The sequence below is a fragment of the Phaethon aethereus genome (assembly GCF_964289735.1).
Source record: "Phaethon aethereus genome assembly, chromosome: 5".
Lineage (NCBI taxonomy): Eukaryota > Metazoa > Chordata > Aves > Phaethontiformes > Phaethontidae > Phaethon > Phaethon aethereus.
Genome location: NC_138579.1, coordinates 71,226,252 through 71,296,980, shown reverse-complemented (window position 1 = coordinate 71,296,980; position 70,729 = coordinate 71,226,252). Strand labels below are relative to the sequence as shown.

The following is a 70,729-nucleotide window of genomic DNA, read 5'->3' as shown; positions in this document are numbered from 1 at the left end:
GCTTTAAGAGCTGGATCGTGGCAGTGCTAGTGAAAAATTCACACGCACGGGAAGAATAAAATGTTATGCCTTACGTTCCCTAGGTAGCCATTATTTTACGAAGTGTGATTCACAAAAATAGGGAGGCTGGAGAAATCCGAACGCAAAACACATGTCCCAAAAAGACACGATGGGAAAGCAAACAGTAATTATATGACCATCTGCGAACGGCGGTGCTGAAGGCCGGGGCTTTGGCGGGCTGCGAGCGCTGGCGCAGCTGCCTGCGGCGGCTGCGCTCGGCGGGGCCGCAGCGACCGGGGCCGTTCCTTCGCCCCACGGTTGGTCGCTGGGCTCAGGGCAGCGCATTAGCTGCGGTCAGCTTGGGTAAGTCAGTGGGGACAAAACCACCGCTACGTTTACAACTCAAAACAGCGATTTTTTTCCTTGCGCAGGGCTAATACAGGAAACCTAATAAGGAATCCCGAAGGCGCCAGCTCGGCCAATCTGTGTTTCCATAGGAAACAGCTGCAGCACCGGTAAAAACTTCAGCCCCCTTCTCCCGGTGTCGCTCAGGCGGCCGGGAGCTCCTGCCAGCACACGGACGTGACAGTGATGTTCCTCGGCGTCGCTGCCCGCGGCAGCGGGGACACGCGTCTGCTCCTCCACGCTCCCGGGCGGTTGCGTTAAGCCAACCTGCTTTGCTGGCCGGGCCGCTGGGGAGCTGACGTCTCGGGGGAGAAACGGGGAGGATAAGGGCTGGCAGCTTCTTAACTCACTGCGGCTGGCTCCTCTGCGCCCTGGCTGCCACGGCTCTGCCTCCCCGGGCTTCAAACGGAGAAGATCATATTGTTCTGCTTACTCGAGGTGTTGCACAGGCGGCTAAATACGCGTGCGCTGTGCTAACGCCGCTGCCTCGGCCAGGCACGGCCTCGGCGCAGGTGGGAGCGCCTCGGGGCCATGAGGAGCGGGACGGGAGGCGGAACGGGGACGAAAGCCCCGCTCCCTGCCAGCCCCGGCACCGCCACCCCCAGCGCTCTGGTGTCACGGGCGAAGGCGAAATCGGGGTTCGGGAGGCAAAGAGCGTGACCGCGTGGTGCTTAGGGGCATCCCTGCGCTCCCCACGGACTCTTCGGCACGGGCACGGGGGCACCGAGGGGCACTTTGCCTTCAGCCCCCGGCCAGGATACTTGATTTAATACCCGAGTGCTTCGAGCTGCTGAGGCAAATCATCCCTCCTCCGTCTTTCTGCTCTGACTTGCACCCGTACCGGTCGGGGCTGCCTGCTCCAGCCTGACATGAGTGTCGTCACCATCAGGACTCATACCCACAAAAGCCGTCTCAAATATTACGAGCTGGCCGGGAATTTTGTGACCAATGCAGAAAAAGCCCTTCCGCTATCCTAATTTTCAGGTTCCTTGAAAGATGCTGTTGTGCAGAGCCTCATCAGTTTGTGGTGAACCTGGCTGCAAATGACTGGAGTTGTGAATTAGCGCCCAAGCAGAGAAAACGCAGGCGAAATGGAAGATAATGTTTCTCAGAATGGACTTTGCTCATTTATTTTGTCATTTGTAGCTTCGTTTGAATTATTTATGATAATACTTCATAGTGGCGTCTGTAGCGTATGTTGTGAAAATAATGAAATCCAGTTCCCATGAGACTTCACTCTATTAAATCTCTGCAGAAAGGTGAGGAGAGGCTGCCAGGTTTTGCCCACTTTAAGCGTAGCGGGGAGGGGAGTTAGGAGGTTCCCCGGTAGTTAGAAGTGGTTTCTAGTTTTCAGTCCACTCCGCAGGCATTTGTATTCGCTGCTTGATGGCCATCTGAACTAAAAACTCTCCGGCGTGGGATATTCCTCGGCTGGTGCCCACACAAAAGCTGATTTTTCCCCAGCGTCCCAGCCGATGCGGTACGGCTCCTTTAGAGTGCGCTCACGTAATAATAAAAAAAAAAAAAGCAGCTACGTTAAAAACCTGAAACTGGGGGGTGTTGAGTCAAGCTCAAAGAAAACCCATTCAGGGGTTTTGCGTGTTGTGACCTTAGAAATACTGGTGCATTGATTGAAACCGGGGACGCTATTTCCCCAGCTTCCTTATTCTGCCGAGTTTTGGACTGCTGAGCACGCGGGGAATGCATTTATCTGTAGATCGCTCTTACTCATGGATTAATTCTTCAGGCTTCCCGACTAAAGGTGGCTCAGGCTTTACACAGCAGTTCAGCCCCCAAAAGCGCTCGTTAGTGAACGCAGGGCTTTCTTACTCGACAGATTCTCCTCTGCCGCTCTTACTCTGCACCAGGATTTAGGCACGTGCAAAGGAGGTTGAAAATACAGCTCACCCAGACCTTTGCTCGCACTGGTGCACGGGTTTAATGTGGGCAGGTGTGCTGCAACTTGGTCGGAAACGGAGCAGATTTGGCCTGTGGTCACTGAGACCTCGTTAACGCCGGACCCCGCCATACCAGGCTTTTGGGATCACAACCCCCCGCGCCTCCGCCGCGGAGCTGCCTTAAGCACTTCATCTCTAGTGATGCTCGTAAGCGTCACCTCGGCGCTTTTTTGCGGTTAACCTTTTTTTAACCTTTTGCAGTTAAAGGCACATTGAAAAGCACCTGGGGGTACATTGGCACGAGAAAAATACCCCCCCCATCACTTCCAGCGAGCCTCGGAGGTGGCACCCGATGCGGGGCGCGAGGACCTTCGTGGAGAAGCAGTACCAGTACCGGAACACGACGGAACAAAATCGGTGAAAACAAACCCCGTTTTAGGGGTCCAGAGTCAGAGCTTGGGGGTTGCCGCCATGGGTATCTGAACCCCAAACACCCCCAAAACACCAGGCTCCCGTTACTTGGCCAACCTTTTCGCCGGCTCTGCCCTGCAAGGGGTCGGGGCAGGCTGCGGCAGCGCTGCGCGCGAGGGGCCCGGAGAGCCCGTTCCCGCCGGACCTTGGTCCCTACCGCTCCCACACCAGGATCCCGGGGCGGAAGCTGACAGCAGCTCTTTGCTCAGCCATAAAGTAGGGTGTGAAACAGCAGCCCTTTGGCAGCCTCTGAAGCAATAGTGGGTGCTGCTGGGAGCGAGACTTCACGTCTGAAGTACTGGAAAGGGCTGAAACTGTGTCGTCACCGCTGGAAAACCATCACCCCAAGACGGATTCTCTTTTACCGCCCTTTTTTATTGCCTTCGGGGCTGCGTCCGTGAGCAAAGCATCCGCTACTGCCTACGGGGGCGAGGGCAGGGGCAAACCCCGATACCTGGGTGAGTGGCAGCGGGACGGGAAGCCTCTCGCAGGAATGGGTACCGAACGGCGTCGGAAGACGGCATCGATATGATTTTTTTTCTAGTTGGAAAACCCTAGCGGCTCCCAAAGTACGGCATCTCCTGCTGGTCAGGCTTGTGAAGCTGTTTCTAGAGAGTTTGTCCTGGTTTGCCGGGACCGAGGTACCCAGCTCCCTGGTTTTGGTGGGAGCAGTCCCGGAGCACGCCCACCCGCACCTCGGCGCGCCTGAATAGATCGAGCACGGTTCTGGGCACAGTTCTGCTTTATTGAGGAACTTCTGCCCTGAATTTTCCTAGGCCCTGCTTATCGGCTGTCATGCTATGGAGGAATGGGGTATGAGATATAGAATACATAATACATAATTAATATGACACACAATATGCTACTGGCAAAGGCAAAGACTCTGACTATGCCCAGGCGAACCCTGAGCTGAGCACTCGGACTCTCGGGGCTCTCCCTGCCACTCCCCCAGTCTACAAAGAATATCAGCTGTAGCCTTATAAAGACTATCAGAGACTTATTTCTATTTTAATTTGAAAGGGGGGTTGCCAGATGCTTGTGTTTCCATAAGAAACTGCATCTTCCTTTGGACACACCGTAACTCACCGAGCTGGGAAGCGCGAGTGATTTCCGTACTCATTTAACTCTTTCGAGGGTTTGAGTTAACACATATATAACTTGCTTCCTCGTGCAGTTCTGCAAAAAGAGTCTTTCTTGCAGATCATCTGTAATGAATATCCTCACGAGATGTCCTTAGGAAGCTCCGGGGTGAGCGAGGAAAGTTGCTTTCCTCCCTTTTCTTTTAAACAGAGAGAAAACCATGAGGTTAGAGTACTTCTGAAATATTTTTACATGTAGCAATGAGGGCAAATGCTAAACAGAGCTTTTGCAGGCCGCTTCCGAGGCTCCTGAGGCAAAAAAACACGCTCTAAAATAAAAATGAAACGTGAATGAAGTATGCGCGGTTTAAATACGGAGTGATGTACAACTCTGAGGTGGTATTTTCCCTTGAAAACGTGATAGCTCTGTTCCCGGTGAGTACTGAGAGTCGTGGGCGCCGTTTCCCCGCTGAGCCGTGTCGCTGCCCACCGTGGCCCGGCGCGAGCTGCTCGCCACGGAGCCGGGACAGCTCCCGGCCAGCGCCGGATCCCGGCCTGCCTTCCTCTGCCGCGTGACTAGCACGGAGCCGGAGGTGCGGGAGCACGGTTTGCCGGTGGAGGTGGACGGCTCCAGCCTCGCTTCGGGTCTCTGAGCTGAGCGGGCAAGCGCGCCGTGCAAGAAGTGTGGGTTTATGTGTATGTATATATATGTATTCGTATAAAATCTCCAGGAGGGAAGATGGGGGTGGGCTTCAGTTACCCCAACAAAAAAAAGGATTCTTTTCTAAAGAGCTTCCACTTTTTTTTTTTTTTTTTTTGACAGTGGGAATCCGCCCGGCGCATCTTTGGGCCGGGCTTACGGAAAATGAGACAAGGCTTAAAAGCTGACGCCGGCAGGAGACAACCCGAGGCTTGGCTTTGCGGGGGCACAGCCGAATCCTCAGGGTTTTGCGTTTCTGTGCCCACCAGCGCCCAGCAGCTTCGCGCGCTCGTCTCGGGCAGGGATCCTGGGTGGGTTTTCCTGGCTGTCGTCGCACCGTCCGGCCGGTTTTCCCGACGCCGGTCAGGGCGATGTCGGATCGTGGCCAGTAAGCGGCTGAAGCCATCCAGCTCGGTGGACACCCGCCGCAGACATGTTGGAAACCCCGCAGCCCCCATCGAGGATCGTCTCCAGGTCTCAAAGGTTCGGCTGAGTTGCAACCGTTTGCGCGTTCGTTTGTTTTTCTCTGATGTGAAAACAACGTCGTTGCTGGGTGCTCTATTCTCATCTCGTCCCCGAGCTCCCAAAGACGCCCTGCACCGTGCGGGGGTCCCACCTGGAGAGGTTTCCAGCCCTGAGGGTTGGTCTTCACTCCTTTTCCGTAGCCCGTGCTCAGCGCGGCACAAGGAAGGAGCAACACCTCCGCGGGCTTCTGGTGCAGACACCAGAAAAAAGCTCTGAAAGCCTCATTAAGACAACAACAACTTCCCAGCGTCGGGGGGAAAACACACATACGCACGTCGCCTCTTAACCTCCGGTTAATCCCCTGGGTCGCAGGCGTGAATTAGGGTTCAGCACCCACCGTTTGAGGCTCGTACGGATGCTGGGGAGCACCTGCACCCCCACCCCGGGGTGGCCGTGGGTCGGGTCTTTGGCGAGCAGCACAGGAGTTAAGAGGACAACGGGGCAGTGAGTTTTACGGGGAGGCTTGGAGTTGAGCTGTACAAATCCCGTTGGCGTTAACCGCGGCCGTATGGCTAAATCCTCGCGTTCTGCGCAGAAATCGAATCCCCGAGGGGTTGGCTTACATCAACGAAGGCTCGGAAAGGGAGAGTGGGGAGCCGAGGAAGGTCTGTCCGGGGACAGTGGCTCCTGCGGGAAGTCCCTCAGGCAGCGCCCGGGGATTTGGGGCGGCCGCGGTGCCGCCGAGAGCCGTTTCGGAGGACGCGATCCGGAGGACGTGCAATTAGCTGGGGCAAACGGTGCGCCCCGGGTGGGGCCACCCCGCGCCCCGGGGGGACGAGAGAGGGGCAGGCCCGGGACTGCATGGCCTGAAATAGCAAGAGAAAAGAGAGGGGAAAAGGTAAAAGTGAGGGGAAGGAGCTTTATTTGAGGAGCAGAGGAGAAAAGCGGGAAGAGAGGAGGACCGGGGAGGGGGGAAGGAGCGGGAGCGGGAAAGGCAGCGGGGAGGGGGGAACACGGAAGGGGGGGAGAAGGGGCGGTGGGGGAAGCAGAGGCCCGGGGGGTCTGAGACGTCCTGCCCCGTGCTCTTAGCTCGCAAGAAGACCCAGTCTCAGCGTAGCACTAGGCAAGAATAAAGCTCTTCTGAGCCAAGGGTGGCTGGGGACAGGGTTTGGCTGGAAACACACGTCTCGCTAAAGATTCCAGAAGTGTGGAATTCCAGCGGGTTTCTTGGATGCGACACGCAGAGCTAGTTAGCCCGGGAAGAAGCAGGAGGTAGTGGCGCAGCAGACAGGATTTCCAGTTCAATTCCCATTTCTGTCCCTTCTCTCGGTTTAAACCCAGGGACTGTAATTTTCGGCACATCCCGTGCCCACGTACTCCAGCAGGGACGAGCACCCAGCGTTCAGCTGGAAAGGCATCGGGCTTCCCCTGAATTTCCCTTCCCGCATCTTTCCTTACTGTTGTTTTTTTACAATGAGAAAAAGGAAAGAAGGAAAAAGGAAGGGGCAATCCACCGTTTCCTCCCAGGCTTTGAAACACATGTCAGCATCAGGATGGGTTTTGATCCTGTGGGAAAAGAAAAACCATTGCAGCTTTGCTGCCTGGCAATGAAGCGTCCTTAGTGGGAGGCAGAGCCAAGGTTTCTCTGCTTAGGGGAGCCCGAGAACCGGGTCCCGTCTCCCCGCCAGCCCCAGGCTGGTGCCCACGAGCAGCTTCATGCCATGGCTCTACCTTTTTTTTTTTTTTTTTTCTCTTCCTTTCCTTTTTTCAGCCCGAGTTTGTCCCCCCGCGGCGGTGCTGAGCAGCAAACGCCACCGAATAGCTTGGCAGGGTCGGCGAGTTGCGAGCGGCGGAGCCGGGGAGCTGCTCGTTCACCGGCCTCCTGCTCCTGGGGAGACGCGCTGGGCTTTCGGGGAACCGCAGGCAGCGCCCGGCTCCCCGCGAGGAGCCGAGGAAACGCAACAGCGACTTCCACGAAGGCCGGAGGAGCCGCGGTGAGGGCTGCGCGAGAGGCTAGCGTGGTCTGCTGAGCACACAGGGCTTTTCTGGGGATACCGGGAAGCCGGGGGAAGCTGAGCTGCTTTGCTCCACGACTCAGCCAGGGAGGGAGCGAGAGGGGCGAGCTGAGCCGATTTCCTCCGCTCGTTACGGGTGCAGGACATTTCCCAGGGAAGCGTCGGCACCGGCGCCGCGGCGGCGATGGCTGCCGGCAGCGCGAGGGACGCGGGCTGGGCAGGGCCGGCGGGGACAGGGATGGGCGAGCGAGCGGCTTCTCGAACAGCCGGGAAACGGGCAGAGCCGCTACGGCCGTCGGCGCCGAGGTCCCTTCCAGCCGTCCGACGGCAGCGTCTCCCCGTGGGACGGGCTGTGGGCTGGCGGGGGAGCCGCTGTGGAGGAGGACGCAGGTCCCGCTAGCCCGAACAGCCTCACTAGCACCCAGGCCGGGACGCGCGCTCCGCCAGCCGAAGGCGTTCCTGCGGCGTGAAGATCTCTGCTTTGCTGCGCGACCACCGTACTCGCAGCAAAGGGAACTGGAAGTCACTCGGGCAGATTGCCGTTGAACTTGAGGCTGGCACGCGGAGCTGACGCTGTCCTGGACAGTGAATGCAAGCCGTCAGCAGGCAGGACGATTACTTATCACGAAAATTAATCTAATGAGGGGGTTCATTCCCCGGGGTGAGAAGCCTTGCTACAAGATGAGAGGTGCGTTCCGGCCTTAGTGCCAGAGTCTGTGGAAAAGCCTCTCCTCAGGGAGGTGCTGGGTGATAACGATCGCTCTCGGCCTCGAATTTAATGACCTGTTTATTTCTCCGAAGTGCCTACGAGCTGTGCTCGCTGGCCTAGCCTTGCTTCTGTGCCAGCCCGGCACCCAAACCGGAGGAACGGGGGGGTGGCTCGCGTTTCCCAGTCCCCGGCGGCTTTCTGCTCTCTCCTCCGGCGCCGGCTCGTCGCTGCGGTTTTCGCTCCCGGTCAGCGGGGACCAGCCGCTCACGGCCGGGGGGCTGGTTGGGTTTGGCCGTCGGGCAGGGCTGGCACGGGCAGCCCGAGGCGCTGCTGGAGACTCCGCGCTCCCGTCGGCGGGGCGATGGCGTGGGAGAACACCCACCTCGCGACCTAATCGCGAATCCTCCGTTTCAGGCACAACGGGCCGTGCGTCAGAGCACCCGTGAAGAGCAAAACGTTTCAGGTTGGATCGTGCAGGTTAGCGCGACTGTCTTGACCGGAGCAGTCAGGAATTGCTTTTAGAAAGCTGTGCCAAATACTGGTCTGTGTGGACACACAGTTTGAAAAGCTCAAAAAAACCCCAAAGGGTTCATACTTAGGATGGAAACCATGTCAGCGTCGACCAAGTTTAAACAAGGCGGGTTGTTAGCACTGTTTGGACAGAGCCTTGTATCAGAAGCCATTTATTCCGCCATTGCTATTCCTTATTCCCTCCAGTGTTACCCTGGATGTTTGAGCTGGGATCTGCCTAATCCCGTAAAGCCCAGCTTCTCCTCCCACCAGGATGGGGAACGAAGTCATAATTCTCCTGCTGCAGCCTCCCAGGCTGTCGCTACGGGAATGATGCAACGGCCCCCACCCGGCAGTGCCGCGCTCCCGCCGGCGCAGGCAGGAGAAGGTGCTTCCCAAAGGGAAGAGCGCCCTGGACTGAACGCCAAGCTTTGACAATGAGCCAAAGTGGCGGTGCCAGACTCGCGGGGGACGTTTTCGGAACGGTAAATGAAGACCCGAGCAAGCCCGGCTCAGCTGGAGGTGCCTGAAGGCGCCGACATTTGTACGTGGGGGTCCTCAGGTACCGACAGTTCTCCCGCCGGACTTGCCCCGTTGGCAGCCTTCCCCGCTCCTCCCAGTGCGGGTCCTGTCCCGCAGCACCCAGCAGGTCCCGTCCCGCAGCACCCAGCCGCTCACCCGCAGCTGACACCCCGACACAGGCTCCTTGGCCGGGGGCTCAGCCCCCTCCCAGCCTGCGCTCGTGCTCAAAATGCCCCTTGAAAATAACCCCTGGGGCCGCTGAGGGTGCACCCGGGTGCGAGGGGCTGGTGGGGTGACCCGTCCCCAGGCGGGACGCAGAAACCTGAGAGCAGCAGCGCTGACAAATCCTCCCCCGTTGCGGTACCGCCTTGCCCCCGAAAAGCGGGGGAACCGGGGCACTGACCCGCGCAGGGTGCTGCTGCGGGTCTCGGCCAGCCCCCACCCTGTAAAAGCATCTTTCTGAGTTCACTGGGGGAAAAGGTGGTAGAAGGTGTCACTTATGGCACAAAATTCAGTTTTCCATGGGGGGAATTCGGGGCCAGATGAATTTTCAAAGCTAAAATGGGCAACGAGTCTGGTCCTGACAGCAGACTTGTTCAAACCTGGGGAGACAAAACTGATCAAAAGGAACGAAGTTACAAGCAAAGAAAAATCACTTCCATGTCTGTGCTATAAACTTTCTCCCGGGTTTGGAAACACGTTATACCCTCGGTCACCTACCAGGGGCAGCGAATTTAGCCCATCTCTCCGGGTCTTCCAGGTACTGGGTGGCTATGGCGGGGGGACTCAGCCTCCTCGCTGCCCGGGGTTTGCCGCCGCTCCCGGCGCGGGTGCACGAAGCCTTTCAAACCAGGAGAACGACGACAGCCGAACGGTAGACGGTGGCAGGTATTTAAAGAAACGCTCATTTTTGCTAAATAGCTGGTGCTCGCAGGGTTCCTGCGGGGCACAGCCGGCGTCGCAGCCCGTCAGCGCATCGGGAGCGGTCCCTGTGAGCCTCTGGGTTTGGGGTTTGCCGCAGAGCTCCGCGGAACACGCGGAACGTGTCTGTACCAAACCTCGCGGCGCTGCTCTCCGGCGAATACAGCTCTGCGCAGGCTCGGACTGTCCGAACCGCTGCCGCCTCGCCCCAGCAGCGGGGTTTGCTGGTGCCCGGGGAAATCCCTCCCCCTGTGCAGCGGCTGGATTTGGGAAACCGCCTGGACCCTCTCTAAAACGATGTCCTCTGCAGGAGGAGGCTGAAGGCGGGGGACCAAGACGGGACGCGAGGGCGGAGGGGAGGTCCTGCACGGGCGGGAGCTCTGCCTCCATGTCTGTAGATCACCCGCCGGCCGCCGACGCCGACGCCTCCTCGCACGCCGGCGAGGAAAGGGACGACGACAGCCGGCGGCCGTCCCGGATCAGCCCTTCCCATCAGACGGACGCGTTAACACCCGGCCCGTAACGAGCCGCTCCGGAGCTGAACGTGGCCTTAGGTGTTCACGTGGCGGCTGAACACCTCCCGGTGTGCAGCGACGGCTGCTTCGGCCGTGTCTGGGGGGGACCCTCCGTCCCTCTTGTTCGGGAGGGAAATGTGCTGCTTGTGGGGGCTGCGTCCGGCCCAAACGGCCGTATTTCCTTCCCAAAATGTCACGCGAGACCAGGTCTAAAGCCTTCTTGAAGTCAGAATTTGTCCCGTTTGCGGCTTTTTCCTCATCCGCTTGCCCAGATTCCTCGTCAAAGAGGGAAATCAGGGATGTTTGGTGTGATCTCTTCTCGACAAACTCACACTGGCTGCTTTTTATCACCTTGTTATCCTCCAGGTACTTAAATAGATTTTAAAAAACCCCTGTACTCCAGAAGCTTTCCAGGCAGCAAAGAGCAGCCGAGTGCTTTATAAGCTCCTTGGTCTTCCCCTTTATGTTTGGGAAGAGGAGCAGGAGTCGATCTGCCCTTCTCCTCTCCTCCACCGTGGGTCGGGATGCCCGACAGCTCAGAAATCGCTGGATCCTTAAGCTCTTCAGTACCAGTGGCAGCAGACCCAGAGGCATCACGTACAGATCTCTAAATCCCCCTTAACCTCCTCTTCCCCGGCGAGACCCCCTGCCCTCCCCTCCTGCTCCTCTCCCTCCAGCCCAGCCGCACGCTGGCGACGGAAAGTGGGGTTAACAGATGAAAGAGGAATCGCTAAAGCAAATATTTTCTTTCCAAAGCTCCGTTCATTAGCTATAAACACAAGGAACCGTCGCGTGTAACAGGCGTGTTTTCAAGAGGGTTGCAGCTCTCTGGTGAGAGCAGGAGTTGGGGGACGCAGCTAGAGCTCGGATTTTCTGTCTTTTTAAGAGAAAATCACGAGCTGCGGGCCACGGCAGCCCTCCTTACCTTTTGGCCAAGCAAGAGCATCCCCGGTCTAGGGCAGCCGCAGCACGTCGGTCCCGGCACGCCGGGCTGCAGGTCTATCCCGGCGGGGGAAATCCGGGCAGACGCCGCCGGCGTCCCGCGGGCATCCCTCCTTGCCCCGGGAAATAACCCGGCAGTTTGCCGGCGCCCGGGGAAAAACAGAAAAAGGTCCCGCGGGGTTCAGGCGCAGGTTTGGCGCTCGTTTAGTGTTTTCGTTAACGGCCTGGGTGACAGGCTGGAAATAAGCTTGCTTGAGCGTCAGGAGAGGAAAACGGGGATGGGGGAAGGAATAGGAAGGAGACGCCTCCCCCGCGCACCGCGGCCCGGGAGGGAAGCTCAGGACCTCTCCCCTCGGGCCGACGCTTCCCCGCGGCAGTCGCGCTGCTGCGGCTGGGAAGCCGCTCGCTCCCCGGTGCGGCCGCTGCCGCGGCGCGAGGCGAGGGGCCGCGGGTTCCGCGGGGAGGGCCGGGGGGGGCGGCGCTCGTATCGATTCCCGGTTTTATTGCTGTCTTTTGGTGGGGAAAAAGGCTGAGGCGGCGCTGGAGAAGATGGGGAGGTTTGTACCCGGCGCTCCAGCAGCCACGTCCCTGCTTTCAGGGCTAGAGACGCGACTGTGCCAGGGCTGCCGCGTGGTTTCCGTCCTCCCGTTAGCCCGGCTGCGACGGAGTGTGTAATTAAAAGCCTGCTAATCCCGTTTTGGTGAGCAAAAAGAAAAAGGTGCCTTCTTCAGAGGATCCGTGTAGGCACGTCACCCACCGAAAATGAGCCCCTTGCCAGAAGACTTCTGCTGCAGCAACAACGGAGCAACGAAAGCCCGAGGAGCAGCAAGATGCTCTCCTTACCTCTTTAAGCACCCACCCAAGTGCAGTGAAGATGTAAAGATCCCCCAACCTGTCGTTCAGAAATGGGAAAATGGGGAGGGGGAAGGTGATTTGCATACCTGACGGGCATGAAATCCCCAGGAGCTTTCCTGCCGTCTCTCCTCCCGAGCCGAAGGGAGCCCCGGAGGAACGTGGCCGAGTCCTGCTCGCCAGCCCTTCTTTGCCGTGATTATAATCCTTAATTTCTGATTTTGCCACCTGCACTACGTTTCATAAAATTTTAAACCTAATGCTGTGCCAAACTCAAACGGCACCGGAGCAGATGTTTAAGTGCAGCCTAGGATGAATAAATTATGGGGCTCGTGGATGTACAGTGAAGGAAGGAGAGGCTGGCTGGCTGTGAATGGAGAGATAATTGGTTTAAATGACATTGTCTGTTGTAATCACCTGGGGTTAGCTCTTTGGGCACAGGCAGAATAAGAGATGCAGCAATTAAAGATACTGGTCTAATGACAGCAATGACTTGCCTACATGCAATCCCTGCTCAGGTGTTTTGGGGGGGGGCAGCTCTGAGGTTTTTCTGCCTCTTTATCCTGCTTCATTCATCAGGCAGGGAGAAGAAAACAAGGCTGATTTTGGTCTTGGTCTGCCCATAGCGGTCCAGGACCAACCTTGCAGTGTGCGCTTTGGGATCCTGAGGCCTGAGAGAGAGCTTAGGGAAAGGGGGAGCGGCACAGAAATGATGTGATGCTGGAGAAAAAGCTCCATTGTGAGAGGCTGCTGGAGATCAACCTGTTTGGGCTCTCCACCCGAGTGCTGGGAGGGGATTTGGTTGCGATATGTAAGTACATGCAGAGGAGAATATATTAAGCTTTTTAATTTCACAGAGAAAGACGTAAGGAGAATCGATGGCTGGACACCAAATCCAGACCCAGCAGCACCAAGCCGCTTTTTTTTAACCACGCGGATGGTTAAACCCACAGGTTTTTTTGCTCTGCTCTGCTACAGACGACTGTGATGACCCTGGGCAAGTTACTTAACCTTTCAGCGCCGCTCAGCCCCTCCCGACGGGTAAGACATTTACCCGGCAGGGTTGGATAGATTAGCTTGGCAAACCCGTGGCTGCCATGGAGTTAACTATTCCCTCGGATCCCAAGAGCTTGCCGGTCTGCGAGTCCTCTCTCCCCGACGGGTGCTGCGGTGCTGGGTGCCGGGGACTGTCCTGCCCCGCGCCCCTCCAAGCAACCTGCGTTTTGGGGGCTCGATGCCACCCCCGCCCTTGCGAGTAACGGCCCGGAGGTGGGATCTGGCTGAACTCCTGGCATTCTTTGCACTTCACAGAAAAGAGCCTTTTTTGCAACTCTGAAACGAGCTGCGCTGCAGCGCGGCGGCTTTTTAATCGCCGGCCTGTCCCTGCCTCCTCCCGGCTGGCTGGCAACGGCCCGCGGCGCGGCAGATCCTCCCTCCACCGCACCCGTCTCGGCAGCAAGCTCCAACAAAGCGAGAGCGGGAGGCGAAGGGTTCCCACACCCGGGGATCGCCCGAACGCCCGCGCCAGCCTCCGAGGACGTTCGCCGCCGGCCTGCACCCGCGGCTGGAGCGGGGGGCGGAGGAGGAGGGGACCCGACGTGCTGCCGGCAGCAGCTCCAGGGCGGCCACGGGCGTTTCGGCGTGCGTGCGAAGGACGCCCGGCAAAAAGGGCTGGATCCTGCCTACAGCTGCCGGGCGATGCTGCAATGAAGAAAACAGACCTGTGGAGATGGAAGTGGTTTGTTTTTTTAATACAACAAAAGCAGCCGGGTGGAAAGCTGCAGGGAGGCTTCTCTGCTGCCGGTGATAGCTGGTTTTCCAAATTGTGCTGAATCAGCATAAAGGAGGGTGGGTGCCTCGGCACGGCGGCAGCCGCCTTCTCGGGGGAGAGAACGGTACCGAGTCCAGGCGGATACTGGCTGCTCCCACGGGCACAGCCACCCCGGCGGAGCGATCGGCGTCGCGCCTCAGCGGGGACACGGGAGCCGGGGGCTTCCCCGAGAGCACGCAAGCCGTGGCTGCACCGTGGGTGGGAGATGGTCCCCGCAGAGATCCAGGAAAGAGAATGCCCTTAACGCCCTTTTATCTCTAGAAACAGGCTCCGGGTTCACGTTCAAGTCCGGATTCGCCTTGCAAACCTCTCCCCTTATAAAAATTTAGAGACAGACCCCAAAGGTGCTGATGTGGGGGAGGCTGAGGGAACAGGAGTGGCCGCGCAAGGCCAGGGCAAAGGTCCGTCTGTCCCGGCATCCTGTTCCCAGTGGTGGATGTGCACGAGGACGGGGATTAGGGACACTTCCCGGGGCGATGCTTTGCAATATCCTGCTCTTAATGGGCTCCAGGACTCCTCGAAACACAGGTGCTCGCTCAGAGCTCTCGCAGGGGGATTTCCCTACGCGCAGGCTTGGAAAGCATCTGGGTGAGACCTGTCTGGGCTCAGCATTAATAAATAACCCGAGTAAGTGGATGCACTCATTTCTCTTTTACATGTGCGGAGCCAGCCCGTGCTGCTGCCTCCGGGGCTGAGCTCAGAGCTGGGGGTCCACGAGCAGCCCCAGGTGAATCTGGGGGCTTGGTCCCAATTACACCCACATGAACATTGCCCAGTTGCCCTGGTGCTACACCGATGCCAGGAAGATCGATACAGGGCTCGGGGCAGAGGCAGCCCAAGCCTGACCCACCTCTTCAGGCATGCGGAGGGGTGCTGGTGACCATCCCCGGCGGGGCCGGACCCCCGGCAGCGGGGCCTGGCTCAGCATGGTGCTGCTTCACGAGCCGGGTTTTTCTCTCTTGATCTCACGGGGCTGGAAAGGAGCCGCAGCAAGAGGGGCAGGACCTGCGGAGCCCAGCAGGAAAGGCGCCGCGGCCACGCTCCCTCGCTAACTGCACGTTCGGCCCCGCTGCGAGGCTCCGCGGGGCTGTGCCCGCTCCTTAGCCCCCCCTCAGCCCCAGTCCCCGGCGTTTTAGCAGCTTGTGCGTGCAAGAGGCAGGGCTGTGTGATAGAGCACGAGGCTGTTTCTCTCCTCTCCCATCCAGGCAGCGTCGCGCCGGGACGGCTGCACGGGAGCCAGCTCCCGGTTTCCCCTCTCCCGCCGGGTGCCGGCGGCATCCGTGGCCCTCGGAGGCTGTTCGACCGTCTGGCGGCTGATCGGGGGGCACGTGGGGTTTGGGTAACACCCCCCGCCACGTGCAAAGCTGCAGAAGCCCCTCAGCCCCTTTGCACGGATCTCCCCACCCCGACAGAACTCCCTGGGTGTAGTCAGGACCATCCGACGGGGCAACCTCTGGGGTTCCCGAGCCTTGGGCGGGCGGGTGGTGGCTGCCGCGGGCGGCGGCATGAGGCAGGGCAGCCCCGGGGCTGCTCTACCTTCTGCCTGCTGCAAACAGCCACCCCAAAGCTGCTTTGCCAGCCAGAGGTTGCCGGATCCCCTCGAGCTGCCCCGCACCCCGGCTGCACGGGGAGCCAGCAGGGCAGGGGCCGACCCCACGGGCCGTACGTCCTGCAGGTTCGCGAGCTCGGCCGCAGTTTCGCAAACCCTCGCCAGGCAGCCCGGCGGCTCTCTGCAAAGCCGCGCTGGAAATGCCGGCTCTTGGGGAAACCAGCCCCGGGGCGAGCGCGTTCAGCCGCCGGCGTGACGCCAGCGGGCTGGCGAAGCGGGGCCCGGGGGAGCGGCGCGAAGGCCGTTCCCGCTGCGTCGGCGGCAGCTGCCGCATCGCCTGCACGGACGTTAAGGACAGAAATACTGTCGGGTTGGCCGGACGGACAGCCTGCGCTAAAACCGGCCTCCGGAGGCTCAGCAGCCTAAGCCCGGAGCTCTGCGCGGCACAGAGGAGAGCAACTGCCTGGGTAGGTTTGCCCCGGGTAGGTTTTTGGTTTTAAACCTCCCCGACCAACGTCGGGAGCTTTGGCTGTGGCCAGGGAAGGGATGCAGCAAAAGCAGCCATCCCCGCGGGTTTCCCGAGCGGGTCCCGGCAGCAGGGCCGGGGCAGCCCAGCCCCCGGGGCAGCCACCTCTCCTCGTGCCGGCATGAGCACCCGGGTGCTGAAAAAGCGACCGTTTGCTTTTCTTCTCGAGGTTGGACTCACCAGCCAGCTGCTGCTGCTGCTGCTTTTTCCTTTCCTGGGGGTTCAAGCTCCTTTGGACAAATGACGGGCTTGTTCATGCTCCGGAGAAGGGCCTCGCTCTGCGGCCAGGCGCGGAGAGGACGCGGGTCGTGCGTTCCCCAACGCCTCGGCACAGCCGCTGCAGGGGATGGTTGGCTCACAGGGGGAGCATCGATCCGGTACGATCCCCCTCGCCCGGCAGACGCCCGGGGCACGCCAGCTATTTTCATCCCCTCGACAGCTGCAGGAAGCTCTGCGGAGGGCTGGAAAACCTTCCGGCTGGGCTGTCCCAGCTCTCGCGCCAGGCATCCCCAGGCCGCGGGGGGCCGTGCTCGTGCCGAGCCCGCCAGTCTGCTGAAACATCCTCCGGAACCCCCACGTTCCCTCCCTGCCCCGCTCCGTGCGAGCCTGGCTCGGGCAAAGGCGATGCTCCGATGGGGTACGTGCTGAGCGGGGCGTCCCAGCGCTCGTCCTACAGCGCCGAGAGATCCGGGCTCGGGCCGAGGCGCCCGCACCTCCGGGTGACGGCGCCGGGCGACGCGAGTGCCGCTCTCCGGTCCCCGTGCTGCCGGGCGCATCTGTCCGACCGTCACCACCCCGACCAGAGCGGGCGACGCGCCGTGTGTGACCGGAGCAGCAGGATGCTCCTGCCCGGGAGACGGCGGTGGCGGAGGGCAGGGTGTCCTGCAGCGGCACTGCCTCAAGGCTGGGTTTTGGGGAGGGGGGGACATCGCACCCACCCTGCTCACCGTGGCGGCTCGGGGCTGGGGCGAGCGGGATGGCTTGGGGAGAGCTCGTGCTCTTCAGGGGTTCAGGAATCGCCCCGTTTCTCCTGGGTCCCTTTGAGATGAATCCCCATCCAGACCCACACCGCCGGGGCTGCCCGGACCTCCACGTTGCCAAGGGGGAGGCGGCCCCTCTCCCCCCGCCGCCAGCGCTGCCTCCTCCAGCCCGGCGGACGGGATGCCTGCCATTCCCTTTGGCGCGCGCGCTGATCGGAGGCTTTTTTCCCCCCATTCAGGCCGACAACGGGGCCTCGGCATCAGCTGCCTGGGGCTCGGCATCAGCCTTTCAGCACACAGCAGGTGCAAGCGGCGCGACCCCGGGCTCCGCTGCAGTAATCCCCGCTCCCCCCGGGCCCCCCTCGCACAATATTGTCCCCTCGGCTCAAGAATGTTTTTGTCTCCCCTTCACAGTTGTGAATTCTTTTATATATTGAAAAGAAATCTCTTTCTAATCTCGCTGCCCGGCCACGGCTCGGGAAGAGCGGGCGCCTCGCTGCACCGGGGAGCGTGGCCCGGCCCAGCTGTGCAGGAGGGTCCGCTCCCCCCCGGCAGCTGCCTGCAACCGCCCCAGCGCGGGCAGGGCGGCGGGGATCGTGCCCTCCCTGCCTGCACGGGCCCTCACCCCCACCCTGGGGAAGAAGCCGGCTCGCCCGCACGCGGGAGATGCGGAGGTGACGCGGCAGCAGGTACGTTTCACCGCAGCGAGCGCTGCCAGCGGCCCCGGGGGAGGCCGTAGGGCCAGCGAGGGCCCAGGCGAGCGGAGCTTTTGGAAGCCGCGGGGCTGCACGAGGGAGACGGGAGCAGGAGGGACGCAGCGGCGCGACGCTCGGGCATCGCCGCGGGGCTCGGCCTCGGCGCATCCCCTCCGTACAGCGAAAACAAGACTCGGTGATGCTTTCGTTCTGCGTCACCCTCTACTGAAACTGCGCGGCAAAGCCCGGCACAGGAGGGAAACATCACCCTCCCCGCAGGGTACCAAAGCCTGCCTTCCCCTCGCGGACCGGCCCCACAGGCGAGAAACCGCATCCTCTGCCGCAGGCAGGCGCGGGCGCGCGCTGCGCTGGAGCGGGGCGACGGCTCCTGCCTCCCCCGGGGCGGGGGGCACTGGGGGGCACTGGGGCTCTGCGGGCAGTCCCACAGCAGTGCAGCGGACTGGAAATCCCGTCTGGCAGCCCCAGCAGGGCTCAGGAGGAGTGTGGGTTGGTTTCCCGCCCCCCCCCCCCCCAAAAAAACCACTGCCCTGCCCAGGACGCTGCTCAAACACGGGTCCCTCGCCCGCGCCCAGGCCGGCTGGACCTCGCTGGACGAGACGAGATTTGCGTTACCCACGTCCGGCCCCACGCTGCAGCCGTAGCTCCATCAGCAAATAGTCTTTGATATAAAGCACAGCTGGTCTCGCCGCAGCCAAACCGCTCCGCAGAGGTTGTTACCTTGCGGACATACTTTAAAACAAGCGTCCTTGGCGTGTTTGTAAAGCAAACGCTACCCTGACGCTGTGGGCATCCCCACAAACATGGGCCTCTGTTTAAACTCCAGTTTTGGACACGGCTTGGAGAAGCCGTGGTCCCGTCTGCCCGGAGAGGCACGAGGCAGGACACCGGCGATGTTACAGCCTGTCTTCTCTGCTACACCTTCCACTTTCCTTCCGCCATGAGTTTCTGCATGCAGTACATTCCAGTACCTGTTCTGGCAGCGTCGTAGCTCAGCACGAGCACAGCTTTTCCACAACAAGCTGGCTTTTCCTGCAAACAGCTCCAGAGAGGACTCGCCGAGCAAATGGGCATCGATTAGGGACACAGAACAAGTTTCGCTGTGCAAACGCTGTCAGTATTTATTGCAGCTCGATTGTGCAGCTGAGGACCTGGAGGAGAGCAGAGCTGCAGCACCCATGGCAGGAACACGGGGCAGGAGGGTGCGACCCAGACTTTCCTGTGCTCAAAACAGCTCAAGAACCTGCTCTCTGTTGTGAAAGCCTTCGCCTCGCACACCTACCCCGCTGCAGCCGGCTGAGATCCCGAGATTAGCTCATCCTCAGGTCCAAGTGTAGCTGCTTCACAGCAGCTTTGCAGCCTTAAGCTGCAAAATTCACCTGTAAGAGATCAAACCGAGCCGGAGCTTCACTATCTTCCAGACATTATGCTCAGACTGTTCTTCCATCAGGTGTTCAACCTCAGGGAACAGGCTGCAGAGCTGCTCCGATCGCACACAGCGAGACATACACCGCCGAGCTGGATGCCCCGGCAGCCAGCAGCTTCAGCATGGGAACCCAGTGTGGTTTTTCTTCTTTCAAGAAATCAATAAACTGCTAACCTATGAAACCTGCCCAGCTGCTGCGGGCTGGACGCTTTACACATAGAGAACAACTGTGGGAGTGCCTGAACGCTCATTCAGCTGGCAGGTACCGCGGGGTGCAGGTCCTCAGCCCGGCCTTTCCCAGGACAGGCAGCATCTGTGGATTCCCAGTAAGCTACGGGATGCTTCTTTACACACCTGCCTCATTCAAAATCCCCACGTCTTATACACGCTGCTAAAATAAACTCTATGTTTACCTTCATGAATAATTCCCTCCGCTCTCCACGCTTCGTAGCCAGCCAGCTGCCACCAGGGCAAGCATCCTGAAAACCGCGAAAGGTGCAGCACGCCGGACCCTGCCCTGCCGCCAGCCAAAGGCTTACCAGGCGCGGACAACTCCCATTACGAATTCAGAGCAGACACCGTTAAGACCACGTCCAGGGGCACAGCACCCTTGCACGTTTTTTCATTTTTTAGCTCTGTGGCTCTCCAGAGGAGGCCTGAGGCACAGCCCAGATGCATCATTACAATTTTTTAAAATTTTTTTTTAAATGAGAGTTAAGGGGAAAAAAGCTGTGGTTGGTAAGAAAGAGGGAGGGGCAAGGGAAAGCAACGCTGTACCCATTGCTGCTGCCGGCACGATGTGCTGCAGCTGGTACCGGGCAAGGTCGGCACCTGCCCTCTGCTGGGAAACACCCCACGGAAGCACAGGCCACCCAGCAAAAGCTCATTTTATTAGTATCGTATAAAGATGACCCTGAAGACCCCTCCCCAGCCCTTCTTTTTACACCATGGTGAAACCTGCTCGGCACGAGGAAAGCCGGCCCTTTGCCAAGGCAGCCCGTGCAGCGCTGCCGTGGGAGTGAGTGAGACTCGGTTAACATAAACCCGCTGAAGATTTAAGAACCTCTCCCTCCACCCTGTCCCGTGATGCGTTAGACATTGATTCATTTTACCTTTAACTCCAAGGTGCTGATCAGCCTAGAAAGTGATGGCATTATTTATTATGTGTATTAAAAATTAGACCTCTCCAATGTTAGAGGACAGGTTTAAAAATCCGCAGGTCCCTTCTACCTTAGAAAACCTATTTTTAGCAACCTGAATCCCACAACATCCTGCCGCGGCTCCAGCACTCATTAGAGAAGCTCCTCTGGCCAGAGATGGATCATAACACAGTGACTCAGTTCCGACGTTCTTTTGAGAGCCTTCAAGGAAAATTGCAGCAATTCATTCCCGTTTTAAAGAGCTAAAGAACACACAGGTAAAATACGAGTTTCCGTTACGGGCTGGAGAGGCCGTGCCTGTGCTCCTCACCGCCCCTGCAAGTGCTCCCACCACCTCCCCAGTTAAATTTGCCATTTTACTAGGACACAGACGCTGCAGACACTAGCGTAGGAAGCAGATGAGCTCTGCAGCATACCCTGGCAGCACCGGCCGCTGCACACCTGCCCTGGCCACAGCCTGCTGGAAGAAACGTAGGGAAGGGACGAGGGCTCAGGGGTTTAGCGCTGCACAGCTGCCCTTACTCATCACAGCTGGAATCCGCGACCCAAATCGCCTGGGCAAGTCTGAAAACTCCTGCCCTCGGTCTTTTGCGGGACACTAGACTGGGGAGTGGCAGCTGCAGTGGTTTTGTGGCTTGCACGTACAGGAGGCGGCAACATCTGTAATCGTTCCGCGATAAAATGCAAATGTCTGGTCACACAAATTCTTACATTAATGTACAGTAATGCACTTAGTGTTTCACATGTGAAGTGTGCTTCGCTTGTGCTTCAAGGCTCATTTCCAAAGCATTTTCAGCTGCAGCTCAACAAGATATTCTTGACAGGCCACCTCTGTCCACTCTCTGCTACCTCCATCCAGAGATTAAGGCTGAAAATGAAACCCTGGGACATTTCCAGAGTGACAGCCATCCACCGTAGCTGAATAAACATGAAGTTTAGGAAGAAGGCACTACCACCATGACTTCAGAAGCTCTTCTTAGCCCTCAGTGAAGTGACTTTTTTTTATAAACACTTGGTGACCTACCTGGCAATTCAGGAAAGTGAATTTTTCTTCAGTCTGTGGCATTTTAGAATTCTGTATTAGTCTACCGTCTCCTAGTATAGACAGATGTCAACTACAACAACAACAAAAAAAAACCACACAAAGCTTCAAGCTCTCTTTTGTTAAAACTGCTGGGACGTTGCCTACATGGCAACTGTTTAATTAATTGTTCTGTCATTTTTACAACATCCAATTTTTCTTTGTGATTCACTGTTTAAGGCTGGCAGTATACTCTGCCATTTTCTTCAATAAAGCTAGGTAAACTTCAATTTGCTGGATATAATATGCACTGAAAACACCCACAAATACTGCTGCGCTCACTCTGACTTCTCTAGCCAACCGAAGGTGGAGTGTGAGTACATGCTTTTGAAAAAAGAACAACCTTCAGAAAAAAAACAAATAACCCCAACCCAAAAAGTCAACCTCCTCCTGCCTGCTTCATTCACAGATGTCACAATACAGGTCTGACGTTTTAACTGTTCCCAGAATGATGGATGGTGACACCTCTGAATGAATAACACAGCAGGAGGCAGTCAATCAGAGCAGCAAAGACTTGGGGCTGCACTCAAATATCTTGAGAAGCAGCAGGAATAGGAGAGGAAGTATGCAAAGAAACAGATGTGGTATTTTAATGAGGTTTTAGGAATCATCACCTAAAACACTGCTTGTGCCTCGATGATGCTTGAGTGTTCATGACAGCCACCCCCATGACGTGGCTGGCATCAGGTTCCCAAAATGGAAGATATTAATCCCGTTGGGCAGTCACAATGGGAAATTTCACCTTCCCCTGGTACTAAGCTAAAAGCTAGCTATTTAATAGCACTCCATTTTTTTTTAAAGAACAGAATTGTTCCCTCATTGTCCTTTTGTTTTGGGAGTGGGGTGGGGTGTTGACTTTCTGTTCTCAGCCATGGCTGCCTCTTGTTCCAGGCATACAGCTCACCAGCCTGCTTCGACGGCGATACATCCCCTGGATGAACCTCAGCTCTGTAACGCTGAGAATCAGGATGGCTTATGAACAGGATGAATCAGGATGATCACAAGAAGGGGGAAAAAAAAAAACCAAACCACTTTTCCTTCCATGCTACGGTCCAATTCATTCTGTCGAAGCCCAGTCCAGCAGCATCTGTTAACAGAGCAGGCAGAAGAGAGTCCATAAGCGACAATCCCAGAATCACGAGCAGGAAGAAAAAGAGTTGTGCGCTCCAGCCTCTATGGTCAAAGGCCTCGTGGTGGTGAGGGTGCTGCCTCTGCACTGGTGGACGTTACTTAAAAGTGGCATTAAATGCCCTGCCAATGACAAGTCTGCGCACTTCACTGGTGCCTGCCCCTATCTCATAGAGCTTGGCATCCCGCAGGAAGCGCCCCATCGGATAGTCATTGATGTAACCGTTCCCACCTGCAGTCAAAAAGAAGGCACAAGTCATTTCTCCTCTTTGATTTCCGGGGCTGAGGGTGGGACGGCGGAGGGCACTGCGCTTGCATGGCGCTCGGCTCTCTCCAGCAATCACTCAAAGAAACTACCACTGCTGGTGACTCACCCAGACACTGGATCCCATCCAGAGCCACCTGGGTAGCACACTCTGCCGAATACAGGATCACTCCAGCGCAGTCCTAAAGGAGAGGCACAACGATGACAGTCAGGAAAGACGTCAAGTGCCCGTCTCCAATCTCCGTGTTGCTCTGACCTTTCCATTAGTCTACAGACATCTTGCTAACAAGCCTGAACTACTTGAACACAAAGGCACAGGATTCATTCCCCACAGTGAGGCAGAAGCTGCAGCAGTCTTTCTGGCACTACGGAACACTTGTGTCAGGTCTGTAAAGGCCACATGAAGATGGAGAAAGAAAAAAAATAGTGCACCAGGGGAGGTGGTCTCGCACAAATGAGCATCATACCCACAGGAGACCAATGTGATTTGGTTTGGGATGCAGGGCTCTGCGCTCCAACTGTTAAACACTTGGTCCCCTCCTTTGATAGAGGTGTGGTGACAGTGCTTGTTGTGGAGATGACAACACCTCAGAACAACTGCTACAGCCCCTTGTGATAGCAGGATATTGTGTTCGGGCTTCCAATAAACACCTACTGATGCTGCTAAATCTGCTGCCTTGTGGAACAAGGCTTTCTTTTTTTGGGGGGGGGAAAAAAAAAGCACTTAAGGCTGCGAGCGAGTCATTTTAACTCGCGGTACAGAACCTCCACCCTGCTCATGATCTGGGAGCAAAGGGAAAGGAAGTCCCCCAGCAGACGCAGCGCAGGTGGAAGCGGGCTCACCTTTGCATTGAAGTGGCCCTGGTCACAGGCCTTTGCCACGTTGTAGACGTACTGCCGACACGCCATCAGCCGCGTGTACATATCAGCCATTTTGCCCTGCATGAGCTGCATGTTGCAAAAGACAAGAGAGACATTAACATGAGTGAGGGGAAGATTATTTTCTGCATGGCCGCTGGGGATCACCCGTTCCCCAAACTATCTCAGAGAAACTAGTCGAATGAGAAGACTGGATTCAGCAGACGTGTGTGAGGGAGCCGGAGGTTCTGTCAATTCACATGTCCTGAGATGTCAGCCGCAGTCCCTCATCCACCAACACTGGCCTCAGGTAAACAGGCTCAGAGATTCTTGCACCTTCTCACCACATCATTACATCATGCAGCCCCAGCACAAACTCCAGGCAACGTTCTCCATGCAAAGTCCTCCCATGACAGAGCTCTTTGTCTCCTCATTTTTAAAGAGAAAAGCAAGATGACAAAAATTTCTAATTCCTTTTCTGCCTTACCTGAAAGTGGCCAATTTTCTGTCCAAATGCTTCTCTTACATGTAGGTATGGAATTGCATGGTCAAGAACAGCTTGCATGAGCCTAAGAAAAGCACAGACAAGCAGGAAAAGGAAAACAGCAGAACTATTAATAATAATTAAACCTTGGAAACACAAACTGAGGCAAAAAGGTTCTCACACCTGCAATGATAGGCTCCTGTCTTCCTATAGCCCCTCTCAAACAATGCTAAGAATAAAATCCAAAGGTCCCATTTTTCTTCCTAGTGCTCTACATATTGCTCATTTGGGACATCTTGTGGTAGGGTCTTACCTTCTTCCGTCAGGGGACTGAGATGAAGAGTTGAAAAGCTTTCTTACAGCTGTAGCCAGGACAGTTTGTGCTGCCTTGTATGTCCAGAGGCCACCAGCTTGAGGAGTACTAGCCAATACTAGTACTAGTACAAAATCGGGGAGCAAAGCAGATTTACCACCTCTGGAAATGTTTATGTCAGGACTAATGTTTTCAAAAGCATGCTCTGGAGGGTCTGTGCTACACTAGAAGGGAGAGGTTTGCAAACTTTCCTCCTGGCATTGCTTATTCTGTCTCTTGCTGCTCAGAGGGTGTCCCACATAAATGCTTTTAAACTGGCAAAAAATCCTGCATGAGGAGTGGAGACGTGAGGAGAGCAAAAGGAAAAGGCGGTGCACACGCAGCGCAAGCCATGGTGCCTGGGCGTGCCGAGCTGAGCACCCTCCAGCAGGAGTCCATTGGAGCAGCAAGCAGCTACAACACAGCCGGAGTACCCAGCGGCTATGGGATCTCCCTGCTGCTGTCCCCTCTGCAGCTTGCCTCCTTGCCACAGCTCTGACCCGGCCACCTCCTCACAGCCTTTCCTCTCAGAAGCTGCTCCAGTATCTCAGTTCTTCATCCAAGATGCATGCTACCGAGAGCCACAACCCCAGCTAGAGACCCACTGGGCTACCTGATAGTGAAGGATCCTTCTGGTCTTACAGTCTATAAAAGATGATAAACCCTTACCCCAGTGGCCCACCAGACAGCACGAGTCTCTCCAGGTCCAATCCACTCATCAGAACGTAGACTCCTTTGCTCAGCATCCCCAAGACATTTTCAGCTGCAACCAACAAAGGAAAGTGACTTACTTATGGGCAAAACCAAGATAAGCTGTTGTCTGAGGGCCTGTGTTCGCCGCGGAAAGGATTCAAACTTTCAGTCCCTTCATCTTTCTTTTTGGCTTGAGACACAAGCATTCAGGATGAGCTAGACTGGCGCTGAGTTCTGATATATATACTTCCTACCACTGAAACGTCTCTTCAATCCAACCAAAGCCAAAAAGGAAAAGGCAGTAAAAGGTTATAAAGTGCATCCACAATCGCTGCTGTTCTCTTGCCTATTTTCTAAAGAGTAAGGTGCTCTCCAGAGATCTTCCAGCTCAGCATTTGTACTAACAAGAGCAGGAGACTTAATAGCCTGGGAGGACAAATTGAAGCCCCCTTCACCATCCCATTAGTTTGTATCTAACCCAAACCGACAGCATTACCATCTGATGTCGACTGAGTGTGTATTTGAAATGAATGCAAATCCTGGTCTGATATGCTTAGTTCATCTCTCTGAGCATTCCCAATACAGGAACCAAAGCTTACGCAGGCAAGCAGTCAAAGCTCACTACTTATCGCACGTCGGAGTGATATATATTAGTCTTCTGAGATCGGAGAATATGAAGTCTTTATGCCCCCTCCTGTGAGTGGGGCTGAAGAGAACATTGCAGTTGTTCTAAATAAACCTTTTTAAAAGACGAGTATTGTTTCTGTGAAAATGGAACAGGAGAATAGCCACATTAGATACTGGGCTGAGAAAAAACCTCAAGAAGCCATTTCACTTTGGGACAAACTACATGTTGATGTTAACAAGTATAAAAAGAGAAGCAGGAACAAAAGGCTCATCTCAGCAAGGCTGTACTCTTACAATCAGGAGAGAACTTAAAGTCTAACAATGGTGCTTTGTAGATGGACAGAGATTATCCACTGATCACGCCATATAGGAGAACTGACATATACTTCAGGCTTTGATCGCAAGAGATCTGAGAGGTGTGATAGGCAAAGTGAAAATGAGACAGGACTTGGACACATGCAGATAGCCTCCTGAAATAAATTATCTGTTTTTCAGCAGCAGCAGCTCATGGACTGCGTCGTCTGTTGCTTATTGAAAAGCGTGTTGAGGTAGCATACAGAGAAGTGCGGCCTCTGCAGGGCCATCATCATGATATTGGAGCTAGAAAGAGGAACAATAAGAATGAAGCTTGGCTTTCAGAGAAACAGCTCAAAAGCCCCACAGACAAGGAAGAAAAACACTAATAGCAAACATTACTTTGGAGAACAGAACACAAACGCCGGCATCAGTAATAATAAAGTGACAAAGCTGTTCATGAGTAATGACATCTCACAGCTAAAAAAAGACTGAATAGCCTTTCCTGTACGTACACTTTCCTGTACGTCCAGGGAAAAGCGATGGATAGGTATGTGGTGAGCTGAAGGACATGCGTGCTGACTGCACTGTGGGGGCAGACCTGCTGGCTGTGTATCACAGCAAATAAAAAAAAAGTTAAAGCAACTTTTACCAACGCAACATGACCGAATGAATCCATGGACAACACTTACTATGACAAAAGCACCAGCCACTCAGTGGAGCATGGCTGACAGTGAAACCTGTGTATTTTCAAGTGGATGGAATTGCAGTGCTAGAGGACATCTTGATCCGAGAGAAACATCCTGCAGACGTATGAAATGGCATCAAACTGGTTCAGCTTCCAAGGCAGAAGATCAGAAGCAGCATTAATGGCCAGAGTGCAAAGTGTGTTAACTTTCAACTCTGCAGTGATGTGCTTCTCCGAGCTATCAGAAAATGGAAACCCCGTTACCATGAGAACATGCTGTTCCGTACAGACGATTACCCAGGAGATGATCTGAAGACCTGGGCACTGGCCTTTCTGATTTCAGAGTGGAGGGATCCAACACAGTTAGAAATGTCAGATTTCAGCTGAAACTCTTCTACTTACTGCAAAGCAGCTTTTGCTGGTGTATGAGGAGCTCTGCAGCTATGCAATTAGGATTTTCATGAGTTCAGATATGGCAGCTCCTCCACTTGCTATATAGCGGCTGTAAATTTTCTATCAATAAAATAACCACTGGAGTAACAAAGAACAGCCATTACCACAGCCCCTGCTGTACTAACTAATGGGGGAAAGGATGTCCATTTTCAGGCCCTGACTCCAAAAGAACTCAGAAATGTTACAGGCAAACCAAAAGTCTGTTGGATAGTCTCCAGTGATTTTGGAGAAAAAAACCTTCAAGGCAAATAAGCTCTCCAATATACAAGATGGGGAGCTTTAATGGAAGCAAACAAGTTTCTTTGGAAGCCTCACGTAGGCTCTGCAGAAGCTGCGGTTAAGAGTTAGGTCCATGAGGGTGAAACGGGAGTGACCTAACAAGGGATGTGCTGATTCACTGGAATCCAGCAGATTGCACTTTTCCAGTTTCACCAGCTCTGTTGAGGTTGCCAAAGAGCAGATAACCATCTGCAAAGCCCTCTAGGTCACAGTCTGAACATGCATGTAATTAGCGATCCAATTTATCTGATGAAGAAGACAGGAAACCACCACATGCACACTGCCACGATTTGAACCCAACTCACCAGGGATCTTGCAGTTTTCAAAGATCAGTTCACAGGTATTAGACCCTCTCATTCCCAGCTTATCGAGCTTCTGGGCTGTGCTGAAACCTGGCATCCCCTGCCAAGTCAAGACAGTAAAAATAAATTTCAAAACTCAATCCTGGCAGACTAAATAAAATCACTATAGGTCTGTGAAATTTCCCTGACCACCTGAACCAGAAGGGAGTCAAAGTGAACTGCCTACTCTGGGACCCAAAACAGGTGTACATGCAAGTGCAGAGGAAGCAAATGAGCAGAGAAACATGCACGTGTTGGGGCACAGATGAACTGAGTGCATCCATTTTCTAATGCACATAAATATTAAATAAATAAATAAATTGGACAGCTGCCAACACTGACACTCTTCTAGAGTAAGGGTCGCAAGCTTTGCCAGTAACCGAACAATTCTAATCACTCAGGTTAAGTCCATCAGAAGGTGTACTGACCTCTGAGATTTTTTTACTTCCATTACCATTTATTTTATTACAGCTTCCTGTCTTCCTTTTGGTGACAGAGATGTGCACAGCATAGCCTCAAATAATTAAAGTGGAAGGAAAAAACCCAACAGATTCCTGTTTTCCAAGGGCTCCCTGCTGAACAGCCTGTTTCTGCTCCCTTTGGCATGCTCTTCTTTGCATGCAATGTTTGGGTCATTTCAGGATTCCAAAAGGGGCAGTGCAAGAAAATGGGGTGGAAGAAATGAATACAGCTATTTTAACATCTTGGCTTAAAAAAAAACCCAAAACACACAAAGGTAGATAATGGGATATCAGGACATATTTATAAAGCCTCCAATATTTCTGACAATTTTTGGCAACAAGCAAGCCCTTTTATATTAGCATCTTGTCCATTTTCTCCATATTTCTAGCCCAAAAGATTGGCTATAAAATCCAGACATGCCCAGTAGACAGTGCAGTATGCCACGTCACTGGGGCAGAGGACTAATCTCATGGGTTTTTAAAATTCAGGCAGGAACTCGTCTGTGTTTGAGCAAACTGGCTTACAAGTGAACCAGTTAGAGTGAAGGAGTTAGCTTTAATAACCACACTACAATAAGCTTGTGAGAATTATTAAACCTACCCTCTCCACAATGAACGCAGTTATACCTCGGGAGGCTGGAACAGCATTAATGTCAGTTTTAGCATAAACGATAAGAACATCTGCGTCTGGCCCATTGGTGATCCAAAATTTGTTCCCATTCAAAACAAAGTAGTCTCCTAGAAGAGAAGAGCTGCAGCGTGTTAGCTCACAACAGACAACAGAGCAACACCTATATCCTCACTCCACTTATTTCAAAACAGGCTTCCAAGAATGTTCTTTAAGACACCCACAAAAAATATGCACAAATCCTTCCCCAGTACAAGAAAACTCATCTCCTCAATTTCTGGAGTCCAAAGACAGTTTAATAAATGCCTGACAAACTGAGGCACCTAGCACTGGTTCCATAATACCACCAATCTCTACCACCATAACCAGAAGTCCACTTTCAGACCTTCAACCATCCACCCTGTATCTTCGCTACTTGGCTTTATCATGCATTGAATCTCCCGGGAGGAAGCACAAGCCTGCACACATGGCCTGGTATACCCAAGGCCTCGATGGTGTTGGGGAGGTTAGTCTGAATTTACAGGAGACATTATTTACACCGGCTATCTATCCAGGCAGCACATGGCAGGCCTTACCTTTTTTATCTGCTTTCAGCTTCATGGACACAACATCGGATCCAGCATTGGGTTCGCTCATTGCTAAGGCTCCTATGTGCTCCCCACTGATTAGCTGGAGGAAAAGACAAATATAAGAAAGGGAGGGAGAATAGTAGCATTGTTTCTGCTCCCTCTTTAGCCTGCCTGCCTTCCTTTTTTTTTTTCTGCTCTGAATATCCACAGTAGCTATTCTATGCAAGAACTGCAAACAAGAGCTGCTGTTCCTGGTAGAGTCCTAGCAGGGAGCTCCCTTGTGCTGCTGTGCTAAGGGAACAGAACCAAATCACAGTGGGATGAGAAAGATGACTCAACTCATGTCTGAGTTAGATGAGTACAGCCCTGCTTATAAAACACCATCTCCAGGAAGGTGCCAAAAGAACCATGCAGGCAGCCATATGCCTTTCACAAGCTCCTTGTGCTGCACTTTATGACTGCCCTTTTGCATAAACAAGAGTTGTTAAACACAAAAGGCCACTGACAGGGATGAAAAGGGGTTGAAAAGTTCTTAACAATGTTCTCATAGCCTGGTTCCCCCACACTCACACTACAATATCAGATGGACACTCTCCTTCTGTGTTTGCTCACACCAGGCTCTGGCATAGCTGTTGCTTCTTCTTCACCGCTCCTTTCATCCCACCCTTTTCTCCTTGTCTTTTTTCCCTCCCTCTGTAATTTTATCCATCTTCTCCTCCTTTTGATCTTTTTTTTTTTTTAAAAAAAACAGACTCAAGGCTCAAGATACATGTTCAACAAATTCAATCCATCAGTGCATTTCTACAGAAGTCTTCATGATATGTTCAAAACTAGTTAAGTACCATTAAGTACTCTGTCATGAACCACGACAAGTAAGAACTAAAGTGATCGCACACCTCATATTGAAAGGCAGTGAATGAGGGCATTAAAATACACCTGAGCACCAATGAGGACAATTCAGGGTTACATATTAGCAGGCTGCACGATACTTTGAGGAAGTGACACTGTACTTCGCTTGTTGTTTAAATCCAGATTCTTGCGCTGATCATTTCAGTAGCTGGGATTCAATATACTAGTTAAGTTTTTCCATGCATTTAAATACTAAAATCTGTTTAACACGCTTTTGAGTCACAAACATCAATGCCCCAAATGATGAAAATTTTCACGAGTAGTTAACTGGCACAGGCAAACCAAGCATTTGGGCAGTGAGAAATGGAGAATATAAAATAGGAAAGCAGTGAGTTTCATTCAGAACTCTCAAAACAATTTGTGAAGTTGGAAGAGTATCATCCAGTGTCACCTCAAAGCCTCATTTAGCTGGACTATGCTGCCTACAGACATGGACTGAGGTCAATATGGATTAACAGGACAAAAATTAACAAGCTAGAGAAGGGCAAGTTTGGCAAGTACAATATTTCCTAAAGGCTGGGAGACTGAAATCGGCTAGTGCTTAAAATGCTACCTACCGTGAAAGACGCCCATCCTTGCATGCAGCCACAACCTGAGTGCTTTCCAGTTTCCCCCCCTCTTCCAGCGACATACCTTGGGCAAGTACTTGTTTTTCTGGGCCTCATTGCCGTTACGCACTAGCTGGTTGATGCAAAGGTTTGAGTGGGCACCGTAACTAAGCCCAACAGCTGCTGATGCACGAGAAATTTCCTCCATCACCAGCACATGGTCCAGATACCCCAAAGCAGATCCACCATATTCCACTGAAAACAGAAGAGAAACCTCACATTAACCACCATGGAGTATATCACACATGTAGAAGATCCCAGCGTTGAGCTCAGTCTTGAATGAGATCCAAGACACTCACAAGAGTGCTTCTGTTTTTGACTGACGCTGTCCCTGAGCTAGGCACCACTGGTTTTCCCCATCCTCTCTGAATTTCAGTTTTCTTATCTTAAAGGCACAGTGATGTTACTTCTTCAGCATAATCAATAATTTACTTTTACAGTAGAGTTTTATACATACAACATGCATAAAGATACCTCTAAAACATGCTACTGACACTTGCACAATAGTGAGTCCTTCTTGTCAACCATCCTTAAGTGCAACCTTAATATTACCATGAAGATTAAATCAAAGTGGCAACCTGTATTAGGTGAGGGGACAGAGGAACACGGGCAAAGATTGTAAAGTCCAGACATGTTTGTCCTAACAAGGACCGCTAAACAAGTGAGGAATCCTCAAGCTGCTCAAAAAGTGGGGCACTAGGGACTTTTATAGGCCCACAAATATGCTGGAGACCCGCATTTTGATGGGTGGCCAATTCAGAATGAGAAAGATCTGCAGATGTAAATGCTGTATATTCAACAGTGGCAAGAACGTGGATTTCAAGAGAGGATGAGGTGAGACAGAGCAGCATGACCATCATAACTAGGAACCTAGCGAGGCACACTGAGCTGAGTCTAAAACTGGTGGTTAAGATGAAAGGCACACAGCAGAACAGGGAGAGAGACAAGGCAAGGGAAAAAAAAAAAAGAGAAGGCTGAGAAATGCATAATGACCTTGAGAAGCTGACAGCGTACATAAATATATACATATATATACCTACACACACATATATATACACACAAATACAGTCACATCCCAAAATAAAAGCTTTGTTCTACAGGCAAGAAACAAGTGATTGTACTGTTAAGAGAAGAACAAAAACAGGAGGACATAAAGACTGCGAACTAGTCAGGGAGGTAATCCGGGAGCACTTACTCGTCATCAACATGAAAGCTGTAAGCAAGGAGCAATAACAGTAAGAGCAGATATGTTTGTATGCTCAGAGTGACCAAAGAGATGGGTGCATAACCAGGGCTCCAAGAGAGCTACTGGCCCTAACTCCTCAAATTAACACCATAGCCACTGGCATTTTATGCAGCCCTTCCTCCCATGCCACTCATTCTGACTCCTGTCTTTATCTGCAGGGCTCTCTGAAATCACCTCTCTACTACAAATGAGTTTGGTGTTTTACTAGCAGCATCCTAAAAGATGGGTTTAACAATTTCTCATATATGCCAAAACAAGAGAGTTTTCTACTCATTCGTACAGAATGGATGGATTCGGTGCTATTGCCTCAAGAAAGGAAAGGTAACCGCCTGCTGTAAAGCAGTACTGGCCCATGATTGCTTTGTAGTACAAGAGATACAAAAAAATAAACCTGCCAGACAACTTCTCCTATAATACAAACCATAGTGTGATTTAGAAGGATGCTGCCCTTTCAAAATTACTCTTCATATATACCATCCCTGTATTATCATTCCATGGTAGCTACATATTTGCATTTCTTAACTTAGCTCTTTATAAAATAAATGGAAAATTATGTCAAACCAACATAGATTTCTTAGTTCTAAAAAGAAAACAAAAAGCACTGTTATTTTAAAATGCTCCCTTAAAAGACTTGATCCACTGGTGCCCAAATATGTCTCTTAATTGAGCATATACGCTCATAAGATTTCACATTATCTTCACATCCTAAATCCCAGTCTCCACCTCCTACCACAAAACCAATGCCAATGAAGAAACTGCACACAGCTATACAATCAAAAATAAGGCAAAAAATTCTGGCATAGGAGGGTTTTAGAGGTAAATCTTTGAGGAAATCAAAAAGGACAGGACTCATGAGAGGATGGCTTATTTATAGTGTGGGAAACTGCTGTAAGCCTCAGGCACAACATCAAAGAAGAAAGAAGGTAAGAGTGAGAAAAAACAGGAGCAGCAGTAAATTGGGAAGAGTAAAGAGAAAGAAAGCAGAAATAGAGACTCTTTCAAGCAGACTCAGTGCCACTGAAAGAAATGCAGGGGCATTATTTCAACGCATTGCTATTCAGCTTGCTTCTGCAGCAGCCTTTGCACACGCACATCTAGAAACACAGACTTTACGATGGGGAAATAAAGGCCCCATTGGCTGCTTTTCTCCACTAAGGGCTTCTCCTCATTACACTGTGTTAGTGCATTCAGCATGACCATAGCAGCCTCAGTAATCTATAACATTAATCAAAACACTTTTCAACTAACCTGGACGAGGCTGAATAAGATTTACCCTGATTTTTTTTTTCTGACTGGTTGGATGTGGTCAGCTCTCCATTAGTTATCACAGCTTTTCACAGCATTGTTTTATACCCTCGAATTTCTCCTATTAGAGGTGGATATTTGTTCTAGGATACTTTTCTCTATAGCTCTTGTTTTTCAAAAACGTACAGCAAAAGCTTCACATTGGAGAAGCGCAAACATGTTCGAACTGCATACGTTGTATCTGGAGAAACCACTTCTGAACAGTACTTTTGAATTGTAAACGGCATTTTGTAATAGTCCGGAAGTTTAACAAGGAAAAAGGATTCATTCAGTGAAGAATAAAAAAGTTGCCAAAGAGAGTTTTTAAAACACATGAAGATAGGAACTTCTGGACAAAATGGATGTCACATCACAGACAAGGCTGTTATGAACTGGAAAGGGTGAGTTTAAGTAGTCTCTCTTTTGTTTGAAGAATCACCCAGCAGAAGGTAAAAAGTGGGAACCAACTTACCTGGAGCTGTGATCCCCAGAACTCCCAGTTCCCCAAGTTTCTTCCAAAACTCCTACAAGTGCAGAACAAGCAATCAGTACAGACGCACAGTCAGGGCATCACCATAAGCAGCTTTCCCCAGTAGCTCACCAGCCACATCAATTTACTATATTCTTGTGATATCTCAGAGATAAATACATCATACCTATTCCTCCTGGAGCAGCAGCTCCATCCTTCGGACTAAGATCCCACACAAAGTTAAGGATGATAATTATGCTATGCATGGGAGTAGTCTGTTGAACTTGGTGAAAATTCACAAGCCAAAATTTAATTCTGGGAGGACAGGTCCTAAGATTTAAGTCATTGCCCAGTTTAAGGAGAATTTTGATGAATTAAAACCTCCCGGTAATTTAAAAAACTGCACTTCTAGGCTTTATTATACCCTTCTCTTCCTAAAGATAATTTAGGATATTATGACTTAAATTTATGTTTGTCTTTTACCTCATTCACCCTTGGCACTGTGTAGGCCTATCAGCCTGTGGTTGCCCATACCCATGACTGAAACCCTGGAAATACTTAGAAGAGTTGCTGTTAGCTGGCCATTTAACCCTTCTAGTGAAACAGAAACTGATAAGTAAAGCCAGAGAGGCCTCCTTGGGAGAGATTAAAAAGTGGGAATGTTACAGCTGGAGCAGAGAGAGGTGCTGCCCGCCTTGCAGGTGGTACTAGAGAGGTTACAAAAGGTGCCACCACAGAGCATTTGTGAGCACTTCAGACTTGTGACGCTACAGGAGCTGTATCCACAAGGGCTGCTCGAGTACATAACCTCTAGGTTTTCAGGACTGCCGGGATGCTAGACACACAGCTAGACTAGACAGCATTACTGAGCTTTGCACAGTTGGACACCCATGCTACAAAGTCCATCTGCTAGAGAACAAGCTGTCCTCCTTGCCCGCAGACTCCTCCATTCGCCTATTGCCCAGATTTATTCCTCTGGCAACACCACCACTCAGGTGACAGCCACATGATTCCAGGCACAGAGCTGCTGGCTGATGCGAGACATACACATCAGCTGCGTCTGGCAGACGGCATCACAGAGTGGGAGGGAAGCCGTGACATAATGCAGCAGCAAAGGACGTCACCGATGAGGACGACAGGTACGCTGGAGGGGCCATCCCTTTGCTCCTGCTTCAGAGTGCAGCCTTTCCTCCACTACATGATGGGCACACAGGTGAATGCTTGTCACATGGCCTCAGTGTCCAGCGATAAGATCATTATCAGTGAACTGTCTCCAGAGACTTCAAAAATTATTATTCAAGAGCTCTGGATGACATCTGGTGTGCCAGACTAAATTTATATACTTAACTTCAAAGCTGCACTTATATCCCCGAAAATGTCAACATCAGAGCCCCGGGAAATCCTAGCAGATGTTCTGAGCTTTTTAACTCTCATGGAGCTTATGAAAACCAATAGTTAAATCTCTCATTTTCATCAATCAAACCATCCATCCCGTTGCACAGAATTTGTTGTTTTTAATTAAGAAGGCAAGTTTCAACTCGACAGTCAAAGAACTCTACATTTCAGCACTTGCACACAATATTATCAGAAAAAAATTGAAAGGAAATGCAGATGTCCGATAAAAGGTCCTAGCTAGGAGAATACAAAGCACATATTAGAGGAGTCTGAACAAAGCCAAGCAGAAATATCATGATAGGAATCCAAACAAGACCATTATCAATCCTCCCCTTTTTTTTTTTTAATTGCATGCTGGCTGGGTTCTGCCCCAGGTTGCTGAAAGTTGTTAACAAAAGATAAAACAGGAAATCAAAAAATTGTTTTCTCCATGGCTTTCGAGTTTGAAAAGTTAATGCATATGTTCCTGTGGTGTGGACTGGGATTCTTTGTCTGGGCTAATGTACAGATCAAAGTACAGACAGGCTTTTGCTACCATCTCTTTTAAACACGCACATGAAGTACTTACCCGCATGCCTTTGAATTCATTTTCCTGGTCAATCTGTTGGGCCTTTGGAGCCAAATGCTCTTGACAGAACTTTGTCATGGTCTGTCTAAGCTGGGAAAAAAAGAGATGAGGAGAAACACACACATTACACCTCATCAATATTTTGTTGTCTTCTTCCCTAGGATACTGCCAACATTCCCCTGCCAGGTGACTCCAGGATCCCAAACCATAAGGAAATCAATGTTTCAGGTTACTGGCTGAAAGACCATATGAAAGGCCTTTTAGTCTTTTAAAGAAAAGATACTGATGTACTTAAGCTCCTCTCAGCACTTAACCTTAACAGTCTTACCCCAGCATGAGAGAATACTACTTAACTACTGCCTGCACTAGGGCCTCAGGGGATGTTTTTGGTCAGGAAACTTTGGAAGTTGATGAACAGAGCTTATGATGTATTATCCCCATCCAGTAGCTGCTTACGGTTTCATTTAATTATATGCAGATGCCTGTAATAAGCATGCATACTAATTAAAATGTTTTAGTGTATCAAACTGGAACTACATTAGCTATCCTACTATTTTCTTCAGAGGGAAAATTTGATAAAGTCAGGTATGCTCGTTGTTCCAAGTGTTAAAAATCTCAAAGTCTTTTTCTAAATTTTAAAATCTGAATACTTACATACATGTGTTCCGCAGAAGTCTATACACATACTAAGAAAATATATACAGTACCTTTTTAAGTGTTTTTAATACAAAGATTTAAGAACTTTGTCTGGATATTATGGTAGAGCTTAATAATACCATTTTTCCTTTTTGTTCTTTATTCCTATGAATTAATGCTGGTGAAGGAACAGTCCAAGACTGAAAGCCTCTGCTGCATAACCAGAAACTGTAGAAGGGGCAGAAGCAAACAACCAAAATATGCCCAGGCTTCTCTGCCCCTCTCTCAACCCCACAACCAAGGCAGCCTCTTTTTTACCATTAAAGAGATATGCTAACTTCCATGGCTGCCCAGACATTGGATTCCAGTACCACCAAATTTCCCCCCCATTGATTTTTTTTTTTTTTTTAAGTTTTAAACATTAGATGCGTTTCCATTGTAACAAAGTTGACAGCAGGAAACTTGAGCATAAAGCTTAAAAGAAAAAAAAGCTTAAAACCATAATAAAAAAAAAAATCTTAATCAGAGGATTGATTGAAGGATTGACTCAGACAGATATCCCTAATACTCCAAGCCAGTTTACAAGTTACAGTGCTGTTAATTCACAGCTTCACTAGCAATACTGAAGGTTTATTTCAGTTTTTTTTCCAGCGTTCGCACCAGATAGATATGAACTACATGAATATTTTCCTCCTTTTACACATGCTGAATGTAGAAGCATAAAGAAACATCAAGTTAATTCGAGCTGATAAGGCTATAAACCACAAACACAAACCTGGTAAATAATTCTTTATTCTAAGAAAAGAAGATTCTAAGAAAAGAAGATCTATTTTAAGAAAGAAGCAAGAATGACTACGTTTATTTTGTACATCCATATGCTTGCATTGTCATAATTACCTAGAAAGTAAGGCTACAGCTCCAGTCCTGAGAAGCACCAAGGACAAGAGTTTCAGTGGCAAAAGCCTGTCTGGACCAACCCTTCGAAGGCACTTTTACTCTAGGCCCTGCAGCGCTATGACAGCCAGTGGTAGGCTGCTGTTGAATGCAGGAGAAAACAGCAAAGCTAACTATTATCCTAAAACTTACACGCCTCATTGGGCAACAGAACAAGCTGGGAGAACAAGCTGCAACATTTCTTTTGGGAGGATCTGATGGAACCCAGTTCATTTGTTTCTTTGGTGATCACATTTCTGATCATCATTGCTGATCAAATGGGCTCAACGTGAATGCGGTGGGGGTTTTTGGTGGTTTGTTTTTGGTTTGTTTTATGCAGTGCTTCGTCGTGTGCTGTTTTATCGTGACGAGGTTGCCCTCCCCCGAGGAGAAAAGGCCAGAGCAAGCCGGTGTGCCGGGACTGCCTCCTGGCTGGGCCCCGGCCGGTCGCTCCCCGCAGCTCCCGGGGAAGAACACGTGGCCGGGGCGCGCCCCCGCCTCCGGGGGCCGCGCCACGCCCCCTCTGCGCGTCCGGGGATAGGCCGGCTCCCCACAGCCGCGGCCAATCAGCGCCCGCCAGCCCCGACACGCCCCCGCCGGGGAGGAGCGCCGCCGGGGCCCGGGCCCACCGCCCCCCCCCAGCACGGCGGCCCGCCACCGGACGGCCGGGCGGGCCCTACCTGCCGCTGCTCGTCGCTCAGCCCGTTGACCGTGTCGTCCACCGCCAGCCCCGCGCAGCCCCGTCGCAGCAGCCCCAGCCTCTGGCGCCGCCGCGCTCGGCGCAGCCCCGCGCCCACCGCCGCCCGCCCGATCACCGCCGCCGCCATGTCCGCCCCAGGCCGGCCGCGGCGCGCAGGCGCGGCCCGGCCCCAGGGGAGCGCCCCGCCTCTCCGGCCAGCACCGCCGCCCCGCGGAACTCACTGCAGGGTCCCGCGTAGTTCCAGCACGTTTAATGGGTTAAAACCACAGTTACAACACACCGATAGGCTGAAGCAGAGGGGCCGCTCACCGGCAAGGCGTGCAGCCAGAGGGTCCGGGCCACACCCGGCACGGGAAGAGCCACAGGAGCTACGAGCACTGGCCACAGGCCCGGCCAGCCCTTGCTGCTCTCCCCAGCTAGCCGTCCTGTTCCTACCCCCCGGCAGGTGCCATCCCACCAGAGCACACGCCTGCCTGCTGGTTTACAGCACCAAACATAAGAACTGGGTTTGCAAAGTAGAGATCATCCAATTAGGAGTAAAACATTCCCCCCCCTCCCAAAAGACAGTACAGTCCATCCTCATGCCTCACATAGCCAGGAGCAGCTCCAACTCATCGAGTACTGCGGAACATTCCTTAATTTCTGATTGAAAGGAGGAATGCTTCTCTAGGGACTGGCATCTCTCTTCTTCTGCCGACTTCCACTTGGCCATCGCTGCCTGTGTATAGAAGTCAGCGTAGATGATGTTTTACTAATGCCAAAGTACTGTATAGCAAAGACAAGTTCTAAAGCAGCTCTAAGTAAAGCATTCGAACTCTTCAGCAGGGTCTTACCTGCTAAACCAAAGTTAGTCTAGCCTGATTGATATGTCTTTTACCTTGGTTACTTGAAGAAAATGGCAATTTATAAGACTTCCTAAGCTTTGATCACAGACATAATGGTGATTTCATTAATTAGCTCTTAAGCTTCTTACAAAGAATTGTAGAACGGTAATCTAATGACTATTTTGATCAGTATACAGACAATATTATTGAAGCTGCTTGTGTACTGCTTGGTTCCCAGAGAGACTACCTGAGGTGACTGGTCTGCAGCAGCCTCCAAGTTCGACCAAGTGTTCCGAATTCCAGTGTAACAGGCAGGCACAGTGCTCTGCCAGTGGTGCCTACAACCACCTGCACCACAGTCTTGAAAACTCTCTCTTGAGAGGAGCTGGTCTAAGTAGAGACAGCTCCATCTCCAGTACTGACATCCATCTTTACTTGGGAACTGGTTCATCTAACTTGAAAGCTATCGGTCATTAATATCACTTTCACCTTCTATGTTGTTTCAGGTTCAGTTGTATATAACTCAGCTTGAGATGGCTGAGATGAGAATTAACATTTCTCCACCATAAACTTTGCTTTAAGCCTTCTATTTAGAAGAGGAGTTTCCTTAATGCACATATAACAAAAGATAAATACTGTGGGCTTTCACTGTCTAGTTCATTTGGAGAATAGAGCAGGATCAGGAGGAGCAAAATAACCTTCAGAATCTCACTCAGCAGCAGGTGCTCATTACCTGGCTGAGTCTAAAACAAAGTCACAGTCTTACCTGAAGCATCTCCTTTTCTTTTACAGCTGTTTGATTAAATAGCCTCAATTCTTCTATGAGCTTCTCAGTTAACAGCTGAAGACCCAAAAGGAAAACAGTTTAATATAATGCAAATAAATGCAAGTCTCAGCAGCTGTTTCCACAACATCAGTAGAAGAGGGCAGTAGCACACAGACCCCTCAAAGCCCACTTAACTGCTATCACTATTTCAAAATTTTCTTACCATTGTCTGCTTCTGGCATTCTTGTGTATTTTCTTCCTCCTCCAAGATGTTGCTGCCTGTAACTAATTTATGAGATGCGTTAGTGAACCTCTAATCTACAGATAAGTTTGCTTGTAAGAACTAACAGCTTTTCAAAGTCAATTTCTACAGCAAGAAAGACTAAATTATTTTAAAAGTTTATCCAGGACAGGGCCTACTACAGGGAGCAGCTTTTTCTCTTAGGCTAGGAAAAAAAAAAATTCCCCTGGAGTTACAGCAGTATTTCCTTAGCAAAGAAGCAGAGTCCAAATGCCTTATGAGCAGTCACAACAGGAAAAGTGTTCTGAAGAATGAGTATCTGAACAGTGTAAAAAGTGCATAGTCTTTACCAGGATCAATGCTTCTGCTTTCCAGAATCACCATGCAAGTCTCCTGAAATTTCTTGAGCTTCTCAACTTCTTGTACCAGGCCTTCATTCTCCTCCTTTAACTCCTTTATAGTGCCCTGTCATTAACACAGGTTGTAAGCGAACCAAGTTTCCAAGAAGATTTTCTTCTCATTAGTCAGTAATACTGAGTGTGATGCTAACGGCTTAATAAGTGCTCCGCTAACACCAAGAATCAGATCTCGCCCTTCTGTCTCTGCCACTACAGCAAGTTAGTCTGTTGCAGACCCCTAATCCTGCTTCTTGACAGGATTAATACATTTATCCCATCCACATGTCATAGCAACTGCTAGAAAAATTTGATCCTAGGTAAATTCCTTTTAGGTAACTCTAGCATATTTATATATATGAGAGGGAGCACAAGAAAAGATAACTCAACAGTTTGATGCATAGAAGACCATATAAACATCAGGAAGAAAAGGGCATCTTAGAATCTTTAAGCCACAGCATTATACCTTGCACAGTTCAGATATTACCAGGCAATTGGATAAACTGATCAACCTCACAAGTCAAATACAATTCTCCAAGAAAATCAATAAGCATGTGGATTGGGGTGATCCAGCTGATAGCGTCAGAAGCTTTTTGAACATTTCATAGAAGGTCTCAAGGGCTCTTAAAGAAATCAAGCTGTGAGATAAGAGGAGAGATCATCTCACAGATTAGGAACCGGTTGAGAACCAAGAAATAAAGTAAGCACCCAACTCTGCGCAGATTTGGAATAAAAGCAAATATCTCGGCTCTGTGGGTTTTTCGGCTCTCTGTACATCGGGTGGAAGAACCCATATTTGGGACAACAGTTTTACAACTAAAGGTTACCAGTAGGGCCTCTTGCACATGACAGAAATTGTGCTAAGTGTGTCCTAGAGTGATCTGTAAGAGGTGGTGAATAATGAGGTGCCAATTCTGAATCTCAACTTGATTCAAGAAAGCCAAATCTGTTTGAAACTGAATCCACTGAATAGTCCCAGCTCAGCCTTTCCTCCAGTCCTTTAATCATCTTAGCGGCCCTTTGCTGGACTCTCTCCAGTATGTCCATCTCTCTCTTGTACCAGGAGCCCAGATCCAGACACATTACTCCAAGTTTGGCCTCACCAGTGCTGAGCAGACAGGAAAAAAACTTGCAGAAGAATACAAAGACACTAAAAGATTAGGCAACAATATGACACAATAGCACATGAAGAAACAAACTTATATACTCCGCATTAAATACTCAGAAGAGAATGAGGTCACTGTCCCTCAAACTTAGTGCACAGCAGTGACCAAAATCCAAGTAGAACGTTCTTCATTAATAAAATGAGACCATACACATTCCTGAACCCACATCTTCAATAATGTATGCACTTTCACACCACACTACGTAACAGGTTAACAAAGCTAGGAGAGAACAAGGAAAAAGGAACATGGAAATTGAACAGTTTATCTACCATATGTTAGGATCTATGGAAGAAAAAGAATTAATAGACCTCAAACCATCAGTGGCAAGTGATTATTTACAGTTTCTCTTGATGTAGCTAGGAAGCATCTGGAAATATCAAGGCTTTTTTAATAACATTTCATGCAAGTGTACAGTTGTGAACTTGAAATGTTCTCCTACAATGAGTTTAAAATGGAATTAGAGCTCTGACGACCATTTAACAGTGATCTGGATGCATTACCAACCAAACACATCCGCAGCTCTGCTGATTTCCAGGTTCTAGCAGATATCACAGGTGTCAGAGGAAAAAAAAACCATCCCACCCAAACTCTAATAACTTCTGATGGAGACAGGAAAATGATCTTTGATCTGACCCTGTAGGGATCAGAATATAAGAATCACTCAATTATTTATTTATCCCCCCTTTCCTTACCTGTGCTCCTGTTAGTCTGGAGTGTAGCTGTTGTTTGGCTGTTTCTAACAGCTGATTCTTAGTCTTTAGCTCTGTTTCTAGTTTGTATCTGTTGAGAGGTCTGTAGAGCCAAACATCAAAGACTTAGGAGCAAAAATATCAGTATTACACACCTTCTCTTTTACTTCCACAAATATGCCCTTTTTTGAAGCATCTGCTCTTGTTTCTGACCAAGAGCTTTAATCAGCAAACTTGGCAAGAAACCTGTACATGGGTGAGAGCTCATCACAACTCTCCAACAGGGAACATTACTGCAAGAGGGCAACTAATAGCAATTTGAGGAAACATACCCTCTTGTAGCTGTCTTCTTTGAAAGCGGTTCCACTTTCTTGGCAGATTTAGGCAACCTTAAAAGACAGGTAAAATACAATTACCAGAAGACCTCTGCATTCTTGTGGATTACCAAGCCTGTTAGCCTGACAAAACCTGCAAAATGCTAAGCCATCTTTAGGACATTTGCCATGTCATAAATCCATCAGTATTTTACTTTCATTTACCCTTGGTTTGTAGCTTTGAAGACACCATCAACTGGAATGTTTGAGCTAAAGTTAAAATTGGGATCTTTGTTGAACTCTAGATCTCCAGTTTTGCTGACGCATTGTTTCTTTGAAGGAAAAGCCACCTGCATTTCTGCAAGAAAAAGACAGCAATGAAAATACCACAGTCTGCAAGAGAGCACCGTAATACGCAGAACTACTGGATCTCTTAAGCCTTTAATTTGAGGTAAGTCACAATTACATCTGTCTAGAATGGAGATCTTAAGGTAGCAACAATTAAGGGCAGTCTTCAAACTCTACCCAAGATTAAGGGTCTGGAACAAGCCACAGATAGCTCTACAGATGGTAGACAGTATTTAAACATCGTTACCAGGCTAGCACTAATGCGAGAAAGTTTGAAAATGGTAATACAGGCATGATAATAAAGGAGGTCTCAACATGAAGCAGACAGCATGCCACAGAGTTCCAAACAAAAGTTGTTCAGTACTGCAAGCAAAACAAACACAGCCCACTTGAAACTCTCAGTTAAGAGAGCTTCATATTTCAATTCACTATGAGTGGATACACTTCTAACATAACACTACAGAGAACTAGGTTTCTATGTAAAGTTTATTTGGCTTTAAAGCACAGCTATTTGAGTATATAAAGCTTTGTTCACATAGTGGGTTTAGAAGGCTTTTTTTTTTCCTAAGTTAAGTATTTTTCAAATGACATACCCGTAAGTGTAGTTATACGAGAGTAACATGGGAGCTTCTGCTGCTACAGACTAGCTCCCATGTTTTTAACATTAAGCCGGGGTGCCTCACATTTCTAAAGTGCTGTGAGTAGTATCAAAAGACTTACAGAAGTAAGAGCCTCTGGAAGAAAGCATCTTTAACCTCAGTGGGCCGCTGCATTCATGAGTGGGACACACACGCAGTTTAGGCCCAGCACTGCAGCCCGCCTCAACGGCTGAGCTGTGCTGCAGCCAACAACAGCCCACCCTGCTCAGAGGGGCACGTTTAGCAAAAAAAAAAAAAAAAAAGACTTAACTGAAGTCTTAAAGAGAGACAAAGCAGTTGAATAAAGGCTGCCATTAGATTTCGCAACGGCCGCCCCAGACTAAGGCGGTACCGGAGCTCCCTAACAGACACCGCCCTCCGAGTCGGCCTAACCCGGACACCAGCCCCCCGCACCCGCAACCTCGGTGCCCCACGGCGGAGCGGAGCAAGGCCTGCCCTCCGTCCCGGAGAGGATGACGCACCTGCGGGCGGGCCGGCGCGGTGAAGCACGCTGTAGACGGGGATGCGGGACAGCTCTGTCTCCATGGCGGCCGCGCACCCCCTCGGCCACCGTTTGAATCGAACCCGCCGCCAAGCTTCTGTCCTCGCGCGTGCGCAGAGGCGTCCGGCTGCGCGCTGGCCCCGCCCCAGCGAGCGGCGCGCAGGCGCAGTGCGGACTGGGGGGGGGGTGTGAGCTGTGGTGAGGTGCGCGGGGCGCCGCTCGCGCTCTCGCCGCTTCCCTCAGCGGAGGCGCTGTGGGGATGGCGGGTTCCCTTCTCAGCCGTCCTCAGGGGAGCCAGCCGCGGCGGGGAGGGCCTTCTCTGCCTTCTGCTGCCTCGCCCTGTGCTTTGGCCACTCGAGGCCCGGAGCCCTCAAGGCCTCTGTGGTCTTCGGGCGAACCTTGTGTGCCGCGGAGCCCTCCCCGCCGGTGCCCTCAGGGCGCTGGCGCTAATGGCTTGTGTTTGAGGTGGTTAAAATTGCCCTTCTGAAGAGTTAAGGGGAAATGTGGCACCCGTATAAAATATTTCGTGACTTTCTTAGATATTTTCACAGTGCTTTCTATGAGTTTCCAAAATGGGTGAGAAGTGCCTCCAAACAGTCATGGAAGCAGCTCCGGTGTGGAGAAGATTTCAGTCAGCATTGTCTCACAGCCTGAGGGCAGCTCTGGTGGCCAAAATACCTCTCTGAACACCCGGTATGAGAACCGTGCTATGAAAATGCAAAACTGAAGCCCGTTGTATATTACAAGCGTTAGTTATAAGCTTTAAAAGAGCATATTCCTGATCGACATCGGGCAGCTGTGGCCTGGCTCCCACAGAGCAGGGAAAACTACTTGGGGGTGCCAGGAAGAGTGAATCTTTTTTAAATGTATACTTTCCTTTTGCTGGTTATATTGAAAAATATGTTAGGCACTTAAAAGATGAAGAAAATGAACCAAAGTGTTCTCGGTGAAAATGAAGCACCATGCAGCTTTAGGAAAGTTTTTCGTTAGCATTTATTTTACGTCAATTTGTATAGAGAATGTTCCCTCTTTTTCAACAGATAAAGGCAAGGAAGTGTTTGTTTTCCTGTTTCTTTCTGGTAGAGAAAATAAATGTAAAATTCAAGATTCACCAGATACGCAAATTTTAAAAAGTTACATGTTTGTAGGAAATGCCTTGAGTGGAAACAGGCTGTGAAGATGACACACAAAGCACCCGAGTCACTGAGGGGACAAGGACACTTTTCTCAAAGGGGAAACCTCACATGAAAAATCTTTGGCAGTACTAGAACTTCATCTGCTAAAATAAACTGAAATTGTTACTGAAAATAGATTTGGGCTGGATTCTGCAGCCTCCTCCATGATCAGAAAGAGACTGTATCAACTCAGAAGTCTTGATGAAATTTTTTTATAGTATCTGAACTATTTTGATGAGATATGTGAACCTGGACTTCACATAAAGCAGTTTCTGATTCAGTAGAAAATGAAATACTTTCTTTTTTTATTAACAGTACACTCTTCACCTGATATCTAGATTTCCAATAGTTGTGGGTTTGGGTTTTGGATTTTTTTTTTTTACATGAGCTCTCTTTCTCTTTTGTTAAATACCTGGCGAGATCCACCTCGTTATTTCTCTCCTACATGACCTTGACAAGAAAACAAAATCTAATCAACCTGTAGGAAATGACAAAACAGGTTTACTCGATAAGTTTTGCAGTACAACTGTGAATATGGCACCAGACACCGGAAGGTCAAAGGGCTTGTACTCCATCAAGATTGATTTCACATCCTCTCACTAGTATCAGATTTGCTGGTTCTGTGAAAACACAGGTATTTGCACAGCTGAAACACTAAGAAATAGTCTCAGCTCTAGGAGAGGTGGGAGGAAAAAACTTATTTACAGTTCCAAGGAGATTTTGACTTCCCCTTTCCCTAGCAGTACAGTTTTGTTTTCTGCAAGGTTTCAACTGTTGTAACCAGAACTTTGTGCGCTAGATCGTTTGATCCAAACATCAGGCATGTCTGGTTGGCTGTTTGGTAATACAACCGGACCTTCGCTCCCTAATCCAAATCGATTTTTCCATGAAGAGCTGTTCTGCTGTGATGCTGCTGGAGAGATATCAAAGACAGTCTCCCTCAGGTCCAGCCGCAGGGTATCTCTCTTGCTGTTCAAGTAACCTCTCTCTGTTTGACTGTACGAATCAGACAGCTCTAAGACATCAGGACAAGAACTAGCTGATTCAGCAAGTTTTAGGCCTTGCTCAAAATCACTTATCGACGTCTCACTGGAGATGTTGAGCATGTCAAAAGAGCTGCCAAGAGAACAAAGGCATCTGTGAATTTTGTAGATGTCAGCAGCAGGGAGATGGCTGTTGTCTGAGGTATAATCCGACTGCTGCTGGGCAGCATCACTAGAGCACTGTGATTTATTGAGCTGCCCTTCTTCTTTCATGCCAGCCAACTGGATATGGTCCAGCCCAGACCCATCCCAAGATTTTGGACTGTACTTTTGACATCGACAATCTCGGCAGAGTCTCTCCCTGTGAATTTCTGGTCCTGAGCTGCTGTGCTTGTATGGAGAGGAAGTTTGCAAGGCAGGACACTGGCAGAGGCCAACCTGCTGGTCTCCAAGGGTCTCCTGCAGATTTTGCCTCTCTCTTTCAAAGGAGGGGTGCATTCCTATTCTGGGGCATCTGTTGTTTTCAACTTGTGTGTCTTCAGAGAGCACTGAGGGCCGGTTGGACAGCTTGCTTGTGGAAGTGCTGTTGTCAAAACTGTCACTGAGTTTTCTGGACAAGGGCTGGAGCTCGTATTGCTCATTCGCAGTGTTGGACTCCTGGACCTTCCGCAATCGGTTTTGCTTCTCGTTCCCCCCACAGGCAAAGCTTCCGTTCAGTCCAGAGTCATCAGAATAGTCTTTCATGGTGTGGGCACAAGGCCAAAGGATCTGCCCACAGTTCTTCTCTGGGCCGAAGAAGCAACACAGTGACTGGAAAAAGAAGCTGGCAAACCCACAGCTGATACACTTGATCATCATGATGAATATCCCCAACTTCCTATATGCCAAGACAGTAGCAGGCAACATAATGACCCCTGCAGAGAAGAGAGCAGAAGCTACCATGGCCGTGGCACAGCTCATCTGCTTCAGGGAAAAGGCCACTCGGCTCACGCGGTCAGAATGGGGGCACAGATGATAGGAGATGCAGTAGTTGACAGTAAAGTCAACAGAGAGACCTACTGCAGCTGAAATGAAGAGAGACTCCACTGCGTTAAGCTGCCACTCCAAGAGGACCAAAAGGCCAACGGTAACCAGGACAGTGCCTGCGATGGCAGTAACAGAGAAAACACTAAGGAGAACGTTCCAGGTAGTGAGCAGCAGCACCACAAAGGAAATGGCTATGGAGAGTCCCATGACCACCATCGTTTCTGTGCTGAGACTGTGCTGGAGATTGTATAGCTCTAGTTTACTGGTAAACCATCCATTCTGAAGCCCCATGGGGGCATTTTTCATTTCCTCTGTTATCCAGAGGTTGATTTCCTCGTAGAATTGTTTGGCTTTGCTGTAGTTGAAGCTATAGTGATAAATAGTTTGAAACTGCAGCACTAAGGCAGCGAGATTTCCCTCCCCGTCAAACCTGAGGCCCAGATCATACATTTCTGTGCCTTCCCTGCCTTGTTCCAGGAGCATCATTTTGATGCAATGTAGGAAGACTTCGCTTCCGTAAGGGAAGGAGAACTGGTTACAGCAAAGGTTGAAGCTGTGGTCTCGCTGGGAGCACTGGCGACTGTCCATCCACCTGAGGAAATCCTCCATGAAGCACACAGTAGATTTCTGCTCTGCATTGGGGTAATAGAAAGTTTTGTTCTTCACTTTTTGACAGAATTCAAGGAGCCACTTCTGGGCATCAGGGTTTTGGATTGTGAAGGTGATGTCTGTCACTAGGGTGCCATTGCTTTTTGGATTGAAATGGTCCCCGTTATCGATGGGCAGAATGCCCCAGACTATTGTGACAGGCATACGCTGCCCTTCTCCATGCTCCAGCCTCTCAAACATGAACTGGTGGCAGTACTCAGAATCATACCTCTCAAAGGGGTGGCTCAGTCTAAACACCTGGACAGACGACGTCTCGAGAGTCGGGAGTTTGAGTTTTGGGTTGGAACATGAAATGTAGGCACCTCCTATTGCTAAGGCAGCAAACCAGCAGATCCAGATGTACCGAAACTTGATGACCCCACAAGGCAGAAGCTTTTCAAACAATAGCTTGGAGGTTTCAGACAGTGTGTTCTGGAGACCCCTGAGAATGTAATGGAGGGAGAGAGTGACTTTCTTATGGCCGGTGTTGTTCCAGTAGTCTTCTGGCTTGTAAATGCAGGTCGTTGCTATGTAGCGCTCATACAGCACAGCTGAAGAAGGAAGCCAAGTCATCATGAATACCAGATTCACCAGCACGGAGGTGCCCATGTAAATAGCAAAGCAGCGGATGGCTATTATATTGCTAATGTAGCTGGCATAGAAGGCAGCAGCCGTCGTGAAGCAAGATGCCAGCATGAGATATGCAAAATGGTGCATGGTTTGACTCACCCACTGGGAAAGCCCAGCGGAAGGGTTCTGGCTCTTGCTGAGGTTCCAGAGGTCAAAGAAGACAAAGGTGTGGTTGGCACAAATGCTGCTGAGAATGACGACTGCTGTCAGGTTTACAAAAGGGAAATAGGTGAATCTGAAGGCCACCTTGTACAAGAAGTAGGAGATCATTAAAGAACTGACAACAGTGAGCAGGACCATCAAGGTAATAAAGACTGAGCGTAAATAAAAAGAAATGCTTAGAAAAATAGCTAATATTGCCAGGACTGGATACTTAGTATCCAGTAAAAGATAGTGCTGGAATAGTTTCTGTTTAAGGCCTAGGTCCATTCCAGTGATAGATGTATAGTTATCAAACAGGTCCCAGGATTCAAGATTGTCTAAGTAGATCCCCATCATAGCTGCACCTTTCCTTGTAGGCAAAAACAGCAGGCTGTATTTGAGAGATGGCACTTGGTACTCCATTGTCTGGGGACTAAGAAAGTCTCTGTCGACCAAGAAGTGAAGAAGCTGGTAAATGGCATTGAAGCGGGTACATTTTTCTGGGACTTTGGCACACTGAGAGTGTTTCTGTCTCACCGTCTCAGGACCTATGCAAGACGGAGTGAGAATACCTTTGTGGTAGTCTGGAGCACAGGCACGAAGGAGAGCCAGGGTATGGGAGATGTCTCCTTGGGTTATCTCCAAACACGAAGACCTGTTGTACAGGACAGCAATGTAGTTCCCCAGAGACCAGCTTGGGCAGCATTCGTTGGCTTCAGTACGTTGACAGAGGTCTCTAAATTGAACATGTGAGCGTATCTGAAAAACAGACGAGGGAGCACCATGTCAGACCCTCTCCACACACTTCATCTTGCAGCCCCATAGCGTTCCTTGCTCCTTGCAGTAATTCTCCCCTCCAGATGTATAAGCCATGGCTTGCCATCCTCCCAGTGACAAATTGCAAATACTAAAGCTATTGACACATGCAAGCCTTTTGCAAAAAATTAAACCCTGTCCATTAGTTATGTTTTATAACCTCTGATTTGAAAATTTGGACCCTATGGCCAGCACAGCTAATCCAATTAAAGTTCCCACTTGCAAAGCTTGCTGTCACAGTCTCCAAGATGAGAGCTCCCTTTCAGTAATTAGGTTCTGCTGCCCAAAATTCTTAGCAGCTTCTGACGGACACCTTTGGCTTCTGGACCAAGCTCTTACTCAGTGTGTGTTTATTCTTGTTTAACAGCAGCTGCTACTTTGCAGCTGGACTTTAGTGACAGGTGAGATCATCCGTGTATTAAGTAGGTAAAATGCTTTGGAGTCTTCTAGGCTGAAACCTGTTCTGTAGCTTATGTTATTTTTGTCTGGCTTCCTTTCAGCTAGAGATTAAAGATTACAGCAGTCAGAAAAGAGACAGCATCTATATATGTTCTTCCTGACATTACTAACCTTGTCTTGTTCAATTTGACACATGGACTGAATAGCTTGCAAGTTCCATAAGCTCCCAGCAGTTGTGGACATAAATACCAGCTGGGAATAGCTCTTTTCTGAAATAAGAAAAAGAAAAAAAAATGTAAAAAAGGATTAGGTAATGAAGATGAATCAGCCAGGCTGCTTGGAGTAGACTCTCTGTGCCTAGAAAAAAAAAAAAAAATCACTGTCTATATGACTGCTGTGGAGGACTCCCTGAAGGGAAGCAGGTCACAAAGACAGTAGCTTGTAGGGAGTGGTAGCATCTGCTGTGTGTGATCTGACCTCTGCTCCTCGCCCATCTGCCAGCGGCAGGAGAGCAGGGTTGGGGCATTTTCAGAATATGTTCTCTGCTGTCAGCACGCTTTTAGTGAGTGTTGGCATGTGGTTCTGCACCCCTGTTACAAAGTGAGGAGCCAAGTTCAGCCAAAAACTCCCAAGGACCTGAGGGTTTGGTGTTTGACTGGTTTCAGAGGTGGAGTAGAGGCAGGGAAGGGAATATCTGCTTGCTGTTCCTCTCTTCTACTTACTAGTGTCCATTTGGGGACAAATTTTGGGTGTCTTGGGAGTTTTTATCTTTTTCCCTCCAGTTTTTACTGCCACTTATGTTTTTCGAGAAGAAAAGAAGGAACAGGGAGGGAGTGGGAGCAGAGAGGGAGTGGGGCATATGCCACCATTTTTTCAGAGTATTCACTTTTCATATGGGTAAATGGTGAAAACAGTAGTCCTTTTACTGGTGCTTTTAAGGCATATTTCTAAAAGGGAAGAAGAAGTATGGCAAAAGTTAAGAAGAAACAACTCTTCTCCAGAATTTCAGAACAATCATTTTCTAACCACTCAGCTATGAAGTGCTGGAAGATGACTATCCAAAAGGCGGCTTAGCTTTCACAGCGTGGTGGTGTACACACTGCTTGTTTGGAGCACTTGCAGAACATTTCCCTGTGTCTTAAACCACTTTGACAATTCTGTGTGCTGTTGAGTTCTGGGTGTGTGATACTTAGTACCCCATCAAGATTTCACTTACCTGGGGGACCACAAAAGAAACCATCCGCTCCGTAGATTTGTTCCACCATTCTCCGTGTCCTTGCTTCTTCTGCTTGAGCAGCCTTCTGCCCTCTGCTAATGCCAATGTCATCATAGCTAGCAAGAGATCAGATTATTGTGGTAACTAGAGATCATCTGGCTATGAGTTATGTTCCCTGACAAGGCTCTGGTGCCACACAGAGCACTGCTGCAGCAGTAAGAGTGGTCATAGTCTTGAAAGAGCATTGCTTGGTTGGGAGCATTTCGGTACTGGGTTGGCTGTGCCCCTTTAGAGGGAGCTGCATGACACTGAGAAACTGCATCCCCTTGTGCAGACATGCTGAGTTTCCCCTGCAGTCTCTTACAGGTAAACAGTGAAGTAAATGCGTGAAGAGTTTAGAGCCTAATTCCTGTTTTCCAGAATAGGAAGCCCAAGTCCACTGCAGGCAAACGGACTAAACTCTCTGGTGCCTTGGTCACTTTTAAGCATAGCATATATCTTGTAATACACATAGATATCTTGGAACATTGAATCTGTAACTTTACATCCAAGTTCTTCCTCAAACCCCACAAACCAAACTCAAATACCTTTTCTTCTCGGCATAGGGAGAAAGCGAAAAAGTCTTCTTGTAGCCTGTATGGCTCTCTACATTCCTCCACACGACGAGCTTTCTGCCAATGTCAGTATCACGTGGCTCAAAACCCTGCAGCCAAGCAAAAGGGTCTTGTCATCAAGCTTGCATTTTAGTTTAGCTTATCTCTCCTTAATCCGCCTCCTAGACACAGAAACTATACGAGATTATTACTGCATCTTGGAGAGATACACAAATTGAATTTTCAATTGGAAATACTGCATCCCAGAGCTGACAGAAAAAAATATTTCTCCTTTCCTTTCCTTTTTGGGCAAGGATGGCTACAATCCTCTCTCCCTGATCTCATAAGACTCTTCTCCTCTTCAAGTAAAACAGTCACTTACAGAAAGGGGAGTAATTTTCCTCTTCCTGGACAAAGTCTAGTCTATTCTTATTTTCTCAGGATTCTTCCATGAACGAGAGACAGGGATGACTTTAGAAAATGTGGGATCCTGCATGGAAAACAGGACCCTGTGCAGCAATGCTCAGAACCATGCAGCCTCTCCATTTCAAGAGCCTTGCATGCAGGCTGTAGAAGACAAAGCCATATCCTCCATCCAATCTCCACCAAACCTAGTCCTTGTGGTCAACCCCAGCCTTCCAGCAGTGGAAGGGGAGCAAAAGTTGCATTCCCGGTTTGTGCTGGCAGTGTCTCCACACCAAGGTGAGGTCACTGGTGCGAGTCCACAGCATTGCTGAGAGATGGGCTGGTGGCTGCCACTGGCATAGGCCCTACTCTTTCTGCGGCATCAAAGAGACGGCAAATACTGTGCATTCCTCTGACACGTTACGTTCATCCTGAAGGAAACTTGCTTTGATTGCATGCTGCGAAGATGTGGGTGAAGGACAGCAGATCACTGATAAACATACTAATTTTTTCTACTGGCTTTAATGTCCTCCTTGATTTACTGTCCTGCCTCGCTGCCTCTGTCTGCAGAGAAGAAAGGCAGCATAGGTTGATTCTTTATGTCAGAAAGAATATATCACTGTTTGGCCCGTGGATTTTTCTTATGTTTATGTTGACGTACCGTGTGTAGGGACTTACCATTAAGGGTTCTGAAAAGTCAGGCAAATTTCCAACAAGCAGGCCAGCTAAAGTGCAAACCACAGCCATCACTGAACACAGCACCAGCATGGCTATGGGCCACTCTGCGATCATTTGAGAATAACTGGAATCAACAGGAGAAGAAAAAATGCAGCTGTTAAGGCGCTTCTGCTGTTAGAATGAAACCTGCTATTTGAAACAATGTAGTGTTAGTAAATGGAAGTAAAAGAATTAGGGCTTTCTGGTTTGAGCATTTATTTATTGAAAAGCTTAGAGGCTCTAGTACATCTATTAATGAACATATTATACCTCCAACTGGATGTTTGCAGGCAATTCTAATTAACTCGCGTAATTACGTTTTGCCTCCCTACATTTTTGTGCTTTTTCAATCAGAAATAATAAAAACCAGACTCTTGTGTCCTAGGGCAAAATGAAGCTTTAAATATTTAACTTAAGAAATTGCATTTAAAAAGCGCTGCTTCTTTTTCTTTTTTTCCCATTGTGCAATCTAAGCTAGCAGCTGCCTAGCAGTTTGGCCTGCAGATTTTCTACTTGTGGACCCTGAGAAATCTTTGGGCTATTTTGAAGGGTCTCCTAAAAATAACTGATTCAAGCAAGTCCATTGCCATTGGTCTAAATTCACTCACTCTATAGGGGCCTGCCTTAATGTTGGGAAATGTATGGACATCTGCACAGCAAAAAAAGGATGGAAACCAGTGATCTGATATGTAACCAATGTTAGGATTGCCAGCAGCATTCATGGAGCGGACAAGTGGCTTCTGCAGCCACAGGATGAGTGAGTCTGTCCCTGATATCAGCCTCAAAACCAAATGCTGAACCTACAACAGGAGCATCTGCAAATGCAGCAGACCAGTTTTCCTTCAGGGTGTGGAGAACACAGACCAGCCTATAGGCCAGGGCTATGCCTGGAATACGTATCAGTGTGGTATGGTGGCACACACATTTTTAATGATGTTTCAATACCAACAAAATCCTTCCAGAGAAGCAGTTTACTCTGGCCAAAACTCTTGACAGTTGCTTTTGTTCTGAAGTGGTCTAAAATTTTCCATCCAAGGTCTATTTTCCTTTTGGGACAAATGTGTCTCCTATAGGATGATCTATCTCACAATTTTTTACTGGTGCAGGTTTTACTGCCTCAAGATTTTTGTCTTCCTCAAAAATATCTATTACAAGATAAGATGCTGGAATGGGTTCCTGTTCTGGTTTGGCAGGTTCTAGGTATTTCTTCTGTATTGTGATGTATTTCTGAAATATTAGAAGTTCTTTGTTCAACAATAGTTGACAAATATTTGAGCTTCATGGGCAAGTGACATATTTATGAACTTTAGAGTGGCTGTGCCAGTGCGTATCAGCCTCGAGGTGTAATCTTCCTGCTTGCCTGCTCTTTTGCTCCTTTTGCCTCCAACTGAGTCAAATAATGCAGCTATTTCTCATCATTAGAAATCATCACAAGCCCTTCAAACAGCTTTTCAGATTACTTTTGGTCAGGCCTGGTATTTTTTTCAATTTAAGACTGCCTTACCAAGTTTGTTTTCATAGATGAAGCCCTTGCTATGAAAATGAACAAAAATTGCCCTTTATGCATTGGAGTACCTAATTTCTGGAGGCTGTTTTGGGTGATTCCATGTCCAATTACCAGGAAAAAAAAAAAAAAAGGAAAAAAAGAATCAGCTGCAGTATCTGATGATGGAAGATACTTACTCAAACCTTCCAGAAAAAATAGTTTACAAAAATCAGCTTTTAAACAGAAGTTGAAAGCAATCAAATTACTTTAATTTTGAGAAATATCTTAAAAATCCTCTTTCTTTTGAGAAGGTGAACTTATTTCAAGGATGGGCTATCGTCCTGATTGCTCATCTGGTGGGCCAAGCTGGATTAATCTTATATATATATATACACACACACACACGTAGCATAATTATTATATAGATATAAAAAGCTGTGGTATGGACTAGAGCCAGGCACCTGCCCAAAGAACAGCTATCAGGACAGAGTTGCTATTCATTAGTGCAACTTAAATTGATCTCACAAGCAAATTGAGATTTTTCCCAGCAGATGGGAAGCCCTGAGCGGGGAGCACTGACCTTGCCTCTGAAGCTGGGCCTGCCGCGGGTGTCACCAGCAATAATACTCTGCATTTCCTAATAGCAGGGTAGGAAAGCAATGATAATAGGATACAGGGACTGGAAGCTTTTGATATTAAACATACCTTTTTGGCATCCTGAAAGCTTTGTCATGTCTGCAGACAGAAAAAAAAAGATGCATTAACTTATTATTTTCCTATGAAGCACAGCACTGGGCTGTTAATGAGTGAGGTAACCCTTTCAGGGGCTATAATGCACCACGCTGAGCCACTGCTGCGAGAGTACTGGCACTACGTGAATTCACCTAATGAATAACAGTCTTTTCCTCTCCCGTCAGCATTTAACCAAACAGGATGGGAAGACATGTAGTCCCTCCTTGTTTTTGCCCCTCTAAGAGAACCCCGTAGAAAGTAATGGACGTTAACAATGTAATCCCATAGAAATCGCAGCACAACTCTTATCCATGAAATCTATCTGTTTTAAAGTGCTTTCTTACTGGATTTTTAAATTGTTTCTTGACAAGAGCATACCTCTTTATTAAATTTCATCAGTTGGGCTAGAAATGCCTATAGATAGTTTTTATCTCCTGTTTAGCTCAGCAAGGTTTTTCCAAGAAGGTGGCTCTCCTTTGTTTCCTGGGCCCTTACAAAGACAGTGTTTGTCCAGTCTAGAGGAGTAGAAGGCCAATGGAGCTGCTCAAAACATTTTACTGGGTTTTCCTTCACAGAGGAGCATTTGTCATTCCTACTTGTAGGGCTCTGAGGAACGAAATAAAGAAGCCTTCCCCGGGGGATCCAAGGTTACGTTTGTTAACGAATCCCTGAGGGCAAGCTTTCCACTGACATCTTAGCGAAACAGCTGCAGCTCAGTGGGTCACATATCCGAAGGACCTTTCATTCTGCTCTCTGTTTCCACTGAAATGTCCCCTTGAAATGTGCCCCAGCCCAGCATGGCCTGGGGTTACAATGCAGCTTCCAGCGAACTGCTCCCAGCTGTGGCTTCCTCCTCTCTCCGCAGCCATGCCAAGCTCAACTCAGCAAGTGCTCCCTCCTCCCTTCACCCTCTTCCTGCACTCTCGGCTTAAACTGAGAGAAGGTCTTGCTGCACTCCGATATCTGCATGGAGCAGATGGCCCTGCTCCGTCCCGGGAAGCCAACCAGTGACCCTGTGGCAGCACATCCTTCCTGGCAGGTTGTTATGAATGGAAGAAATGAAAAAGCAATGGAGGAGAGTTCCCCATGGAAGAGTCACTCTCAGTGGCACATGTAATAAATTATATTGTGTTTTCCTCATCACACTAATGCTCTGTAGCTTTGGGAGAAGGGAGCAAAGAAAAATCCTCACCAGATTATTAGAGAGAGGTCTTTTTCTGGCAGCACACTGCCCACCCTGTGCTAATTCTCTCACAATAGCTTCTCAAGCAGATTTGCTTGGATTAAAAACACCATTCTAGAATTATTATGTTACCACTTTTCTGTCTGCTAGTGCTGCACATTCTGCCAGGGATTTGCAATCCAGCTGCGTTTCCTACTTAAATAACCTGTTACGGAGAACGCAGTTGACAATTTTGTTGATAGCGTATGAGCTAAAAAGGATCCAGGCTCTGCTCCTCTGACTGCAATTGCTCTACACTGCAAACACAAGCAAATTAAATCCTGTGTTAATGGTTAGAAAATGAGACCATAAAGGGCTCTTGTAGCTAACCCTGCACCGCTATACAAAGGCAAGGAAGGAATCCTGTGCCATTTTTTATCAGACTTTGGTGTCTACTGCTGTGGTAGCATAGGGATCATGGTCTTCAGTGCCAACAGCGGACTCCAAAAGGCAAATGCAGCGAGGATGAATGATATGGGCTGGAAGGGGCAGAGGTCGTAGCTCAGGCTGTTGGGGACGCCTATCCCATATGCGTCCTTAGAGCGCTGCCCAAGAAACATCCACCACCCAAGCCAGTGACAGAGGTGCTCTGCACACAAATGGACTTTGCCTGATTCTGTCATGGAGAATGCATAATTTACACACTTGTTGCTGCTCCACCTGGAAAACCAAATAATCTTCCCCACTTTTGTATTTCTTACTGCTCAGCTGTAGCCAGTGCTTGCCTTCTGCTGCCTCTCCCTTCCAGCACAGGCAGCAGCTTTGGTGGGGGCAGAAAAAGAAATTAACTCTGCTTTTATCACTGAGAAACTGCAAAGATAAAGGATTAGCCAGCAGCACAAAAGGATAACATACAAAGATCACAGAAGATGAGCATAATGAGAACTGCATGATCTAGGAGCAACTGAGTGACCTTGGCTTTATCCAACAAGCCACCTGGAGGAGCAAATCCTGCTTCTCCCTGGTGTGGGAATGGCAGCAATCTGTACACCCTCCACAGAGGTGGAGAGAGCAGACTGGATCCCTCTGTGCATTTTGGGGCAGCCGCTGCCCCAAGCTGAAGAGCAAATCCATGTTTTGGGCATCCCCACTCAGACCCTTCTTATCCCCTCCTGCTGCCCACCGCAAAGTTCAGGAGATACTTTCTGAAAGCCTCTGAGCTGCTTTCACGTGCCTCTTACCTGACGGTTACGATGTGATGCTGCACCGGCCGTCGCTGCCCAGGGGACCACTGTTTCCAGGAGGTTTCTGAAGCCTCTGGCGCAGGCTCATCGCTGGAAAGGTGGGAACACAACATGGGCCTCTCGCCGTGGCCGGGGAGCAGGGGCAGGCCGTAGCTGCCTCGGGGCTTCTGCCGGTTGCAGGGGTAGTACAGGCGATGCTGCTGCGAGTCCTGGGAGCTTGATGGCACCTGGCCATTGGACTGAGTGGACACTGGCCCAAGCGTGTGGCTGGAGGAGGGCAGGCAGTCTGCCCCCAGCCTGGGGGATGCAGGGATGGGGCAGTGATGGACTGGGCAGATCCTTTCCCAGGAAGTGCCACTGTAGCTGGGCTCGGTGTTCCCAATCTCTGGCATGGCGAGACAGGTCTGGCAAGGTCCTGCATTTTGTTTTTCCCTGTGAGAGAGAATAAAGGTATGGTAAAACAGCAGAGCAGTAGAAAGGCTACGCAGGGTGATACACATCCTGCAAACTGGAGACTCTCACAGGCCTCCCACGCAACACACGATGCAAAACCTCACCCACTATTTGCTGCACCAAAAGCCAGTCTCAGGGCTGAGCTGGATTATGCATTTTATAAAGACATCTATGACTCACTCAGCAATTCCAACTAATGGACAATCTATCACATTTTTGTGCGTGTTGCTCCAAAACTGTGAAGAACTGGGTAACATCCCCTCAAATAACTCTCCAAGATATTTCACTGTGGAGGGGGCAGAACACACTGGCTGGTGATAACAGACGGTCCTAACCCAGAACCACAGAGTGACTACAGAGCTTTGGGGAAATGGAAACCCATTTGGAGGGTTGCATGCGAAGAAGACACTCCATTATCTGTGCTTCTTGGGAAGGTGAATTTGTTTGATTGCCCTACAGAAAGACAGGCTCTGCTCAACGTTAGGAGAGCAGGAGAGTGAATCATCCCTGGCACTAAAATAACTGAACAGTGAACCTGATGGCTGTGGTGGTGTAAAAGAGGCTTCAGCCTCTACCCTGGCTCATGCCCTAACACCTCCCATGTCCTGCAGACTCTCCACTGTGCTCTTCAGGAATGTTTTAGACATACATCTCCCAGGGATGACAGCAACAGATATTATTGGTCTTGGTATGTGGGAAGGGGATGGACTAGGATCTCTCAAGATCTTTTGCAGCTTGACTTTCCTCAGACTGCTCAATTTACCAAGACAAAACATTTGCAGACTTCAGTTCCCAAGTAATGAGGTCTCTGCAGGATATGCTTTCTTCTTTCCAAGGAATTAAAAAAATTATTTAATTCATACAGTTCTTTGTTTATGGAACCGGAGAGATTTTGCTAGCTTGGAGAAAGTTTGAATAATAGATTGAGGGACTGCTTAGTCTGTGTGACACCAAAAATCCCTTCACACGTAGTAGGCTGAGGTCACACTGACCCCAAAAATGCCTTAGGAATTGCTGTCTCAAGAGATGCAGCTGGTCAAGGTGTCGGAGTTTCAGCAGCACTGTGCAATCTGGAGCTCAGAGAGAAAGCACGGTATGGAAACACGAGTAGTCTCTGGTCCTTGTTCAGAGCACGTGCCATGGCGTCTACAGCTGATTTATGTGTCCTGCCCTAGCGTCTGGCATCGAGGATGAAGTATGACGAATGATTCGAGCCAGTTAGAATCATAAAGTGTCTCAAGTTGTCAAAGAATTATGAGTGCTGGAGCAAGACTACAGTGAGACGAACTTTAGCCTGAGGCATCTGATGCGATGTGGGAAAAAATGAAGGAAAAATGTTTGGGAAGGGAATATTTTTGAAAATTTGCAGAGTCCCTCTCATTTCTTTTTCAGACAGCAGTTGAAAAAGACAGAATTTTAGCAATTACAAGTCTCTGGAATTTCACCCACAGTTAAATGGCATGATAATATCAATGGCAAAAGGGATTCGAAGAATACTATTAGCTCAGTATTACTTGAAAATTGGTATTTTTTCCAGAAAGAAGGAGATATTGGCCTTGTCAGCTTGTGCTATGTACTTTTCAACATCAGTTGAGTTTATCAACACTGAGAAACTATATTTCATGATTGTACAAAATGGGCTTATTTCATTAAAATAATTCCAACAGAGTAATGTTTGTCTTAGCAGTTATACCAGTGCTGGTGTAGAGGCTCATGGCACAGACATCACACTCAGCTTTACTTGCACAGTGTACCAGTCCAGGGACTAGAAACAAAGAAATCTCAATTCATTAGACACCATCCAATGCTAGTTACAGTTTTTAAGCTGGAAGACAGCTGCAGCAGTTACAGATACCTATGACATGCTCATGGGTCCTCGTTACAATGACACTGACTTCAAAAGCAATAACTGGTGTTCAAATGCAGATTTTCTGAAGCTCAGGCCATGCAGGAGTGGGGAACTACATGGGGGGTTTTATTTTGGGTCATCAAATTCTTTTGCTGATTATTTTTGGTGGTAGCCAAGGAAGGAGAGAACAAATGGCAAAATGATACTGTAATAGTATGCAAATACCAATGCCTGTGTAAGTGAGCTTCTTTGCATCCTTGGAAGAGGCTGTACACCCAAAGAGAGCAACGGCAGGCAGAATCTGCGAGACTGTTAATGTTTCCTGTGACAATAGATACACAAAATGGCTGAAAAAGTTTGCATTGAAGCAGGTGCCAGAAAATCAGCAGACAGATGTGTGCACACCTCATTGAGACAAGCTTGACAGGTTGCTCCCAGCAGTTCCAGCACTTGGTTGTCTCTGCTCTACAACCCAAAGTACTAGTAAGACTTGAGCAAGTTCAACACAGCAAGAAGGAATGCTGTTGGCCAAAGCAGGAGCTCCTGAACACATTGTGATGATGATACCCCATTCACCCACAGAATTTGTCAAAAGAAATAATACCAACCACATTGCATGAAGTCCTTGCTGTCCTGTCACAGATGAATTAGTGGCAGGATTACCCAGACTTTCGAGTGTGTGATTTGTGTTACAGCTCTATATAAAGGTACTTTACAACAGAAGACTACAAATTTGCCGTTGGTGTATATGAATGCAATACATGAGTTAATAAATGAAATGCCAGAAAAGCTGTTTATGAGATGTAATCTAAAGTCTTGTCTGGAGTTGTTACAGCTCCATCAGAGTCATCCCTGCACTGGGAGGGATTCAGGTTCAGCTGTACTGCTGCAGCACAGGGCAGGTGAACTGCAGACAGATGAAAGAAAGATTATGGTCTGTGCTAGTCAACTTATCAAATGACATTTTTAATTAGTCATTGCCCGTCTATACTAATTATAGAACCAACCTGACTGGGAGATGCTAACCACCACATCCCCTACGGCTCTGGCGAGCTGCAGGGGCAGAGATCGTTTGGGAAAGCTGACCTGGAGAGTCCCTCAATCCACTCCCTCAAGCTTAAAGCATAATTCATCTCACTTTTCCCAGCTGTCCAGAGGCTGAAGTGCAGGTGCATCTCACTTGTGGTTTGTAGTTTTGTACTCGTAGTCCTGGGTCAGGGAATTTTCATCAGAAAGCTGGGATTGCAGGAGCATTATGCTTTGGCAAGGTCTAAACCTTTTCTCATGCCCTTTTTGATGCCTCTAAGTTACTGTTTTCCCTCTATCTTGGTCCTGTTGTTTTTCCTAAATTTTGTACACTTCAAATAGGTGACGGTTTCCTACAATGCATAATCATTCACAGAGACACTCCTGCCCTGACAACTCGTGCTTTTGGTGTTCCCACACCTGTACATTATTTGTGTTCTTTTTTTTTTCAAAGCAAAACAAATTTATATTTCATTTAAACCGCTGGATCTGAATAGGAGATTGGGACCAGAGGCTTTTCATAACTAAATTAGTCTGATGGCTGTACTGCCACATCTGCCTTATCTGCTAGTGAATATGTAACACTGGACAGAACAAAAAGGCTTTCACAAAATACACTTTGGATATGGTCAGAGAGATGCAGGAAGCATGCAAAGAAAGATTCCTCCTCCAAAAACCCCTCAGCTACAAAACCTCCTGGTGGGGAAAGCAGATGACACACTCTTGGATATTGCAGATTGCCTCTAGTTTTTATGCACATACATTAATATATTTGATTCTAATATTTCACATGAAAGCCCATTCTTGTTGTTTACCATCTTTGCTGAGAAATACTGTCAAGTTCCGTTCTTGCCCTGCGTGGTGTCTCTTAACTCAATCCCCTGCCTGCTCAGTGACTTCATATTTTAGAATAACTTTGGCTAGTTCAAATCATTCACTCATGACTCTTTTTTATTATCTCCTTTTCAGGCTAAACAATTACAGTTCTGTCAATCACTTGACAGATATGAGCTGCCTTATGCTCATCTCTCTCCAACTCCATGACAATGTGACCTTGGTTATCCAAAATCTCCAGGGAAACCCGGAGCTTGCAAATAATGATTGGTTTGGATAATCAGTGCTGGCAGGTCTGCAGAATTCGAGTCTTCACTCGCTACACTCCCAATTAGCCATAGTGCTGGCAGGTTTAATGTCTGATATGCTGAGGTCTGCACCGGAGATGTAGGCTGGTCCTTCTTTGCCTGCAACCATGTCGCTATTACTTTTCTGGGCCCTCAGGACCCTGAACTATGCTACAAAAATGGTTGTGGAGGAGTTTCTGGTATCTGTTTACTGTCAGGCGGGAGAAGAGGTGGGCAGACCACCGCACTGGACTCTGCTTGCCACACTGACACTAACGAAGACTAACGTCAGAAGAGAAACTTTTTTTTTAATGTTCATGCCCAGCCTGAGCCGTGTCAGATATTTGATACCTTTGGGATTGAGTGGGCAGAAATAGTCTCTCAGCCACAGGAAAACCTACAGAGGCAGCCTGACAGTCTCCATTTTCTTCTTCAAGCTCAGCTGGATGCAACCAAAGAGAGAACAAGGAGGTGTAGGGCAAGGGTCAGACCGCTTCTGCTACCCACAGCAATGAGTTGTGTTTCTCACACTATTTGCTTCCCCATCTCTTCCCTTGAAATGTCTAGACAGTATAATATAGACAGTGTAATAATCCAATTTATGAAACTGCCCGAGTCACTTTAAGTGCAGCAGTGCTTTTCTGAGATGAGTACCAGGACACAGGCAGCCTACTTCATGTGGGAGAACCAGCAAAAGGACAGAAGCTTCTTCCCATAAAAAGACAGGCAAGATAAGGTCAAGATTTCTAAGGAGACAGCTTTCTGCCATTCCACCTCTGCTGGGATGGCGAGGGCTGAATGATGAGAGTCCACTCCCCAGGCACGGGCTCTCTCCCTCCCCCCAGAGACCAGCATCCCGCTCTGAAGCTCAGACACTGCCCCGCAGAAGGTGTCAGCAGGACATGGCTTTAGCTGCTTGCCTGCCCACCAGCCTGAGCATCAAAGCCCAGGCAAGAGGGTTTGCTGGAAGCATGCCGTGTTGGCTGCCTGCCCCCAACTCCTTCCCCCTCGGGATGGCTTCGCTCTGCCAGCACACGGAGCCGAGCTCGAGCAGAGAACAGTTGGCGGGGCAGGGAAATGGCAGCATATGGTCACCTTCCCTTTCCTCAGCCACTCCATTTCTTTGGCACGTCTCTGATCTTGCTTCCCTCTGAGCCACACAGCAGGAGAGTGCACGCTTCTCTGAGAGAGGAGAAATGGGCCAAAAATACACAGCATTTTGAAGGAATGGCTTCTTTATCGGTCTGCCTAATTCCACCCTCATCCCCAAGACCATTTCTATAAGCACTTCTTTTTTTTTAATGGAAAGATTATCTCAGCCTTTGCATACTAAGGAGAGGATCAGGAAAGCAGTGCTTTGCATATGAAAGATGGGAAACACCTACCAAGTGAATGGAGCTGACTGATGCCCGAGTCAAACTACAACTTCTCCTGTTGACAGAAGAATCTCAAGGGGGACTAAAAACAAGCGAGAGAAAGAGCAAGAGTCTGTATCTTGACTACAACCAGAGCCCTTTTTCCCTGGAACTTTTGCTCAATTAGACATTAAGCACTGCAAAAATTCATTCATAAAAAAGGAAGCTAGTTTTATTTTCTTTCCCTATTTTCCTTACTCTAGCAAGGTTTTGCTTGCATATCAGCTGTACAAGTTTTCCCAAATGAAAAAAAATATAAAGTCTTTCTGTATTAAAACCATGTGCTATAGGTCAGCTTCCATCTAGACTAATGGCTTTTTCTTTGAGAGCTGTAAATGACTTTTTAAGAATGTTTTTTTATAATGGAATTTAAATAGAGGTTTTCTCTTTGAACGTACCACCAGCAAAACAGCAGTGGAGCTCTCGAGAAAAACGAGCTTCTTTGCTTGTGTTTTCTAAGGAGATAGGAGTGCCCTTTTCCAGGGATTAGGGAAGGGTTCATTGCGTTTCCCTCTCACCTTGTTATCTGGCTCCCCTGTCTATCTGACAGGGAGACAAGCACCTCCTGAGCAATTCATCTCATCCTTAGGCAGGGTCAAATTCTCGTGTACTGAAGGATGTCTGTGTAGTTGCTATTTGTTTTGCTTTTTCTAGCAGCAGGATAGTGTGTATCCTTGAGAAGACCTACAATCTTTTTGTTAATGAGACTCCTGAGTATGCTAAATCGTCATGAAAAATTAATGAGACTGCAAAACTCTGCTTCCCACATAGTCTGCCAAGAAAAGTTTAGTTTTATAATCCTTTCCATTGACTCGTCTGAACAGCCTTACCTTTACCCCAGGCAGCTACTGCTGCTGTGGGTACAGGTATGTGTGATGGGATACAACCAGGCACAGAGGCCTCAAGATCCCCACCCAGAACAGGTCTGGATGCAGTTTGTTCTATCTACACTGGCAGCGTGAAATGCACTGGTAAAATCATGTTTTCTAAGCCTTGTTTTGAAGAAAAAAGAAACAAAAAGGAAAGGGAAATTAAAAGAAAACACAACCTTGCTATCCTGGTCTGAAAGAGGCCAGAAGGAAGGCAGTGTTTTCAAACATCTGTATTTTTCTGATGATGAATTGGGCATTGATGATGAAGAGCATTGGCTAGCAGCAGCAGATGATGACGACAGAGCCAACCCTTTAGCAGCTATGTGAAGAGCCTTGCATAAAGGAGCATTTATGTATACGCATGCTCGGGAGAGAGCATGCTATCTTCTTGTATTTTATTGCCATAAATTTTAGCTCCTGAATGAGCAGCATGAGTGAAATTCAGAATACACCTGTTTCAGATGGCTTACCTCATCTCTATAACTTAACTCTTACAGGCTGCAGCATTCGTTTCGAAAAACCTGTTTGAATGTGTGAGAATTACTCAGGCAAGCAAAGCTAATGGGGCTTCAGTGACGGCTCTGACCCCATTGAACGCCCAAGATTTAAAACAGCACTGGGTTGTGTAACAGCCACTCAGCGAGCACTGAGACCCAAAAGCACACCGGCCTCTGGCTGAGGTCTTCAGGGCTGTCTGAAGAGAAGCGCCTGCCCCGTTGGTTCCCCCAGGCAGGCGGGGATGTCTCGGCACCAACATCCTGTACCAGACAGAAGTGAGACTCTTTGGCTTTCAGAAGGAATTTGTGTGCTGTTGACCTTGGGGTATGTTCTGGTGAAACGGAGAACCTGAAGAGCTTGGAAGATCTGTTGCCTCTGGTCTGACAAACGGCAGTGTGCTTGCAAATTTGGGGATGGCGCCTTGCCCATGACCATGGGCTTGTTGACGTTTCCAGAAAATGACGACTGCGGCTTGCCAACCTGGTTTCAGACACCAGGTAAGGGAGCATATGGCGCAGGGGGGAGAAGGCGAGGGCTGCGGGCTTTTATAGACAAAAATCTTTGGAGTGAAACCGGTGCTTTCCCACAGCCTAGCGCAGCGAGGACTCTGCAACGCGCTGAGCTTCACCACCCACAGCCCACCCGCTGCAGCCGAAGGCAGAGCTCACCACGTTGCAGGACAAAGACCTGCCGGGGAGGTCGAGCCAGGTAGTCGCCCCCGGCAGGGCGGGCTCCGCCCGGTGTGTCTGGCCACCGGCCGGGCGGCGCGGATCCCCCGGCCCCAAAACCGCGGGGTGGGCAGCTTGGTAGGCGGCGAGGAGCTTTACCTGCGCTCTCGGTGGGAGGACGGGACACACCTCGGTGGGGCCGGGGGGCGCTGTGCCCAGCTCCGCACCCCCAGCCCCGGGAAAACCCCGGTGGCACCGGCCACCTCCGCACCCACGCAGCCGGGAGCTCCCACCCGCCGGGGCAACCGGTTCCGCAGCGCCGGCCCGGCCGCGCCGTCTGCCCCGCCGCACCGGGCACAACAGCGCGGCCGGCCGCCTCGCCCGCGAGGGGAGGCAAGCCCCGCGCCCCCGGCCCCGTCGCGCCGCTCCGCACCCGCTCTCCTACCTGGGCGAGGCGGTGCGGCGGCCGCGGCGCGTGCCCTCGGGCCGCTGCTCCCGCCGCGGCGAGCGCGGCGCGGCCTCCATGGCCGGCGGCGGCGGCGGGGCGCTGTCCGCGGCGCGCGGTGCTGAACGCTCCCGGCGCGGCGGCGGCGGCAGCGCCCCGGCGCGGCTCCGCGCGGCGCTTGCGCGGCCGCGGAGGCGGGCCCGGCGCGGGCGGCCAATAGCCGCGGGGCAGGCGCGGGGGCGCAGCCTCCGCCCGCCCCGGGGAGCCCGGCGGGGGCTGTGAGGGGGGCAGCGAGCCCCGAGCCCGGACCGCCCGGCTCCTCCCGCCGCCCCCCGGCCAAGCGGGATGGGGCTGAGCGTGCAGGGCCCGGGGCAGGAGCCCCGCGGCACTCTGCGGCGCAAGAAGCAAAGTCTTCTCCAAGGCGGAGGTGGCCCAAGCCGCCCCGCCCGGCCCCGAGACCCTCCTCCCGTCCTCATCCCGCACAGCGCAGCGCACGGTTCGTGACGAAAGGCGTCTTGGGGGGTGCAGGCTCAGAGCACAAATCCGTTTGGGTGGCAGGTCCCTCATCCTGCCAGTTGTGCCTCTGCATTGGCCCAAGGTGGGAAAGCTCCCAGAAGCGCTCCCTGCGTGGCAGGTGCTGGGCAGCATCCCTGTGCGGGTTCACCCTCGGGATTTTAGCAGCATTAAATAAGTAAGGATTTGTTGAAATAGATGGTGTTTTTGAAACAAGTGAGTTAAAAGCACAGTGAACACAAGGAGGTCAGACATGATCTCCTCCTTGCAGGATCCTGCTGCTGTTGTCTGTTGATACCAGGCAATTGCTCTGAGTTGCGTGGTAGCCACACATGTCCCCTTGTGCGGTGGGGAGAGCTTCCCATGGAGCTTGTGGAAGGTGGCTGCTCCTACTGCAACCTCTTCCATGCCAATGACTTTACTTGTGCTAGGAATGGCCTGGGCCTTTCTGATGACCATGTGTATGGCCATGGGAGTGGCAGTGATCTTCTCCCTTCTCATCATCCTCTGTGTGGCCATGGTGATGGCTATGGCCCTCTCCTTTCTCATGGCCATGCCTGTGGCGCTCACTGTGGCAGTGACCTTCTTTCTCATGAGGGTGGCATCCTTTTTGCTTCATGTGCTACAGAAAAGCTGAAGCAAAAAGGGAGAGTATTAGACCAGAGTGTATCCTATAACTCCCACTAATCCTCTAGCTGCTTAGAGTAAGCCCTTCCTGCCTTAATGACTTAAATGCCTGAGACAGTTTAAAGAACAAAAAGCTTTTCCTAATGGTAGGATGGGTCACTCTCTCCACCATAGGCTGACACCTCTCCGAACCCATCAAGAGGGAGTTTCTGAGGGCCTGCTGCAGGCAGCGCCAGTGTCCCAGTACGATGATCCCTGCTGGGCTGGGCTGTAGGGTGCTGCCCGCACCCAGGGGATCCCAGCACCATGATCCCTGCTGGGCTGGGCCATAGGGTCCTGCCTGCACCCAAGGCACCAGCCCGCTTTTCTGAGCCTTAGCCACAGAAATGTTGCTTGCCTGGTAGGATCAGGTATGCTGCGAGCAGCAGCTACAGAGTAGCTTTTATTAGGTGGCCCAGCAGGAAAGACTGAAACCTGGTATCTGCTGAAAAGATTGGCTGGCACTAATGTGATGACAAGGACATGGGTGCTATTTCCTTTTGTTTCTTCCCGATGCTAAATAATAATATGTGCAACAGTAATGATAAAAATAAAGCCATGGGAGCTGAAAGGATGGTGGGACTAGGCTGAATTGCAGACATCCCACCACTTCTGACAGACAGCTGCATCTTACAGCTTTTAGTTTGGCTCAGCCCAATGTGTGAATTCCTTGTCTGTGAAGCGGGGGTGATCACACTTCCTCACTCCCACAGCTTGGCTGGTTCCCTCTGTGGCCTGTAAGATATTCAACACATGGATTTTTTTTTTTTTTAATTGCCCTTACCCAGGGACTACAGCAGGGCTCGTGCTCCCGACTAGCTGCGAAGCACTGCGCGAGGCAGTCAGTGGGGCTGCCCGCACCCATCCTGGGGCTGCTGTTACACAGCCGGAGCTGGAGCGGTTGGTCGGTATGTCACGTTGGCTTTTTTTTGCTCTTCATCAGTGCAGGAGCTGGCTCTTTGCCATGGCAACCTACATCTGAGACCTGCCAGCATCAGACAGGTCCAGCTGGTCCCCAGTGTCCCTCCCACGTGAAGGAACGTGGAAGAGAGTGAGCGAGAGGGACAGAGAAAGAAATGACCAAAAAAAAAAAAGCAGTAGAAGCAAAGAAAAATAGCAAAAAAAGGAGGTCTAGGGTCAGGAATATTAAAAAAAACAACAGACAGTAATGGATACTTGTGGAAAAGAGGAAAAAGCTGATGAGCAGAGAAAGGGGGAGAGGGGAGAGAAAATATATGAACAGATGAATGGGCCAAAGATGTGCTGGGGGTAATGTAAGAGGTGGCTGAGGGATGAGGCAGGTTTATGAAGCTGCTGTGCTGCAAAAAACCCTCTGTCATCCGAGACAGCAATTTTCTGCTGCTGACCCTGAGAAACTTAGGGGATCCGTCAACTACTCCTCATTTCATGAAATGTGTCCAAGAGCAGAAAGCCTGCTGGCTCGGGGCTTGAGCTCCTCAAGCAGGGCTCGAAATCTCTGCTAGTAAAAGGCTTAGCTATTTACACATGGAAAAAGGTCAGAAAGCACTGCTCCGGGGCGAGCCAGGGCATTCAATCTCCTCTGCACCACTCCCGGGAGAGCCAGGGCAAACACCTCCTCTCCACCTCATACCCGCTGTCTCCACAGGAGGCAGGCTGAGGTAGGAGGCCTGCCAAGGGGACAGCCTAACAGAGCCCCAGGAGGAGAGCTGGGCATTTTTGACACTAACTGGTGTTTGTGGCAATAGAAGACGGATTTCTTACCTCTCCTGCTTGACCTGTGAAAGGGATAAGAGAAAAAAACTTCACTTCTGAGCTTTGATACATTTTTTACTTGAAGCATCTCTTTTCTTCTTTTTGTATAGCTTATTGCTTCTCCAAGCCCTCCTGCTCACCATCCACTTGCATTTCTTTCACAAAGAAAAAGCAAAACGTTGTCTCTGCAGCTCTCCTCTGTCTTGAGAGAAGTCTGAGTCAGAAGTAAACACTACATTTCACTTGCTCTGTGTGCAAAGTCCTCCCAGTTTGGAGGTTCCTCCCTCTCCCACCAAAGTTAATCACAAGGCTGCCTTTATCTTTAGGAGTACAAGCCACGCACATCCTTAAATAAGTCTAAGAAGACAGAGTAAGACTTTAACTTGATGGGCTGGCAGACATGACCGAGAGCATTTCCCAATGGATTTGCTTTGTGCTACAGTCACAGTTCAGCGTGGCTCATTTCATGGTGCCCTATCTTAGCATGGTTCCTTTCAGCACAATTCATTTTCCTTCGCCATAAATCCCCATTTCCCCAAGCAGAATTTAGCTTGGTTCACCATGTCCCTGATGCCCATTAGCAGAGCTCAGCATTTCACACACCAGTCGCGCCTGGCTCAGCGAAGCCCACACAGCAGCCGGGCAGGGCGGCCTGCTGGCATGTGGCGGTCCCGGGCTCGCACTGTTTTGCAGTTTCTTGGCGGATTGCTAACATTTGGCATTGGCTATTTCAGCTCAGATTGCTTCAGTTCATCTCCACCGACGCTGTCACAAGACAATCCCACCTGTGCTCTGACCTTTCAGCTTTTCCTCCTGTTCCTCTTTGGATCAGGAACAGGCAGCAACATGTCCACGTGGGTCATGGGATATCAGCTCCCGATAGCCCAATTTTGCTACTTATGCAGTACTAACATCACCCTCTGAGATAATAGTGTCTCTAGGACTAACGTCATGGGTCCCTGAGACTCCAGAATCCCTCTTGCTACACTGCAAATATATATTCATTTAATATAAGGCCTTGACCTCTTTTTAGCAAGGTGGACCTACAAGCTCCTGTGGAGTTTTGGGCATTGGTTTTGGCATCTCTTTCTCCCTCTTGCTGCCCCAGATGTTTTGGGGTCTGGCGCCTTTGAAAGCTCAGGCCAGGCTACTTGTGTTTCTAACTATATAACCACTTGTTAAAGAGACTACACTGGCTGGCATCCCTGGGATGGTGCAGTGAGCAAAGACAGTACCTGCCCCTGGAGCTACTTGTGCTCTTCCTCCCATGGCTGCCAGTCATTTTTAGTCCCTGTCTGACATTGGGGTCCCTCCAAGTAGGACAGAAGGAAACATTCAGTGGCAGCAGCAACCTGCAAAAGAAAGCCAAGTCTTGGGCAAAACCTGAGAATATCTCAGTAACAGCCAAAGGAACCCTTACCTGAATCTGTAATGGGTTGGTCAATACAACAGGTGGTCAATGAAATAAAGTATGAATAGGGCAAAGGGAATAAAAAATTAAGCTGCTTTTATTGCAGTGGAAGACACCTCTTTCTCAGCCCCCATGTGTGCACATGACTAACACCAAATGCTCTATGCCAAGGCAGATCCTGTACGCAAAGAGGCTCCTGTTCACAAAAAGCATCACCGAGCTGCACACGAGCGCTTGGCTGGACTTCAAAACCAGAGAGAGCTGTGACGGTCGTCTCCTCCTCTTCAGCACAGACCATCATATTTCCGCCACTTCCTGTGTCAGTAAGCCTGGAAGCTGCTGCATGGGAGACACACACACGGGTGCTGCCCAGCTCCAAGCTCCCATCACCCATCAGTCGCATGAGCTGCAAGGCAGGCAAAAGCTCTGCTGCTCAGCAAGTGACGCTCTCCTTGCACCCAATCCACTTAGAGCCCTGGGGCTTTAAAATAGCCATTTTGGTGGTTTGGTGGATACCCCAAGCAGCTGGGGCAGGAAAATGAGATGGAAATATTACCTGCACAGTGGTACTTCTTCCAGTTAGAGCAAACCCTCAGGGTTTTGCTTCCCTGATGGAAGCGATTCACAACAAGCAGCACGAGTGTGTACACACCACATGGTTATC

General features: G+C 49.8%; 3 protein-coding genes across 3 annotated transcripts; all 3 read right to left on the bottom strand.

Moving 5' to 3' along the window:
* Nucleotides 1-22,496: 22,496 nt before the first annotated feature.
* IVD (isovaleryl-CoA dehydrogenase) lies at nt 22,497-38,265 on the bottom strand (the record flags this gene model as incomplete). The annotated part of the gene is made up of 12 exons (XM_082000062.1): nt 22,497-22,630; nt 22,773-22,845; nt 23,507-23,611; nt 24,009-24,090; nt 25,027-25,120; nt 27,697-27,793; nt 28,795-28,931; nt 29,397-29,490; nt 30,933-31,102; nt 33,910-33,961; nt 35,870-35,959; nt 38,119-38,265. 12 exons carry the CDS (start codon nt 38,263-38,265, stop codon nt 22,497-22,499), a joined length of 1,275 nt encoding a protein of 424 aa, XP_081856188.1.
* A 459-nt stretch (nt 38,266-38,724) lies between these two features.
* KNSTRN (kinetochore localized astrin (SPAG5) binding protein) lies at nt 38,725-44,279 on the bottom strand (the record flags this gene model as incomplete). Its single annotated transcript, XM_081999846.1, has 8 exons — nt 44,002-44,279; nt 42,759-42,891; nt 42,552-42,608; nt 42,223-42,322; nt 40,320-40,434; nt 39,952-40,013; nt 39,729-39,803; nt 38,725-38,856 (listed from the first exon to the last, which is right to left on the bottom strand). Exons 1-8 carry the CDS (start codon nt 44,063-44,065, stop codon nt 38,725-38,727), a joined length of 738 nt encoding a protein of 245 aa, XP_081855972.1. The 5' UTR covers nt 44,066-44,279.
* A 1,684-nt stretch (nt 44,280-45,963) lies between these two features.
* DISP2 (dispatched RND transporter family member 2) lies at nt 45,964-65,821 on the bottom strand (the record flags this gene model as incomplete). Its single annotated transcript, XM_082000936.1, has 8 exons — nt 45,964-49,383; nt 50,011-50,108; nt 51,056-51,171; nt 51,643-51,758; nt 52,732-52,855; nt 54,962-54,991; nt 57,392-57,826; nt 65,742-65,821. The coding sequence occupies 8 exons, from the start codon at nt 65,819-65,821 to the stop codon at nt 45,964-45,966; spliced, it is 4,419 nt and encodes a 1,472-aa protein (XP_081857062.1).
* Nucleotides 65,822-70,729: the final 4,908 nt, after the last annotated feature.